Source organism: Chelonoidis abingdonii, chromosome 4 (assembly GCF_003597395.2).
Source record: "Chelonoidis abingdonii isolate Lonesome George chromosome 4, CheloAbing_2.0, whole genome shotgun sequence".
In the NCBI taxonomy this organism is placed as follows: domain Eukaryota; kingdom Metazoa; phylum Chordata; order Testudines; family Testudinidae; genus Chelonoidis; species Chelonoidis abingdonii.
In genome coordinates, this window is record NC_133772.1 from 46,986,003 (window position 1) to 47,053,096 (window position 67,094).

The following is a 67,094-nucleotide window of genomic DNA, read 5'->3' on the forward strand; positions in this document are numbered from 1 at the left end:
AACCACCACGAGGACCTAGAAGTCATCGTCATCTTGGAAGGGGTGGTGGAGACCACTGGCATCACCACCCAAGCCAGGACCTCCTACCTGGCCGATGAAATCCTCTGGGGCCAAAGGTTTGTGCCCATCGTGGCCGAGGAAGATGGCAGGTACTCAGTGGACTACTCTAAGTTTGGCAACACGGTGAAAGTGCCCACCCCTTCTTGCACTGCCAGACAGCTGGAGGAAGACAGGAGCATCATAGACTCCATCCCATTGTCACCTAAAAGCACCAGTAGGAAGAGGTCTTTCAAGTTGAAGCCCAAATTTACCATAACTGATGAGCCTTCCTGACACCCTTTAGAGGAAAGATGCAATAAACAAGAACACTGAGATAGCCTCTTATTTTTCTTAGTGAGGTTGGTAGCACAAGGTGTGTGTAGTATTATTTATTGCAGGATAAATTAAAGTTAATTTTATTTTTTTAAAGGCGTGCAACATTTTTAAGCAACATAGGGTGGGGAAACATTTTATTCTGTTGTTTGTAATTTCTTGTTTATTTGCATGATCATTTTGGATGATTCTTCCTCACTGAATAATTTCTTTTCTTGAAAAGTAAGTTTATCTGTAGCCTAGCAGGTTGCATTATTTATGGTCTTGCAATGCCTCTCAGAAATTTAATGTTTTTCAACTGGTTTTATAAACAATCACAATACAGGAAAAAAGTCTTCAGTGATCATTATTAAAGTTACATAGAGTTTAAATGATAACAGGAAGACCATGCAGTAAGATATGCACCCCAAAAAAGTCCAGATATGAAGGTGTCTGTTTAGGTTATGGTGTTTTATGTCTTAAAGAAATAAACTTACAGATGTATTTAGTCCATATTGTATGTTTGGATCTGTTGATTGCAAAAGCAATATGAAATGCATGCTTTTGTGCATTTTAAAACCCTTTTACAAAATAAACATTTAATATATTTAATACACATTTCTGATAGTGAATGATGCAACTGTGGCTCTAAAAATACTTTGTCTTTACAAAGAACAGCAGACATTAATTGCTATAATGTGACTGAAATGTGTTGTACATGGGAAGAAATTAAATATATTAAGTGGCTTTATTTAAGAAATCAAACAAAAACTCTGCCACAGTGAAGTAGGACACTCATGAAAATTTATCTCCCAGTCATACACATCAGAGTAAATGCCATCAAATAAGAAGGAAATTAAATAAAATCAGAGATTCTATGTAGAAAGTCATCTTAAAAGATGCAGAAGAGCAGACCCAAATTACATTAAACAGTATCTACATGCACTCAGCAACACCTTTTAAATTTTTTTCAGGTTTAAAAATTATGTTAGTGTGATTTGTGGTCATGAAAAGGAGGGACTTATGGGACAATGCAGTCCATTTCTTGGGTGCAGTGTCACCTTTGTTTCCTTTTCACTTAGGGTCTGAGCCTAAAATTCCCCTCATACCTTAAATTCTCACTGCCTAGATTGGTTTTGTGTGTGCTGTTAATACAGGATCAGGCACTTACTGGAAAACTATCCATATTCATACAACGAATTCACTCTGTTTACAAATAGAAGAGAGAAAACTGGATAGCCAGTCTCTATTAGCCTGATCCTGTAAATCCTCTACATGAGGAATCCCCCATTAATAACAATAACTTTTCTCCGTGTGGAAGACTTGGTGTATAGGACCCTGCTAATGCAATTTACAATATATTGTTTACAAATACTGCAAACTGTCAATGAAGTGAAAGGGAATTTGGTCTAAGTCTGAGCAGGGACTGGGCCCACACTAGTGACAGAAGTTGGGTGGTGGTGATATTTCATAAGAAGCTGTGTGAGGTTACATTACTAATGGTCTTTTAGTCAGAGGAGTTTCAGTGTGACAACTCTTTGTCTCTTATGCACTAGATAACTCCGAAAACAAAGTGTTAGCGTTGCTCTGGTCAAATTTTTTTAGACTTGTCAGTGTCATAACACATTCATGCAAGCTAAGGTCAAAAGGGAAAAGGAAAGTTGCATATTCACAAAATAAGAATCTATGGTAAAATGAAATGCAATTCCAGAAATAAAATCTCAATCCATTTTAAAATATTAGAAATACTATTTATTTTAATGTATTTAACTATGTTAATAGTTGCATATTTTAGAAACATTAAGGCTTGCACTGGCACTATCCAGTCTGCCAGCTAAATGAATGCTTAGGAGCATGTAAATATGTGTCTAATTTTCCAAAGGGTTAACAAACTTTTTATTATTTGTACTGTGCTAAGAGTATAGTAGGTGTTTCGCAATGAGAAGACAAGTTCCCTATCTGGAACAGCTTATGATCAAAATAGGACTAATGTGTAGCAGTGTGCAAGGAAAATGTGAACATATACATTTTATATTTTGGTAGAACAAAAACAAATGCAACATTTAAAAAAAATAGGAAAAGCCTAAAAATGTTTCTGGTGGTTGTTCCTTTTTTTAAATTCAATTTAATTGCAATGTTATTTGCCTACCCTTTGTTTTACTGACTCTGTGCCATTCTGCTCCTGAAAGGTAGTTCTGCATGTTTCTCCTAGGTGCAGGTGGAAGGTGTATGCCCCTTTGAAAATACACTCTTCTGTTTGCCACCTGTCACTTCCCTACCATCCTATCATCATAAAATGCATAGATAAATATCACTAGGGGAATTTCAAATGACCTGAAAAATCATTGTCTTTTTTCTATTGTGCCTTATATCAGTGTATAAAATATACGTGTAGATGTTTATTGGAAATTGTTTGGAAGGTGTTATTACACTACGGTGTTTTTTAGGATTTGGCCTACATGAGAAGCAATTTAAGCAACGCTACCATGCAAGTTCCCATGATTCTTCTTCCCTCAAGGGAATCTGTATTATTCAAGCTACACGGAGTCTCTTTGTTTTCTGTGAGATGAGGAGGGAGAAGCTGGGAGGAGGAACTTGCTGTTACTGAACTGTTTTCAGGACCATCTTTTGTGTATCTTTGCAAGAAACCTCCTAGTTTTCTCCAGTGTTGGAGTAACAGATGTCAAAGAAAGGAATCTCAAGGATGAGAATGAAAAAGAAAGGAATCACAAAATAATGGTTTCTGTGGCTTTAACCAAGATTTTCATGAATTTAACCAACTTTCATAAATCTGTTTTCAGTCTTTTATTTTTCTCAGTTTACATTCTCTTGTTCTTTAGAGGTTTTAAACACACAGAAAAGAAATTTCAGAGTCAAAAGTCATGAGGAAAGAGGTTAAATGTTTAAAAGTGCCTCTGGACATTAAAAATTGGTGAATAACATTTTATTTTGTTGCCATCCACTGTTATTTACAAGGGATGTGAGAATGCCCAAAATCTGAAGCTTTCCATGAGCTTGGGTTTACACTGAACAAGCACATTCTCTCTTTTGAGTGGTCCGGTTAAAGCTTTAGTGCTTCATTCTGTATGGAAAAAACTTTATCTTAGCATGAAGCTAAATGACTTCTTCTATAGCTGTAGTCCACGAGTGGGGGTTTTGAACTCTCTGAGAGTCCCCTGGATATCTGATGTGGGTAATCCCTAGCAGGCACCCTGAAGTGGCCATTAACAGTTATGGGAAGCTCACAGTTCATTCTGCTTAGTGCTCTATTTGGCAATATTGAGCAGGGTAAATTAAAATGATGAAAGAAAGGATCCAATTCTGCAAACATACATGAGAAACTTTATTCACAAATACATTTAGTGTCATTTAACTCAGGATCACACCCTGAATAAATATCTGTGTTTGTGAACAGCCAAGTGTCATGACTCAGATATTAATATATTATAGCAATAAGGGAGAAGATTCAATTTAACAGATGGGATTATAAGAAAAAACAGGTGAATCATGTTCATAAAAATCAATTGAAAGCTAGTCATGGTATTTGTCATAGTTTAACATAATTTTTAGTCAGTTAATAAGAATAATTGGCCCTGTTGTGCCATCAATTTTATGCAGAGATCCCCATTGAAATCAATAGGCATTATGGTTTTTAAATGATAGCATTATAGCGCCCAATATTAGTTATAAATGGCCCTGCCACAAAGCACTGATGGACAAGTCATAATAATATAGTATAAAACACAATACAAATGTCAATATTACAACTATCTGCAACAAAAAACATTCAAAACTGGAAGCAAACTCAGGCAAATACATGTGACGGCTGGGGACAAGGGAAGGTCCAATAGCCATCATAGCAAATATATTTTGTAAGTACTTCTTTAAAAGAATATGATAGGGGTGGGCTGGGGAGAGAGGAACTGGGACAGATATCAAGGAGGAGTAAATGCCATGCCTCAGCAGTCACCACAACAAAGACTTGATCAGCTACTGACCTAAACTGAGATGCGGCATACCGAAAAGGTGGATAAGCTAATCAGGAGACAGGAGCAGGTACCAAATAAAGTGAGATCCTACATACTGTAATGGGCTTTGATTTTGAATTGGCCTTGCTGGTTTATAATCTACCCTTTATAGAAGTCATAATAGAGAATGCAGGTCAGACGTAATGTGATCACAGTTGCTCAATCCAGTGAGTAAACACATTGCTGTATTCTGCACAAGCTGCATGCGACAGAGAAGCCCTGCTGGGAATCTTGTTGGATGGGAACCGCAGCAGTTGAGTCCAATGATTAGCTATTTATTCCTAGTTAATAATGCAATATTAATTATTAATCAACAGAATGTGCATTGACATTGTAATTGTTTATTTAAGCCTTTCCCTATCCCCCTCTCTCTCTTTCACACACACAAACATATGCCGGTTAAGTATTGTAGGGCTGCTGGCACAGATTTGATTTTGTGAAAAAAACACTGAAGAATTTGTTTCCAAAAAAACAACCATAAGAATTACATAAGATTTCAGCAACACAGAAAACAATTATGTGAAATATGAAGATTCTCACCTGTCACTGATTCTTATTGATAAAACTTAAAGAATTAGTGGCCTATTAATAGCAATTGGATACTAATAAAGTCTAACAAAAGCATCTTGTTTTGTTCATGTTGCAGTGCATTGTGGGAGGGAGTGTGGTTTAGATACTGGGGAATAGGTCGGGGTGGGGATCAGTAATCCTGCGCTCTAGGTCCATCTCACTTACTCATTCATTTGGTGCCTTTGCTGTAGTCACTGATGCCTTAATCCTGCAAGCTGTTCTGCACAGGTGGATTCTGTGTCCACTAGAGCCCTTTGTCATCTTGCTATACGGGTCTGCCCATGTGTTTTTATGGGAATGCTCCTAACACAGAGATCACCAGTGTGTAGAATTTGCCGCCATTAACATATCTGTAAAATGGTGATAACCATCGTGTGGGTGTTTAAACCCCAGTTATCACCATCCTGTCTGAGCACTTGCACACCTCACACAGGTGTTGTGAGGCTTAGCAGTCTGTGAGCTTTTGATGAAAGACGCCCTGTTAGTTGTATTAATATATATACTGTGTCTCCATGCCCCAGCCAGGAGCAGGACCCTAGGGTGCTAAGTGCTGTACACACACATAATGAAAAAATGACCCTGCTCAAATGGGTTTACAAGCAAAGGCTGAGGCAGGAGACAACAGTTGGATATCACAGACAGACAGGGGAGCACAAGGGAATGTTGAGGCAGTCATGTGATCAGTGACTAAGCATCAGTCATAGCGTATCAGCTGCCTAGCCAGAGTCAGGTAGTTTGTGGGGATCACAGCACAGGTGGGTTTTCAAGAGGATATAGTAGCGGCTTTTTTATGAGTTCCCTCTAGAATGAAAACAATTATTAGTAATGTTGGCTTTAGAGGTGGGACAAATGTGGATGAAGCCTCTGTAGTTGTAGGTCCCAACTCTACTAAGGAGTAAATCTGCTGCTTTTCTGACCCTTGCACTGGTGGGCTATAGGTTGCCAAGACAAGCAGGTTCCATGCCAGTTGGGGGGTGGTTGCAGAGAGAGGCCAGAAATCTGAGGGTGATCAGGGAGGAATGTAAAAAGGCAGTTGGAGACCAAGAGGGACGGGCTGAAGGGAGGTGTTCCTGGGCAGCTGGGCTGTGATGACTAAACTAAAGAAGAGAGGAAAGCCTGTCTAGTGGTTAGGGCAATAGCTTGGGACTACTACCATATTCCCTGCTCCTCCACAGATTTCCTGTGTGACCTTGGACAAGTCACTTAGTCATGCAGTGTCTCAGTTCCTCATCTGTGACACTGGAATTTTAATGCTCTTTAACCACACAGGAGTGTCATAAACATAAATACGTTAAAGAGTGTGAAACTCTCAGATACTATGGTAACGGGGGAGGGCGGGGCATAAGCTTGGGCATTCCCTGCACAGCAGATTGCCTGCTTGCAGCTTGTGACTCCCTCTGCTGAAAAACAGCAACATTTAATGTATATAGTGTGAATGAATAACTCACACTAGAAGATGCCTGACTACATGAACTCCAATTTCACTAGCAATGGAAACCAACCTGCTGCGAGGCCCTGAAATTAAAGGTGAGAGTCAATGATTCCCTCTATAGTGCCCCCTTTGTGTATCATCTTCCCTCAGCAGTTAATCCTATAGGGCTGGGAACAACAGGAAGAAAATATGATTTTATGTTTTTAACGGGGTGGAAGATGGAAGCAGTGAAAGCGAGGGGCTCGAGGCTGGAGTGACAGGACTCATGGGAAGAAGAGATTTTTAAATAACTGGCATTTCTCTTCCTCACCCCCTCCTCCCTTGCAGTGCCACACTTGTGTTTCCTCTAAAATTTGCAAGATCAGCACTGATGAGTGGTACTTTCTGCGTTTTCACTTCACACACTGGCTTCCATTCAGTCAGATATAACTGCCCCAATTTGAAAAGTGTAAAAGGCCATGTGCACAGTATACAGAAGCACAACAGGTCTAATACAAAGCTGATGGAAGTCAATAGAAAACTCTCAGACTTCAATGGGCTTTCGATCAGACCCAAAGGGCCTAACCTAACTTCACGCAAATATATAGTCTCATTAAAGTCTGTGGTGCGAAGGAGTTAACCCAAAGACAGAGAAAACTGAGAGGCCAGTCCTCAGTCATTACTCAAGCAAAGCTCCCACTGAGATCAATGAGAGCTTTGCCTGAAAAAAGACTAGGAAAATATTTCAGGCTTTAGGTCTTACAAGATTATGTGAAGTGTTTTCAAAATGTCTGGTGGATGTTTTGTTCCCTGTGTGTAACAAATGACTGTGTGTACTATTTTTGATGTTAGCAACAGGAGAAAGCTACATGATACAAACCTATACACCCTCGCCCGAGCTGTGCTATTAAAAGAGCAGAAGACATTCTTGAAAGCGTCTAGATATCACCAGCTCTTAGCTGTGCTGGGGGTTTATGAGTTGCTGTATGCAGCTCTGGCTTACTGAGACATTTTCAAACCACTCAGAGGCAGAAACATAATAAAGCTTTAAAGAACTGTCCCACATGTGAGTCTGCAATGATAGACTTGGAGGAATTCCCCAAGGCAGAGCACTTGCAGGCTCTCTTTACTCCGTTTCCTGTTTGTCTTCTGACACACCTATTAATACTGAGTTCAGTCAGCAGATTAAAATATCTGCACTTACCCACAGACGGTAACTCTCTGAGGGTGCCATGTTTCCTACCTGCCTCCTTTTCTGCCAAGCAGAAGGGGTCTAGGTGACCCTGCGCTGTAGCCTGCATCCCATCAAAGCTGACCTCTCCACTCCTGCCTCGTGCTTTTCTGGTGTAGGAGAGGAAGGCTGGGGGACCCCCCAACCAGACTTGGCTCTGAGGAAAACTGCACTCTTCCCACATAGCCAGATAGGCTTCCAATGGGACACTCGATGTAGGAAGCAAGGGACACAGACCATTCCTTTCACCTGTTTTTGTCAGCCTAGCTCTCTTACTGAAGCCTGAAGGGACAGCAACTATTGCAAAAACACCAGAAAAAGGGGAAACAGAGCTGAAGGAGACAGTCTCCCCAGAAATCAAATGCAGTCCTGGGACATGACTGGGAAATACATGGACACATTTTTGAGCTGAAGTGTTAGTCAGAAATTTGAACTAAAGTCTGGAATTTTCCCCAGCAAAGTTCTGCAGCAGGAAGGTCTGGCTTAGCTGCCACCCACTGAGGAGGCAGAAAAAACCTGAAGGGAACTATAGGGGGTGGGATATTCCTCCCTGTGGTGTTCAGGAATCACTCTGGGACCAAGTGGCTTGAAAGAGATCTTCTCCATTCCAACTGCCCCTAACAGAATATGGGATGCTGCAGCAGCCTACCCCAACCTTCCTGTCTGGGGAGCTAATCCACTAGAAGGGACAGCTCCAATGCCTAATAAGGTGGTGGTTCTGCCCTCAAGCAGGCTGAAGTACCCATTGTAATGAATCCATGGACCTGAGCACTCAAAATAAATTTTCTAGTAAACACAGATACATTTTCCTAAAATGGTTTGGCAGGGACAGGGCCTGCTGCAGAGAAACACACATAGACTGAGCATTTGGGAAACCCTTGGCCAAATCCCACAGACTGCACCAGCTGCACAAAATTCTCATCCCTCAGTCTACCAGCCATGGTAACATGGCTGGCCTGGTTTCCATGGTACCATTAACTCCCAGGGCTACAGCAGCAGCGTTCTCTGATCTATGATGTAGTGGAGGACATAGGGGGCTACTTAATGTACTTCTGAGCAGAAATATTTTTTATTTACATGGAAATGGACTTGCCTTGGAGGGGGCAAGGTGCTTAGCCCCTTTCCCCTGGAATCTCCCTGCTTTATGATTGCCTAGTGGGCAATGTGACCCTTCCCTTGTCTTGGAGCCTTTCTGAGCATACTCTCTTGATATCTAGCCTTTTAAATCTGGGGTAGCGAGCCAGCTGTGCCCTTAAAAGAGCAATTTGGTCTTCAGCAACTACAGGCTGAAACTCCTCTCACCTTTCCAGCTAGTGAGTATTTAACTCTTCTTGTATGTTGTTTTTTCCTTTTCAGTTTCTCTTTGCCCTGAGAAGCTGGTAAATAATCTCACAGATATGTAAACAAATTGAACAATGGCTTTTGTTTGAGGTCCTGTTCATTTAAGCTAATTACATTTTTAACCCCAAAAGCTACTGGAATGCACACACAACACTGGGATAGGAAGTGGGTGGCTAGTACTCTCAACACCCCTTTGCTGATTTGGAGAATCAGCCCTGGAAGGTTTATTTTCAGGGGGTGGAGATGTCAGTAGCTCTACTGTTGGGTTGGAAACCAGTAGCTTGGAAGACAGGCTGAGTGGGAAGATAGATCCAAAGGCAAAAGGGTAAAGATTGGCAGTAAAGGGGAGATAGTGGGTGTCTAGTAAAGAAATTGAGAGAATCAGCCTGGGGAGTAGCGGCAAGGTTAGCATATTTCCCAGGTGGATTGTAGATGGATAAGGGAATAGGGAGAGGTCAGTGGATTGTGAATTGTCCAGAAAATTGTTTCTCTGAAGTGATAGTTATTTTGATAGGGAAGGTCTGAGGAGAGGGCTGTGGCAAGGAAGGGAAAGCAGCCTCAGCTGGGGGTCATGCCCCAATCAGGCTGAGGCTGGCTTAATGAGGGTCCAGCTGACTCTTATAAGAGGGCTGGGACAGGGAAACTGAGGCCTTGTCTACATGTGAGCATTCCACTGTTACAATGGTCCTAGTTAGTGCATTGTGCTTATGTCTATAGCGCCTGAAAGATATCTTTGTTTAAATTAATCTCTTTAACTCTTAGAGTGTCTCTTCAACAGCGTATAAAAGGTAAAACTGTTCAATTTCACTTCAAAGTCCTGTAGCCTGGGGCTAGAAATTTTAACCAAAATTTAATATTTTACACTCCAAAATATTCTGAAGACCTCATGAGTATTTGTAAGAATCATAGTTGCCATGGTAAGGGTTTTTTTTCTCCATCTCACGTGGTGGTGGTGTTGTCTTTATTTTGCAGACTGTAGAGTAGATTCGTGCAGGAATCATCACTGTGTTTCAGATTATAATATAGCACCATAAATATTTGTATTTTGAAAGGTGTGGGGGGGGGGTTTGTTGTGTGTTTTTGTTTTTTGCTTGAGGTGGCAAAAAACCTAGAGCTGGCCCTGCTTGCACAAAACCAGTCACCTTTTAAATTGAGGGGACAACCATTTCTTATAGTTCTGTTGCAATGGATGACTTCAGTAGTGAACTTTAATGCATGGTCTTCGTGTTCAACTGTAAATGTCACTTGGCTTTCTCTGTGGTACAGATTTTTTCCTGTATCAAGCTGAGGGTCCTGGGTTTTAATTGCAGCCTCAATGAGTTCTTCAAAGACTCTCATCAAGCACACCTGACACTGTGCTGGGTGGTAATCTGTCACCTGGCAAGATAATGTGACAGCCTCCCCACTCTCAGGGATATTGGGCTCACATACCATTTTTGAGGCTTTTGGAGTAAATACTGCAAATAAAGCAACAAATAGGACAAAAATAAAATGATTAGGAAGTGAAAGAGCACAGAAGTAAAAGTAGAGACTTTCCACTATGTTGCTTGCAGTATTGTTGTAGCCATGTTGGTCCCAAGATATTAGAGAGACAAGATGGGTGAGGTAATATCTTTATTGGACCAACTTCTTTAAGAGAAAGAGACATGCTTTTAAGCTACATAGGGTTCTTCTTCGAGTTTGGCATTTTCCAGACTCAACTAGGGATGACATCATGGAGGAGGTCTATTATAAAGTACCAAATCAGAAAGAGGAAGTGGATGAGGCATTTTTAGAACAAATAACAGAAATATCCAGGACACAAGACCTGGTAGTAATGGGAAAGTCTAACTACCCAGACATCTGTTGAGAAAGGTAATACAGCAAAACATAAAATGTCTAATAAATTATTGGGGACAACATCTTTATTTAGTGAGATTAGTCATGACACAATAGATTTCATGATTCTAAGGAAAAGGAGGAGTGACAGCAGCAAATTAAGGACAATGGACTTTTTAAAAAGCAGATTTTAACAAACTCAGAGAAGTGGTCCTCTGGGAAGAAAATCTGAGCAAAATGGATGTTCAGAAGAGCTGCGGTTTCTCAGAGACAATATTAAAGGCAGAACAGCAAACTATCCCAATGTGAAGGAAAGATAGGAAGAATAGTAAGAGAACAATATGGTTCCATCAGGTCTTTAATGACCTGAAAATCAAAAAGGAATCCTACACAAGAAGAACATGGACAAATTGCAAGAAATAAGTACAAAAGAATAGCACAAGCATGTAAATACAAAATCTGAAAGGCTAAGGCACAAAATGAGTTATGCCTAGCAAAAGACACAAAAGTCAATAAGAAAAAGTTCTATAAATACATTGTCCTCTATGATTTCTATATAAATTAGATTTCCATTGTTCCTGATTCCACTATGCTTAATTTACATAGAAGACAGGTAGATAGCTGTGACCTTCCCTCCTGTCTGGGCAGACTGTATGGCCTAATATCAATGAGTATCCATAACTCATATAATTGTGAAATGTATGTATTATTATATAAGGAATTACCCTGTTTGTCATTAGCTTTCAGAAATGACCTCACTCTATATACATGTATAATAAGGTAATATTGTATACAATCAGTTGATTCAGTTGTTTCCCAGGCCAAGCTTCCCTCTCCTGCATGTTTCTCACTTATATTTGGTTCCAAAGACTTCAACTCTCACCCCTTTGTTGAAGGACCTATCTGCCTCAACTCTTAAGAGTTCTATGCCCCTGTGTCTGGCTAGTGATGGATGCCAAAGATGGCTTCTGTCCTTGTTTATATCTTCCAAAGTTCAATTATTTTGTTTAAGGAGGCAGGATGATCTTATACTGTTCTTCCCTTCCTGTGAGGTAAATATAAGTTACGACAGATTAAGAAGAAGGAGTAACACACATTGGAGGTGGTCACTTGAAATGAAGTGAGCAGTTGGGAGTTAGGAAATTATTATGCATAAAGGGTTTGAGTGGGAACACTTACAAAGTTTTCGTTCTACTAAATGAAAATAAATAGCACTTTGTGATTTTAACACACTCAAATTTTCAGCACCCAAGCAGATTCTCTATACAGTTGTGACCCTTAAATTGAGCTTTGCATATGAATTTATTTCCAAGTTCCTCAACTTTAGGACAAAATGTTAATGTACTGGTGCAAAAGAAAAGCCCCTCTAGTCCCTTAGTTTCATCACTAATGAAGGGTTTCTCTGGCACTCATTCATCTTTATACCAAACCGCATCAGTTGTTTCAGGGAAGAAAGAATGAACGATGCAAGTCAAATTTACATGCTCATCTGGTCTTGGCACATGTGTAGAGCACAGCACTGGATCCAACACTGGCACAGCTAGAAAGGAAAACAATCAGATTTGCGCACTTTTTAAAATTTTATGAACAATATATGTCTCAGTCCTATAAAGTGCTGAGTATCTCCTGCCAGAAACCGCATGCTCTCAGCTCTTATGCTGGGGCATCTCTTAAAATGGCAACTGTTGAGGTTCTATAAGGACTGATGCATTTTCCCAAGTTTCATAATTTCACTAAAAGTAAAACATTTTACATTGTGCCAAATGAAATACTGTCCTCAGGTACATCAAAAAGTGAACTTAAAAAAATCAAAATCACTAAGTAAATGTAACAAAGGTCAAATTCTAGCTTCCCACTGATGTATTCTACATGTAGTTGTAAATGAGATTTTCTGATATCTGTTCTGGAAAAATCAAACCCCTTCCCACCAATAAGAATTCCTTTGGATGTCTATCAATATTATACACTTTAATTTAGAACAAAATACTCCCAAGATTATGCTCTGAATCGCAAATCACAACTTACAGATCTGAAAGCTAGCATGGAAAATAGACCGTGACCATGCACTCTGCAGTATGCATTTGAAACGTCCATATGCAATACTTATAAAGAGATGCAGTTTTTTATACTCTGAGGCTCTACTTCTTTCCTATGGCTCTGAACAGAAAGCAAACATTACATACTGGTACCTCTAACTTTGGGCAGAAGATTGCTTCATTGATACACTGAAGCTGCACCCTTATACATCTGTTCTGCTAAGCAGTCAATCCGTTTAAGAAAACTTGACTATCTTCTCAATTCTAGACCTAACCCCTAAATTTCAGAAACAGATGCAAAAGATCATTTAACTGATTCAGAGCTTAGCATCAAGAATGTCAGTGATTGGAGGACAGGTAATTCTGAATCTACATGTAACTCCTGCTGTGTCAACATTGAAAATGTGATGCCCATGACATCAATATCTACCTTAAGCAACTCAAACTTGTACATGTTGTCTTTGACACAGTTGAAAAGTTCTGTGAAATCTGGGCCCAATATACAGTAGTCTCTGGTTCTGAATGAGAGTCGGTACATGTAGATCTTATTCTAGTTAAAGGGGCCACATTAATCACAGTAGTCAATGTTAAAAATCAATTTAAATGTCAAGTTCTGTATTATTAAATAGAAAAGCAAATCTATGTAGGACTTTGCACCTGAATAGTATCAGGCAGTAAAATACTAGATCTGAATGTTATTGAATACTATTGAAGTGGGTGTTCACCCACGAAAGCTCATGCTCCAAAACGTCTGTTAGTCTATAAGGTGCCACAGGATTCTCTGCTGCTTTTAATGAATACTATGTTATTGACACTGTTCTACCAACTATTGTGTAGTATATTCATCTTTAAATTCTGTTATCCTTATGCTGAACTATATCTGATGCAAAATATATGTGTGTGTGTACATTTACGATGTTCAAATAAAACTTTGTATCTCCCCTCAAGGTAAAACAAGGAGTTGGGTCTGTAGGGATGCTACCAATCAGTAGTGAGGTACACTGGCAAAGCTGGAGTGGGAACCTATCTACACCAGTCTGCTTCAAACCATTGCTGCTAAGTCTTCTTGCTCATAAGCATTAAGTTGTACAAAAATGTATGAAAAAATAGGGTTCACCTGCACACATCTACCAAATTAGAGGCATTGTTACCGTAGAGCAAGTGTGGAATTGTGCCCTAACTTACATAACAAAAGGGAGCTGCCAAGTGTGTGTTCTGACCACCACCTGAACCTGTGCCCACTGAAATCAATAGTCAAGCTTCCACTGACTTCAATTGTGTAAGATCAAAACCCAGATCAGGATAGGGGGATGTGTTGCAAAATTCATATCCCTGCATCTCTGAGAAGTAGCAAAAGGGGTGTCACCAGCCATCATTTGCTAATGACAACATACATGCCAGTGATTTGGGTTTTTTCAGAGGTTAAGCATGCCACCAATTCACAGACTATACCCTCTTTAGGGTGGCAGGCCAGTATACTAGCCAGGCATACTTCCTACCATCTGTAATTCCTTTAGACTCTATGTCCATATCAAGTGTACCCTTTGAGTTCTCCATTGCAAGAAGTATGTGATGCTTATGAATACTTAAAAGGACCTGTCATTCTCAAGCATCTATGTTTCTAGGAATTTCAAATGCAAACTAGGGAAGCACTTTGTGACTTTAACATCTTTATACTGGGGAGGCAGCAAACAAGGAGAATGACTAGATGCCGGGGAATTCAGTACTGATATAACAACATAGCCACATAAGCAGGACCTATTATCTTACCACCAGCAACGCTATGTGTTCAGATAAGGATAACTAAAGCCCAGAGATCATTGAGGAAAGGAAGCCTGAGGCAGAGCAAATGGCTCTTACCCTCAGAAAAAAACACCCAGCCTCAATACCCTGAAGCAAAAAAAATACCAAACAAATTACTGCCTGAATTTCCCATCATGCAGTCTTGCACTGTGGCACTAGACTCAATATTCATTTTGAGAAATGTTTTATTGTAATGCTAGCTATGACCCTGTCAACAGGAAATCTGCTGCACTTGCAGAAGCTAAACCAACCCCGTCACATACTGTAAAGCACTCAGCTTACCTATGACCTTCAGTGTTCTTGACTGAACAGCAGGACATTGCTGAAGGGCCTTGTGTGTCACCTCAAGAGAGCGCTCTGCCTTGTCAAGATCATGCACATCTGGAGATACATAAATAGTGCATGGAACTTCGAAAGTGCCATTACCTAGTGACTTCCAGTGTATTTGAAACTGAAAATTCTTTGGCATAGTCAGGACAGCAGCACTTTCCCCATCTCATTTGAGGGCACCCTTTTCACTGTTCCAAGAGCAAATTTTCTCCTTTTGTTCTTGTTGATACTTTTTTAGAAAAAAGGCTACAGTTAAAGGTTTTAGGCAAAAGCCTGAAATCTGGCAATGCAAAAAAGCATGTCCCAAATGCTTCATTTTCGCATTCCCTATGAATGGTGTTATTGTTGGTGATGTGACAGGTTGGACCCCCCTTTTCCGGGATGCCACTTGATGTGTTGGAGTCCTACTGAGCTTGCCCTTTCCACCAGCCTGGGTTTCCTCACCCTGATCTTGCTGTGTCAGGCTCTCAAGCCTTCTCTGGCACACACACAGGTACGGCCACATCAAGCTGCAGACACAGACGGCAGCCAGCTCTGTGTGGGAAGACTCAGCTCAGGGATTAAACCCAGCACTCACATGCACATCCCTTTTGGAGTGAAAACCCAAAATAATATTGTCTTGTGCTGAATAGAGAAATCTGTACCCATAAGCTCATAAAAATCGCCCTCTCCCTCAATGTGGAGAGAGATATGCACAGCTTCTTCCCTCCCCCAGCACACCCACCTCCCAGATATGAATTGCACAATCTGGGTTATGTTATAAACAAGAAATAAGTTTATTAACAACAAAAGGTAAATTTCAAGTGAGTATAAGGGATAGCAAACAGAACAATGCAGATTACTGAGCAAATAAAACCAAACACGGCAAACTAAGCTTAATACACTCAAGACACAGGTTACAAAATGTAATTTCTCGCCCTAAGTGTTATTTTAGGCAAGTTGCAGAGTTTCTGTAGCTTAGAGGTCCAGTTTTTTCTCTCTAAAGACTGGACCCCCTGTCTCCGCCTGGACTCAGCCCTTGCCTTGCCCTCAGCTCAGTTCCTTTGTCTCTTCAGGTACTTTCAGCAGTTTTTCTTCTTGGGCAGGAAGGCAATGGAGAAAAGTCCTTTTTGTCTTACTCCCCAGCCTTAAATAGAATTTACATAAGGTGGGAAGCCTTTCTCTCCAGTGGAAAAGTACCAGCAGTGTCCAAGGTGGTACTTTGTACCAGGTGACATTGTCCAGTTACCTAGTAGTGTCAAAGCAACTATGAAACCAGGTTTATTTGCAATGTCCACAGGAAGGAACTCCCAGAAGATGGGAGATCCATATCTTTAAAGACTCATTGTCTTTTCCTAATGGTCCATCAAGGCTGATTGGTGGGCATCTCCAAGTATAACCATGGTTGTAATTGTTACATAGTTAATATTCCTAACTCCAGATACAGAAATGATACATGCATACAAATTGGATAATCACATTCAGTAAATCATAACCTTTCGAATTATCTTATATGACCCATCTTGCATAAAATATCTTAGTCATGCCATATTCATATCATAGGCATATTTCTATAACAAATATAGAGTGTCACGTCACAGGTGGAGCTGCAAGGAAAAATATGTAAATTAGTTGCTTGATGCACCACATTATGAAGAAAGACAAGTGAAAAAAATTAACTGCAATTTTTCTATCTCTGCTGCATAACATTACACTGTATTTCAATACACTAAACACCTATCAAAATTAATTATATAAGAATGGCCCTACTGGGTCAGACCAAAGGTCCATCTAGCCCAGTATCCTGTCTTCCGACAGTGGCCAGTGTCAGATGCCCCAGAGGGAATGAACAGAACAGGTAATCATCAAGTGAGCCATCCCCTGTCGTTCATTCCCAGCTTCTGGCAAACAGAAGCTAGGGACAGCATTCCTGCCCATTCTGGCTAATAGCCATTGATGGACCTATCCTCCATGAACTTACCTAGTTCTTTTTTGAACGCTGTTGTAGTCTTGGCCTTCACAACATCCTCTGGCAAGAAGTTCCACAGGTTGACTGTGCGTTGTGTGAAGAAATACTTCCTTTTATTTGTTTTAAACCTGCTGCTTATTTTCATTTGGTGACCCCTAGTTCTTGTGTTATGAGAAGTAGTAAACAAACTTCCTTATCTACATTCTCTATATCAGTCATGATTTTATAGATTTTTTTTTTAGATTTTATGGATTTTTTTACCTCAATCATATCTCCTCTTAGCCCTCTCTTTTCCAAGCTGAAAAGTCCCAGTCTTATTAATCTCTCCTTATACGGAAGCCATTCCATACCCTTAATCATTTTTGTTGCCCTTTTCTGAACCTTTTCCAATTCCAATATATCTTTTTTGAGATGGGGCAGCCATACCTGCACACTGTATTCAAGATGTGGGTGTACCATGGATTTAGAGAGGCAACATGATATTTTCTGTCCTATTATCTATCCTTTTCTTAATTATTCCCACCATTCTGTTCAGTTTTTTGACTGCCGCTGTGCATTGAGTGGATGTTTTCAGAGAACTATCCACAATGACTCCAAGATCTCTTTCTTGAGTGGTATTAGCTAATTTAGACCCCATCATTTTATATGTATAGTTGGGATTATACTTTCCAATGCACATTACTTTGCATTTATCGACATTAAATTTCCTCTGCCATTTTGTTGCCCAGTCACCCAGTTTTGAGAGATCCTTTTGCAGCTCTTCGCAGTCTGCCTGGGTCTTAACTATCTTTAGTAATTTCGTATCATCTGCAAATTTTGCCACCTCACGGTTTACCCCTTTTCCTGGATCATTTATGAATATGTTGAATAGGACTGGACCTAGAACAGACCCCTGGGAGACACTACTATTTACCTCTCTCCATTCTGAAAACCGACCGTCTATACCTACCCTTTGTTCCCTAACTTTTAACCAGTTACCAATCCATGAGAGCACCTTCCCTCTTATCCCACAGCAGCTTACTTTGCGTAAGAGCCTTTGGTGAGGGACCTTGTCAAAGGCTTTTTGAAAATCGAAGTACCCTATATCCACTGGATCCCCTTGGTCCACATGCTTGTTGACGCCCTCAAAGAATTCTAGGAGATTGGTAAGGCATGATTTCCCTTTACTAAAACCATGCTGACTCTTCCTCAAGAAATTATGTTCATCTATATGTCTGACAATATTGTCCTTTATTATAGATTCAATCAGTTTGCTCGGTACTGAAGTCAGGCTTACAGGCCTGTAATTGCTGGGATCACTTCTGAAGCCCTTTTTAAAAATTGGCATCACATTAGCTATCTTCTAGTCATCTGGTACAGAAGCTGGTTTAAATGATAGGTTACAGACTACAGTTAGTAGTTCTGCAATTTCACATTTAAGTTCCTTCAGAACTCTTGGGTGAATACCATCCGGTCCTGGTGACTTATTGCTGTTTAATTTATCAATTTGTTCCAAAACCTCCTCTACTGATACCTCAATCTGGGACAATTCCTCAGATCTATCACCTAAAAAGAATGGCTCAGGTTTGGGAATCTCCATTACATCCTCAGCCATGAAGACCAATGCATAGAATTCATTTAGTTTCTCCACAATAGCCTTATCATCCTTGAGTGCTCCTCTAGCACCTCGGTCGTCCAGTGGCCCCACTGGTTGTTTACCAGACTTCCTGCTTCTGATGTACTCAAATGTTATGTACTTATGTTTGTCAATGCTGTCAGATTTTATATTTTAATTTTTTGTACTGATAAACCATCCAGTTGGGTTTCCTTGATTCAAATGCCCCAATTGTTTTTTTCTTCTCCACAGTTCTTGGCAGATAAGTGACTATATGGTCAGTTACTTACAGCCTCTGACTTTTCAGCCTGTTACATTTCTGAATTTCAGCCTGTTACAAATCTTCATGAATTTCTCTCATGAAGGCAGTGGTTTGGGCAGGAGTTACTTCTCCTTTGTGTGTGTGAGAGTCAGTGTTTTTTTTCTGCACAGTTACACTAACAAAAATGGATCACCATACTGTTAAGAGTTACCACTTAAAGTTAGTTCCAGTTACTACTGATGCTCTGTTTGTGTGGAAGAAATTCCTGCTACTAAACCAATAAAAGGCAACTTTAGGAGCAAATCTTTATATGACAGTATATGAAAGCAGAGCATTTCTTACCAAGCATGTCATTGCTCCTGATTGATAGCTATCATGTTCCAGGTTGTTTAAAATGTTCTAGTCACATACAGTATGACCCCAATTTTTCCCAAAGGGCTTCAGAGGCACCTGACGCATTTAGCAAACGTTGTTTTCTTCATAAGCAAGGGAGCAAAAGTGTGCTGTGCACTGCTCTTGGGACGTGACTAACCTTCACTTAATGGGTAAGTGAGTGGATAATGAACATTCTGAGGTTTTGATAATTATTAGTCTGTCACTGGTATTAAGGCTTAGAATTCAAGCATTCACAAGAGCTACTAGTTGCCATTAAGATAGCCTTAGCACAGTGCACTTTTAAAACTACTTACTTTTCTTCAAACACCTACAGTACACGAAAGTACCCAAACTGAGCACAATAATGCAGGCTATTATTGTTCCAATGACTGCTCCAATTATACTGATCAAAGCTGACTTGGGTGCTGTGAATGAAAAAAAATAAAGAAAATTCTGATTCTACGCTTGTTCATGTTAAAAAAAAATAATACATTTTAGTGGACTGCACCTACACTTTCACAGTAAGTGATTAACTGGTTATTTTTCTGGCTGAGTACTGAAAATTGATGTAATAAGAAAGTCAAAGTAGGAGCAAAAACTTCTACTAGCCACTACACTATTAAAGAAATCACAGAATAACTGCCAGGCACATTGTGTTGTATCAAATCACAGCTTCAAAATGCCTTCCCCATAAGTAGACAGCATTAAAGGTATCAAAACGCCCACTTAAAAACTTAAATATTAACAACATTCTATAGAATGAGGATAATAAAATGTAGGGTCAAAACAGCCTTTTGTAAAACACACCTGTGGATCAACTCAATTAGCTCAGAGAGGCCCTAAAATGTGGCATGTCACTCAATCTTGCCAACACAAATATATGGCACTAAAGTGGTGCATCCAGAAAAGCCCTGATATCAAAATGTCAAACGTTTTGAAAAGTTGCCACCAGATTTCAACCCCTTCTTTTCACTGAATTGGCTCTCCTTGGCTCCTCTGCCACTTCTCCCACTCCCTTTCTGGCTGGCATGTCAACAAGCCGACTGTTTTGAATGTCGCTGCATGTCCAGCTCTCCTGCCCTGCTGTCTATCTCAGATGACACCTGGTATCACTGCACTGCTGGGACAGCATAAGGCTGACAAGGTTCAAATTCCTTCAAAAAAGATCTAGCCACATCATTCCGTAACACATGATATATCAAAAGAAAAGAGATAAGACCCTAAGGGAATGGATACCTGTGACAGTTAAGGTGCTATTGAGAAGTAACTCGGCAGGAAATGTTTTGTGACTCACAATACATCTATAGACATTTCCATTATCTTGCAAAGACGGTTGCAGCCTTAGTATGCTAGTGACATTAAATGTGCCATCTTCATTTTCTACAGAGGCTCCTGTGTGGATATTCTCTGCTGCTACACTACTGTCCTGGTTATTCTTTGATATCTCCGTCCACTTAATGTCAACCAAATTTGGATAGAACTTATTGACATCACACGACAGGGTCTTCTCTTTGTTGCTTTCTATTGTAACTTCCTTTGGAGACAGGCTGACTTCTGGTTGAGCTGTATGGAGATAAAGGTTATATTGCTGTCATCATCATCAGGGATATTCTGGCTTTTTAACAGTGTTAATGTACACTGAATACACAGATTACCTAAATATCTGATATGTGCAGTGTTTGATGTTCATTGCAGGAGTGGAGGTTTTTTCTTTGTTTTTGGGTTTGTTTCTTTTTTGCTAATCTAGTCATTTTTTCCCAGAAACAAGATCACAGGAGTGAATATTTGTTAGAAGATAAATAGCATTTATGCTCATTAGAACTTTAGTAGTTTTGTTATTTTCTGCTCTTTGTAAATAAGTATCTACAAAATTAATAGAGTTTTTCAGATTTACAGCATGTTTGGATATTGAAAATGACACTGCAAGCCTGAGGATTAGATAATGAAAACCTTACCTGGCCAAAACCTTAGAAATTATGACAAACAGGCTATTTAGGTCCATATTTTCCCCTGACCTGCAAAAAATTATGGAAGGGGAATATTTAGACTGATACAACTATGGAGAGGTTGCAGGGGGAAATGAACTGCAGTCTCCTCTGTTTGTGGCAAGGAATGTGACAGTGAATAAGGAATAGGGACTGTGCCCTTTTAAAGGCAACTATGATGGAGAGAGAGAAAAAATACCAGGATAAACCCCAAACACATTAGCCTGATGAAAATTGCTAATCCCCATATAAAATCTCCTGCAGAAGGCTGGGCTTACCACACCACCACCATAACTGTTAGCACAGCTTACCCAGGTGCTGTGGCTATTCCACTGATATAATGCAATTCCCACCCCCACCGCCACCCCATCCCCACAAAGGCTCAGGGGGTGAGGAAACTGATACCACTAAGATGGACTCTAATCATCTGCCTTTGGGTCTCCAGGTGATGCAGTATAAAATAAATGGTACAATAAAGTCACTTACCAACTACCTCTAAAATAGCTGTTCCATGAGCATCAGAAGGGGCGACAATAACATAGCACCTATATATTCCTGCTTCCTTAAACTGTATCTGTGGTAGTGAGAGTGCAGCATTTCCTCTTTTCAGGTCACTGTCAGACATACTGGCCCCATTTCTATGGGAAATATGTGCTCCAGCATGAAATGTGAATACTTTTTCTTCTTGGTCTGCCTTTGGAGTCTTAAGATACCAGGTAACTCCCACATTCTTGATATCCAGTTCTGCTGTATTGAACCCAGAAATCTTGCATGGTATGGAGATGTTATCATTCAGTGACACAATCAGGGGGGTGCTTCCCATCAACACTTGAAGAGTTTCTTCAAAAATAGAAAATGTATATTTGGAGCAATATATCCTAAAGGCAATGTTCCTTTGAAAGAGTTATTATTGGCTAAATGATCATGCAGTTTTGTAGTAGCCTGTTTCCGCACCCATAACCCTTTATAACCTCTCTCTATGGTAGTCGAATGAAAGCTTTCTTTCCTAAATTGATGATGGGTTTATGAATAACAATCTTTGCTTTTATTTGAATGAAATAATAGAGATAACACAGGCTAGTTGGGTGGCCCTGGCTCTTGGGAACAACAATGCAGGAGGAACTTTAGCAGTGCATACACTGCATATTATATGTAATACACTGGAGCTTTGTGGTAGAACTACAGCAGCATGTGATGAGGGAAAAAAATATCTATTCTATCTATCTGGCCATCCCATGTATATATATGCACCCCATTGCCATAATAGCTGAGCACCTCAGACTCCTTTATGCATTTTATCCTCACAGCATCCTTGTGAGGTAGGGAAGTGCTATTATCCCCATTTCACACATGGGGATATGATGCACAGAGAGACTGAATGAGACAAGCAGGAAGGGAGCAGAGAGAATTTAACACAGGTGAGTTCCAGACTAGTGCCCTAAGTCCAGAGTCACTTGTCCATCTCCTTTGAAGGAAAAACTGCCCTGCTGGCTCCCCATCACTGCAAGGGAGAGGGGCACAACATCACCAATTTCTTTTGCCTTCCCTTTGAGGGGAAAGACAAATGAATAATTAATACCAATAGATTATTACAAGAAGTCTATATTTGGAAATGACTCAGAATTTCACTGGGTGTTTCAAAATATCCAGGAAACAACTCCAGGATCCCCATAATGATCTAAATCTTTGGCAAATCTAAATGATAACAGTAATAGAAATGGCACTGTATGCATGTTTTTTCGCTTAGCTGCCTATGTGTCTGCTTGGGGACACTGTCTCCATTCAGGTACATTTCTGCTCTTGTCTCTATTTTCCATTTGCTGTGTTCCATACACACAGGATGGGGTAATCATGCATCTTAACCCAATAATGATGAGAACTGTGACCTCAGCCTCTCAAATTTGTGGGCTCCCTCTAAGTCTTGTGCATTCACGCATGAATTAAAGTTATTGATTTTTCAACTTTCTAAACTCAGACTCATACTGCTCACATACCAGGAGCTTCAGGAATCCTTGTATAACACTCCATCAGGTGGAGAGATGACATGAGATGGCATGTGCTGAGGCTGAGGAAGATTACCAGGGGATAGAGTGGAGGTTGTATCACTTCCTTACTGTACTCATTGCATTGACAAGACCTGTATGGACCATAGGAGGTCTGATGGTGGTCTCAAGAATTTAATTGTTACTGCAGAGTCCTGAAGCAGTGGGAAACCTACCCACCATATCTATGCAGCCAAATTGGGCTCTACAGTTATGGAGGCAACTTCAGCAGATATGGAAGGGGAAACTCCGCCCTAATTGGTCACCAAATAATTCATCCTCACCCACCCCCAGGGACAGAATTCATGATTCCTGAAGTGGTGGGGAGGCACTGCATACTCATAGTGACATGATGTGTGTGGTGGTGGTGGGTTGGTTTCTTCTCTCTTCCCACTGCCGCCAGAGGAACTTTAGAAGGGCTGTGCTCCCCTTATGTAGCACTTTCAGCTGATAGCACTGAAATTGGCAACCAGGGAAGGTAATAAGGTCAGATGGACAATTAAAAGGGCATTGAAAAACAAAAGAAAAAGAAAAATCTTTCAGAACACAGGAATCCTCCATCCACCTTTCCATAGCAGTGGCTATGGGATCCTGCTGGCCAAGTCAGGGAGAGGCACTGGGTTATTGTGAGTTGATCTGAGAAGTAAGGATTTAGGTGACCTCCTTTTCGTCTCTCAAACAATTCTCCAACTTGCTTCTGTGAAGACGAGGTGAGGCGCTTCCACACTGAACCAACTGTTCTGAGGATCAATCTGCCCAATTCATGGCCAGTTTATGTGGCAGTGAGGAGGGATTACCCCTATCCACTGTTACTGAATAACCAGCCCTGAGGGTTTGGTCCACCAGGAATACCTGGCATAGTACTTCCCTTTTACATCTCTATATTTAGTGGCTGTCTAGCCTGAGAGACTACAACCCATCTGTGGCTTAAAAATAGTTCAGCTGAGAGTTTCTCAGCTCTAACTCTTAAGGTTTTGCACAATAGGACGTCTCTTAGATATGAAATCATTCCCTGGGGTAGAATATTTATGCCATGCTATTGGCACTATGTTTAGGTTTGCTCGCATATTACAGTTTGGAGTGAAGCTTTATACAGAAAATGTGTCAAATTAGCCCTTCTGCTGTCAAAGGCCGTGTGCACTTTTTGCTGCCAATGAGAGGAGACTGTGAAACTGTTCTGAAGGAGCGGGTATGTGCCATTTTCTGACCCCAGGTGATATTTCTGGGCTAAAGGCAGCCACCCCATAGCCCCACCCTCTTGCAGTTTGCTAATGCTCCTTGAATAAGAAAGGAAGGAAGGGGTCCAGAAATAAAGCTGTGTCAGGGAATGGCATGTGCCAGCTACTTCGGAACAGCCCAATAGTAATAAGGATGAGTACCTTGGCGTGCCAAAGATTTTCTCACAGCTACTCAAAGCTGATTCCTTATTCCAGGAGCATTTGCAAAATGGAAAATTGGGTGGGGGTGATATATCACAGCATGTTGCACAGAGGTAAAGCTTCAGGTCAGGGAGTGGCATGTGCCATCTACCTCAGAACAGATTAATAGTTGCAGGCATGTGTCAAATTATTTGGCAGTTATACACCCTCATTAATTATTGCAAGTGAGAGACCATTACTCCATGTAGGATTGGGGGTCTTGCTGGAATATCTATTGTTACAACATACAAGAACATTTAGTCGAGTGAAATTTCTAAAACTATAAGCCGGCAGCAATGACTTTTGATGGCCTTTGGAATAAAGGCCTGGGACTAAGGAACCAGCTTCAGCCTTGGGACGCCAGAAGTGTCACCCCTGCCCCCCAGACACATCCCCATCCACTCCATCTCCGGACGAGTATTCGGGGGTGGGGGAGGACCAGGACCCTGGGCTGGGAGAATCCGCAGGCTCAGGAGGACCCCAGTGACCCTGCCCCTATATCCCCTTTGCCAAGGGGCAGCCGAAGTTGGACCCGATCCTCCCCAGCCTTATGGGACCCGCGATCCCTCCTTTACCTGCAGGCTGGAGCGCGCCGCTGAGACACAGGAGCAGCCGGAGCAGCCGGCAGGCCCGCCCGGCAGAGCCCGCTCCCCACTCCATTCTCTGAGGTAGGGCTGGGGGCTTCGCTGGCCCGGGTCGTGGCAGTGACGGGGCTGAGCGGTTCCCCTTCATTTTCATCCCTCGGACACGTGCCCCAATAAGGCAGCGCCCCGGGCGGGGCTCGGAGCCATCAGGTGGCTGCTGTGACTATCTAGGGCAGTGATCGAGCTGCAGGCACTGTGCAGCCACCCACAGGTCAGTGCCCCTCGGGCAGCGCCTGGGAAATGTACCTAACTGGTCCAGGCTCTCCGGACTATCGGGGGGCTAATCCCCACTCCGCAGATCGGGAACTGACCCACAAAGACTGGCACCCTCGTCTCTGTGTTTAGGGACTGTGGCTCAGCGCCTGGGCTGACATAGCAGGTATGTGCTGGACTATTACTTGCAGCAGGGGGCGTTACGAATAGATTTGCAGCCTTAATTCTGGATTTCTAGCTGTTGGGAGTTTACATCACAGACTCTCACCGCCTCATCTGAACGTCCTTTTTTTTTTTTTTTTTAATTTTGTTTGATTAACTGGCCTCCTTCATCAGAGAGCAATATGCAAGTTATTTCACTTAAGTGATCCCCACGTTCTCACACTCCACATTCACAGGCAGAATTTGGTAAAAACAAAACAAACAAATAACACCAGCCATCTGGTTCTGAGTTCCAATTTTACCCTCTTACAAATGAATCTGTACAAAGTATGACTGAGGCAACATTGTCCCACAAACACTGCACTGGACATTCGTAATTTTTATAAGTGACCAACTCTCTTCCCCACTCCATTCCATCAAAAATCCCTGCCTTAAAAGATTGTAAAATCAATGTTTACATCTGTTGGAAATCTCAGAACTCTTACCCAAGCCAAGGTGCATTCAGTTATTACCATGCCAGGCAGTTGGAGGAAGACAGGAGCATCAAGGATTCCATTTCATTCTCCCCAAAAAGCACCATGTTTATTACTCATGTTGGTAGCAAAAAGTATGTGCAGTGTTATTTGTTGCCAGACAAATGAAAGTCAATTGCATTTTTTTAAAAGGCATGTGTAACATTTTAAGCAACATTGGGCATGCTAAATTTATGTTCTGTCACTTAAATTTGAAATCAGATTGTTGTGTTGATTTGCATGATCATTTGGTATTGATTTATCCTGATTGAATGATGCTTTTTCTTAGAAAACAAGTCTAGCATATAGCAGGCTGTTTTAATTTAGGGGGTTGCAAAGAATACAATAATTTTCTGATATGTTAACATTTTTAAAACACAAATGCTATCATCATTTAAAGAAAGGCTCTAACAATGATTATTAATATTAAGTGGAATTGAATAATGCAAGACCAGGCAGCAATATTTGTGACAAAAAACAAAAGTTCCATGAAGATGTCTATTTAGGTTATAGTGCTTAATGTCTTAATGAACTACATTTAGGAATTCATTTAATCTACATGTTGTATTGTGTGGATCCAACCATTTCAAGTGCAATATGCAATGTATGCTTTTCAATACATTAAAACTCCTCTACAGATAAGATCTGAAAACTTTCAGACATTAGTCTGAGTTACTGACAAATCATCTGCTGAGCCAGTATGTTTTAAAAATTAAAGTTAGCAAAGACATGGTCACAGGCAAAGCAAACTGCCATTGACTGTTGCCCTGATGGCAGGAGTCCTAGCGGGCTGCACAAGTCAAGGGTGAGTGGCCAACTTACAAAACTGAACTGCCACCACTAACTGTGTGTCTGAACTGTGGAAGATGGAACTGCAGAATACATGAGGTGTACAAAATACAATATACAAAATCTTTAAAAAGACTGATTTCCAATCTTGCTCACCCGTTAAATTCAGGACAGAAATCAATGAAAGTAGTGTGTGCTCGGCACCATTAAAAATCAAGTCACAAACACATTACCAGAGTTCCTTAACTTCTTCAAATATAGTATCAACACCTTCTCTATTTTAAGACAATATAAAGGAATATTTTCAAGAATTTGTGGAAGTTTACACCTCTCTTTCTGGGTAATTTACATCATACATTGAAAGTATCTTTATGCTGGAATGAACATAGAAGTAGTTGCCCTTCAGTTATAGCCAAGAGATTTCCTTCAAATTCACTCCCACACTATGTTTCCCTATTGCTACAATAAAAACCTTCCAAGATATTAATAAAGTTTAAAAAATATTTCATAATTTTTCCAAGTCTTGGTGAATATGCATTTTAATTAAAGATTCATTCTGCTGGTGTTAAAACCATTTTCCTTTGTTCTTTTATCATAGGATAATTACAGTCTCTGACCAAGAAATCAAAGTTAAAAATACTTGAGATGGGGAAAAAGGGGTCTAGACAACTTCAGTCCTGCAGAAGAACTTGGGTCCCAAAACAGTCCATATTTTCTCAAACCCTGGTTCTCCTGAGTAGCGTATTTGTATATGTTGATAAAGTTTTAATTCCTGAAAGATGCTTTTTTTTAAAATGAGGTAACTGTTCACGGAACCCTTGAAGCACTGAAATGGAGTTGCTGTTTGATGGCTATATTCTTCATTGAAGGGAAATTATGCAAGTTTTAAAATATATGAATTCTCAAAGGAGTCCTCTTCGGTAGAAACCTCACATCTGATCTTGCATTCTTTGTCCTGTTCTTCAGGTTTAAAAGTTACAGAAGTAATAAAACCAAACTCATCTTCACAGTCTGTGTTCTCTATTCCATCTTCAATGGGGTATTTTCCCTTAAACCAAGAAACATAGGTACTCTCTGTAGTCCATCCACGTACAAAACAGCAAAGTGTCACAGCCTCACGAGCCTTTGGGTTGCTAGTAATACACTCTATCTTCAGGGTGTTAATCTCTTGATTGATGGGTCTAGGGCCTAAAGAGAGAGACAATTGTCAGAAAAAGAGGATCACAAATAACAGCCTCAGCATCAGGGCCATTTCATTAATCAGCTGCATTCTGCTGTTAGTTATATATTTTCTATTTACATGTCACTGATATCTTTTATGATTATATTGATGTGATAGAGTGTGGACCCCATCACCTTTAAAATGTCAAAAAAGCCTAATGTAATATGGGTGCAAGAAACATGGCTAATAAGTAAACTTGTGTTCAATCTACCAGCTAGTAGAGCAGCTGGAAAATTCATAAAGATGGAATGGGACAAGCTTACTTCCCTACACTTACTGAGTACCAAGGCTGAGAAAATGTCAAAAACACAAGAGGAGTTCCTAACTGGAATTTTCCAAAAGCTGAGTAGGGCTTTTTCAAGAATAAATATGATGCGAATTTATGCATAAATGGTACATGTGATAACCTAGAAGAATTCAATAACTTAATAAAAGGAATTACAGCAGCAGCTGATCTGGCCATCTATAAAACATCAAATTGCCCCAGACTTAGAAATCTGGATCCCTGGTGGAACAAGGATTGCAAATTAGAATGAACAATAACAACCTTATGAATTGTAAATGATGTAAGGTGGTGGCACAAAGAATTATCAAAAACACAAAAAAAGAAAGCTGGAGAAAATTCTGTGAGGAAACTGAACAAAGAGTCAAAGCCTTCAAAAATATATAAGCAAATTCAAAGAACCAATGGACTTAAAAATAAAAGTACACGTATACCTGGTCTTACTGAAAACAGTGAAAGTGAGGTTTCCAACGTTGGAAAAGCAGGCATTTTAGCAAAAACATTCTAAAAGAACAGTAGTGATATGAATTAAAACAACAAGTTTCCTGAAAAAGGAGGTTTATTGAGCATACCTGTGAACTATTAAATGGCTAGAGAGAATATACTGGTGATGTGTTAAACAAAAATTTAAGTGCACAGGAGCTTATTGCAATCATTAGAAAAAGGAAAAACACAACTACAGGTAAAGATAATATACGTAAATGCTTCAATCCTTGCCAGAAGGGAGATGAAAGAGTCTATTGTGGTTATATAGTGATGTCTGAGGAAAAAGGACTGCTGCCAATAGAGCGATTGGTGATATCAGTTAGAAAATCAGGTAAGGTACATACCAGATCTGATGCCTATTGTTGGCCTATTGCCTTCACGCCATGTGTGAGGAGAATCATGGACAAAATGAAACGTGTAAGACTAGTGGGATACTAGAAGAAAAATGATGTAACTGAGGTACAAAGTGGTTTCAAAAAAGGAAGATGGACAGTAGAACATATAGTGAGACAAGAAACAGAGGCACCAAAAAAGCATAAGGGCTAAGACCTTTACGATAACTGTCTTCCTGGACACTGAACAAGCATATGACATGCTAGAGAGGGAAGACCTCCTATATAAACTAGTCAAAACTAGAATAAAAGGGAGAATGTTTTGGAGATAAGAGACCTCTTAAGTGACAGAACTAGACAAGTGTCAGAGGGGTAGCCGTGTTAGTCTGGAATTGTAGGCTGGATCACACATGAGCTTTCGTGGGTGAATACCCACTTCGTCAGAAAGCTCATGCTCCAATACGTCTGTTAGTCTATAAGGTGCCACAGGACTCTTTGCTGTTTTTACAGAACTATACAAGTCAAACTGGGAAGAGCGTTATCAAAAACCTACAAGCTTACAAATGGAACTCCATGAGGGTGTATTATCAGCCCTGCCTTGTTTTCCATTATAATAAATGACCTTCCAGAAATTGTGCAGACAGGAATAGGTATTTTCCTTTTCACAGATGACTGTGCTATATGGACTAACCAAAAATACTTTAAGTAGCATGGAAAAGACAAATGTAGCACTCCAGAGAATTTCCAAGTGGGGAAATGATTGAGGAGTTAAATGCTCACTTGCACAAACAAAAGGAATGCTTTTAACCAGGGAGAAAATCTAGGAAAATTGGACTTATTTCTTTATCATGAAAAAATTCAGACAGTTCACAAGTTTATGTGCGTAGGAGAAGTGTTTTGATATATATTAACTTGGACAGGTCACATAGATAATAAAAAGCAAGATGAACTTACTTAAAAGTGTAGCTGAAAACAAATGAGGTGCAAATAAGACGATACTGATGATGGTCTATAAAGCATCGATAAGACTAGTTTAGACTATGGAGCCCAAGCTTTTGGTTCAGTCACAAAAACAACGCTTGGGCCTGGAGCAATTCCAGGTTTCTAGGTTCTGAGACTGGCATGTGGGACAACGATAACACCAGTGTGTGTGCTGCAAATAGCCACTGGAGAAGTACTTATAAATCTAATGATGAAACTATTAGATCAAACCTTTTGGGCAAAAGGGAATAATGAAAAGAGAGGTAAACAACAGATTTATGAGGATTGCTGAGAGTTCAGTAGACAAAATGATATAGATTACCAGAGACTTCCTCATACTATCAGGGTCAAGAATGGGTAAAGAAGATATGTAAAAAAGAAAAATTGAGAGAACTAAAAAATGTTAGCCATGGGAAATCAAATTACAGTTGAACAGTTATTCCACCATTTGTAGATTTGGAGCTATATGAAAAAAAACAAGGGAAGGGGAAAAAAAATTATGATCAATGAAATTTCTGAATTTATTTATGAAAAATGGGGCCAGCTTTGCCAAGTCTATACAGATGGATCAAAAGATGACAGCACTGGTAGAGTGGGAACAGGCTTGTCTGTTCCTAGTCTTTGAATCCAGCAATCAAAAAGGCTATCAAATTAGGTGACCATTCTGATGGCTGAAGAAATGGGGATAAGGTTGGTACTAACCTGGATAAAAGATGTGCAATAAGCTATAGCTGTAATTTTATCTGATTCCTTGTCAGGCACAATGACAATCAGAACAGGGACTTTGGAAAGCAGAAATGACATAATCCATGAAATAATGTTCCTAACTACGGAAATAATGCAAGCAAGTAACAACAGCATGGAACCCGGTGCATATCAGAAGGCCTGGAAATGAGATGGCTGACAAAACAGCAAAACATGCTCTAAAAAATTAGGAGATATTGAGATACCCTTAAGTAGACAAGAATTTAAAAGTGTGGCCGGAGAGGAGCTTGCAAAGGAATGGCAAGAACTATGGACCAAGAAAACAGAAAGACAAAGGTTCTATGATATATGCTCAAAAATCAAAGATAATACTATACTCCACAGTCACGACAGAAAAAGTGAAGTACAGATGCTCCCCAGGTTACGCAAATCCAATTCACGCAAATCTTCACTTACGGAAAGAGTTCTGTAAGCTAGAAATAGAAGGGTTTTGGTTTTTGTTTGGGTTTTTTTTTTTTTGCGTAATTGTCGAGTATATGTTTCTGACTTATGCAAAATTTGAGTTATGCAAGGCGTTCCGTAACGGAACGCTTGCATAAGTCAGGGAGCATCTGTAGTCATTTTTAGAATGTTAGCAGGTCATTGTGCCTTAAATGATAAGTTAAACTTATTAACAAGACATAGACAGGCTGTGTAATCTGTACAAAACCACAGAAACTGTTGATCATGTTCTACGGAAAAAAAGTTTCTTTTTGAAACATTGAGTCTGCTTAGAATTAAAGATTTTTCTAAAGGGACTAGTGAGAATGTTAGGGAAATGGAATAGTACAAAAGAAAACCCAAAACACCCTGGCTATGTTTCCTTAAAGAAACTAAACTGAGTGACTGGATGGTGGGGGAGGAGGAGGGAACTTGACTAAAAACAAATGAAGAAAGAGGCGGTCATAGTCTTGTACGATGAGGTTGCTGCACCAAAAAACAAGGAAGAAGGGGGACTGCCAGGTCAGAGGGCCTGCAGCCACCCTATGGGAACAGAGTGATGGTAAGGAGGAAGCTGAGGGAGGAAGCAGCAGCCCTGAGATCCTAGTTATTGAGGAACAGAAAAGACTGGCAAGCAGCTGGGGAGATAGTAGCTAGTGGGTTGGAGCAGGCTCTTGTGGTGTACAAGAGAGCAGGGTCAACTTACAGAGGTTGTGGGGGAGATGGCCTGGGAAAGGCTGGATAGAAAGAAGCCCAAGGAAACAGCAGCAAGGAGTGGGACTGAACATAGGTGCTGACTTCAGGGCTGGAGCACCCATGGGGAAAAATTAGTGGATGCTCTGCAGCCACTGGCAGCCAAGCACCCCCACGCCACGCCGCACCACCTCCTCCCCAGAGCATGCCGCGTCCCCGCTCCTCTGCCTACCTATCAGCACTTCCTGCCTTGCCAGGAGGAGGAGGAGCGGGAATGTGGCATACTCAGGGGAGGAGGTGGGGAAGAGGTGGGGCTGGGGCAGGGATTTGGGGAAGGAGTTGGAATAGGGGTGGGGCAGGAGTGGGAGGGGGCAGGGCAGGGATGGAGTAGGGGCAGGGCTGGAGACAGAGGTGGTCAAGCACCCACCAGCAGGAAAAGAAGTCAGCGCCTGTGGAACTGAGCAGACTTTACTGCTGGTTATAGTGTTCCTGGGCTGGAACCCAGTGTAGTGGGAGGGCCTAGGTTCCCCTGTCAGCCATTGGTAAGGTGACTTGAACCAGGAGCTGGGCAAAAGGACATTGGAAAGCCTTAAGGAAAGGGTGTGAGGACCCAGGGCTGGGAGTTGGGGTCAAAGATCCTCTTGTGAGGAAACTGAACTGTTCTATGTTGAGCTTTGTATTACTCTGGAAGTAATCATGATGTGGCCAGAGGGCCAAGTTACAGAAATAGAGACCAGACTGAGAGTGACCATTGGCTGGGGGTACCATATGGGGAGAGAGCCGTTACGCCATGCCTGGACATAAGGAGGTGCTCCTGCAGTGACAGAACCCCTTCCCAACTAATTAACTGAAGACAAAGTGCCATAGGTTCAAATCATCCCTAAGCAGGTTCCACTTGTGGAGTTTCCAACAGGTTATTCCTTCAGTTGGGGGTAGGGAGGGGTGGGTTTGCTACCTGTCTATGTGGGACAAAAAGGGGTTTCAATCCCCTAATCCCAGGGTTCTTGTGAATATGCTGGAGACCAGGACCATCTGTGTGGAAACCCTGTGTGTTCACGTTCCTTCTCTGGTCTTCTCCAACTACTCTACCTGCCATGAACCCCAGAATCCCCTCGGACATCCACAAGGGGGTTCCACAGCTGAAAGGGCTCTGTGAAAAAGTTAGGGAGTTTTTTGAGTTGATTCTTTCTATGAAGGGTTGAACTGCCACCATCCTGCCCCAACACACACATCCCTGATCCCACACCTATATGCAAAATGGGAGGAGGATGCCATACAGACAGTATTGCGGCCTTCTCACATCTCCCACTAGGCTTTCCATCCCCTGTGCCTGAGGGGGACAAGGTGATGAGTTGGACCATTGCTATTGGGAGGATTTGCAATTTTTCTCAGTTTGATATAAAACTCACTCAATGTGTGGTCCTGATATCCAGTCAGAGTGGATATATCTCCAGTGCTGGTAGAAAAATCTGTAAAGTAGGAAGAAATACCATATTATCTGTAATAAACATACATTTATCATCGGGTTAGTTAACATATGAGTAGGAAAACACACAATTATATACATTACAAAACTCTGTACAGTTCCATGGCATCCTTATAAATATGTTCTCATCCCCTGTTATTTAGTACATCTGTTTTCACATTCACTGTCGGAGGACCTGATCCAAACTCCTCTGAACTCAACAGAAGCCTTTAAACTTACTTCACTTACTCATTTCACTTATTTTCTCTGATCATGAAAACAAGCCAAGTTTTGAGCATGAGTATCCTGAGAGGTTCTATCTCCATTTTAATGATAATATAACAGGCCATTTTCTCTATAAAGCTATGGAAGTGGATATAGTTAGTTCAGTGGATGACGCTGGGAGGGAAAGCTAAGGTTCAGAATCGAGTATCCTATGGCAGTGAATTCTACATTGATACTTATATAGAGACTCAAGCTTATTTAGGGTCAGATCCTGACTTTACTCATGCTGAGTGGTATCTTGGCGGCAGATTTTCAAGATATTTAGGTGCTTAAAGATGGATAGGCAACTTTACCTGCCTAAATATTTTTAAAATCTGGCCCTTCCTTCATTAGCCAGTTCCACTTAAATCAATGTGAGTATCTGTGGAGTAAGGTACCAGCAAACCTAAAACTGGCCCTGTAATAGGGTGCACCTGGCCTTTGTCACTCCCACAGGAGGCCATGCTGCTCTGCTATACCCCACAGGAAAGTGAAACAGAAAGGAGCAGCAAAGGTGGGTCCTCCTAGTCTGCCTAGAGAGGCTTCACGGAAGCAGCAAATGAGAGCCTAGCAGACTCAGATAAAAGGACCTGCAGATCCTTAAAAGGTTAGTTCCTAGCTGGGATCAGAGGATAAGAGTGCTGTGCTCTTGAGGGAGAACCAGAGTTTATTTCTTCCTAAATTTGTTTAAACTGGGTTTGCAGGGAGAAAACCTAAAATCCTTAGCCCTGAAGGCTAAAAGGGGCCAAGTAGGAAGAGGTCCCAGGAAGAAACAGCAACAAACTAAAATCAAGCAACGTGTAGCTGCTGTTTATAATGTCCAGGCCTGGGTTTTCCCTACTGCCACAGTGGCTTAAACCCCAAGAAGGGGACAGAACTTATGTGAGAGCAAAAACAAAGGGCTCAGAGCTAGGGCTGAACATCCTAGTAGGGGCAACAGGACCGTTCATTTATTGAACTCCTTACTACCCTGGAAGTGATTCATTTGGACTCAGTGACTCAGTCAGAGGATCAAGTCATGAAAAACCCACCAAGGTCAGCCAACAGCTTGTAGGAGGCACAAGGTGAGAAAAGGACTACAGTACCACACTCAGCTGCTAACAGGCATTCAGGAGATGAGTGCCTCCCATCACAGGCCCTTAATTAAAAAATCCAACTTACCATCAAGTTTCAATATAAACCTTTTTTCTGTGCAGGAGTTTGTTTCTGGATGAATAACCTCACATCTGAACATTTTTCCATTATCAGATGCATTAGTAGTAAATTGTGTTTTCAATGTAGAGAAACATAAACCATTTTTTCCAATTTGAGTATCTATGTTATGGTTGTCCTTAGGTAACTCTAACCAGTCTTTATACCATGCAACTTTTATATTTTTCGGCACAAAATCTGATATGGAAACTTCAAGACAGACAGTCTCGTTGACCTTGGGTGATGCAGGTGTTGCTCTAATCTCAGAAACAGCAGGAGACTTTGCTAAAAAGGAGGGATAGTTTTCCATTAGAAACACAGTGCAGTAAAACGCTCCTGGACACTATCAATGGAATTAGCAAGAAAAGAAAATTAACCAGCAAAAGAGAAAATATTCACTTTTTTTTTTTTTATGGGACAGAGCACCTGGGCTTGATCCTGCACAAGGCCACGTGCACAGTACTCTGCCGTATAAGCACAGATTAAAAGTGCTAAGCAGAAGAGAGAGAGCCAGGGAATCTGATCCTGCATCAATGAGTTCTGCCACCAAATCACTTCTCTCCAGTAGCAGGAGTAAGACCAAAGAGTGGCATGTGCTGCTAAGCACTTCGTTAGAATGATGAGGATTGTGATTGAATAAATGCGTCAGGACCACCCATCTGTAGGGCCCTACCAAATTCACGGCCATGAAAAACACGTCACGGACTGTGAAATCTGGTCTCCCCCAGTGAAATCTGGTCTTTTGTGTGCTTTTATCCTATACTATACAGATTTCATGGGGGAGACCAGTGTTCCTCAACTTGGGGGTACTTAGGGGGGGTCATAGTATTCCCACCCTTACTTCTGTGCTGCCTTCAGAGCTGGGTGGCTGGAGAGTGGCGGCTGTTGGCCAGATGCCCAGATCTGAAGGCAGCGCCCTGCCAGCAGCAGCAAAGAAGTAAGGGTGCCAATACCATCGCATGCCACCCTTACCTCTGCCCTGCTGCTGCCTTCAGAGCTGGGTGGCTGGAGAGCGGTGCCTGCTGACTGAGGGCCCTGCTCTGCAGGCTGCAGCACAGAAATAAGGGTGGCAAAACCATACACTGCCATCCTTACTTCTGTGCTGCCACTGGCACCGGCTCTGCCTTCAGAGCTGGGATCTCAGCCAGTAATCACTACTCTTCAGCTGCCCAGCTCTGAAGGCAGCGCCGCCATCACCAGCAGACAGAAGTAAGAGTAGCAGTGCTGCAACCCCCCCTACAATAAGCTTGGAAACCCCCCTCCCCACCACACACACACTCTCTCTCTCTCTCTCTCTCCCTTTTTGGGTCAGGATCCCTACAATTGAAACACCATGAAATTTCAGATTTAAATAGCTGAAATCATGAAATTTACTATTTTTTAAATCCTATGACCGCGAAATTGACCAAAACGGAGCGTGAATTTGGTAGGGCCCTACCCATCCGCAATCCATGTCCCATTCCCCTCAGAAAGGGGAGGTAAAGACTCTCTAAGCATACGTCTACCTTACAGTTAGAAACACGCAGCTGACCCATGTCAGCTGACTCGGGCTCATGGGGCTCAGGCTGTGGGACTGTAAAAGTGCAGTGTAGATCTTCAGACTTGGGCGGGATCCCGGACTCTGGGACCCTCCTTTCTCACAGGGTCCCAGAGTCCAGGCTTCAGCCCAAGTCCAAACATCTACATCACAACTTTATAGCCCAAGTCCCAAGAGCCTGAGTTAGCTGACACAGACCAGCTGCAGGTGTCTAACTGCAAAGTGACTAGGCCCATTTACAGACAAGATACATGTTAGACTTGAAAGAAAGGGGTGTCTCTTTATTTGTAACACATTTTCTAGGGGAAGGAAACCCAGATCTTTCTGAAACTTGGCGTTTTAAATGGCTAGCAAAAGACAGACAAACCTTGGGTTCAGCTTCAGCCTGGGTTAATCCTAATTTCTGCCAACGTGAAGCAATGCACAAGGTCCCAGAGGCAAAAAGTCCCTCAGGGTGTGGTGGTCTGGAGGGGGAGTTCTATAGACTGCTCCTACACCAAGTATGGGGTATGGTCAAGGGGGCACACTAACAAAGGTCTTCAGGTGCTCAAAGATGTAGATAAATGCTTAGCTGGATTTATGAATGGGTCCGGCAGGTTAAGTGCCCCAACTCCCACTGAAAAGTCATTGGAATTAGGCACTGATATCATATAGGTTCTTTTTGTCAATCTTACTAGGTTCCTATCTGCACCTTTAGGCACATATCTACCTTTGAAACTCTGGCCCTAGATCTTTTCAGCAGATTCCATCTATGGGACTTCTGTGCAGTCCTGACTGGAGCCTAAACTGCCCCTGGCAAAACACAAATAGGGAGAGCAATAGCCAGGTGAATCTCATTGTTGCTAGAGGGTATAATTTACACCCTCCTGCACCATGGTTGGTGGATCTGGCCCTCTATCGGTAAAACAAAAATACATTTTTCCTCATGCTCTAGAAAACTCATTGCTCTATCATAGACCCACAGACTTATTAAACATACCTGGGAGTTTTAGATACACATTTTTTGTAATGGGCTTTGTCAGAGTCTTGTGCATCACCATTACACCAATCTTTCTGCCATAATCTTGAGCAGAAGGTATTAGCTGAAGAGCAGAAGATGTGCAGAAAAGGCCCCTTGTATCCTGCTTTGGCTCTTGTACTGATGAACCCTTCTTGATTTCATCGTTCTCCTGGAACCACCGGACTTGAATAGCATTGGGATAGAAATCCATAATTTTGCAGGTCAGAGAAAGGGGTTTTCCATACTCTGCATTATTTGGACTAAGAACAATACTTGTAATTCTTGGGAAACCTGCAAAAAGTGTTGAAATATATTTTATCTGCATAAACAAAATTAATATTCCAGAAGGTACTACTATTGTTTGTGTTAATGTTAAATATAGACAGAGTAGAATGTGAAGCCAGTAGCTCCTGGGTCTGATACACAGGAAGTACCCAAAGGCTCAAGGTTAAGGAAGTGACTGTGCTTTTGGTAGTTTAAACATATAACAAGAATAACTTTGCACCTCCCATAAATACAGTGTATAATTGGCCAAGGGAGGGGAAGTCCTACACTCAATTTGATGACATTTCTCTGTTTTTATCTGGATGTAACGCAAGAACTCTTAAATGATGCATCTGCTTAATTCCAAAATTTCAGGAAATGTTATAGACATCAGTGGGCAGAATGCTATAGATTTTGGTGAAAAATGGACAATTGAAAAGTGGGATGCATGAAGATGGGCGCTAGCATCTGGTTAGCATAGACTACAGCTTCAACCACTTATCTAATTGTCTATAGATCCTACAACCAGTTGATGGCACTCATTAACATATTCCAGCCTAACTCCCTACCGCCATCTAAGTTCTGCCCATCTTCCCAATAAAGTTTAATATGGTGACACCTTGAATGACTTATCTCCTAGAGAGAAGGGGAGAACCAAAAACAAACAAAAATAGTGAGGGGGGAATAGAGTGGTACCCAGAGCCCTGGCATGGGCTGGAAGAGGGGAGTAGAGAGCATGGAGAATGAGAGTGCACCCAAAGCCTCTAGAATGAGGAAATAGGGGACCTTGGCAAAGGGCAAAGGGAAAAATGGGGAACACAGATCTTACCATGGGGGAGGGCTAATGGAGGGAGAAAACAGAAACCCTGGCATGGAGGAAGTACGGAGACAATGATATGAGCCTGGGGGGGCGAGGAGGGGACACTTACCCCTGTCATAAGAGAGCGTGTGAGGGTGCAGGGAGGGAAGGGAGGGGTGGCATACAGGAAGCTTGTGGTGGAGAATGGAGGGATGCAGGGGGGGCCTGGTGTGTGCAATGAGCTTGGCCTACAAAAGCTATAAAGTTTGACCCCCTAATTCAGTATTTCCCAAACTTGGGACACCGCCTATGCAGGGAAAGCCCCTGGCGGGCTGGGCAGGTTTGTTTACCTGCCACGTCCACAGGTTTGGCCGATTGCAGCTCCCAGTGGCCGCGGTTCGCTGCTCCAGGCCAATGGGAGCTGCAGGAAGTGGCGACCAGTATGTCCCTCGGCCTACGCCACTTCCAGCAGCTCCCATTGGCCTAGAGCAGTGAACCGCAGCCAGTGGGAGCCGCGATTGGCCAAACATGCAGATGCAGTAGGTAAACAAACCGCTCTGGCCCACCAGGGACTTTCCCTGCACAAGCGGCATCCCAAGTTTGGGAAACACAGCACTAGTTTATATACCTGTCAGTAACTGTTCAGCTACAGAGCTTTTCTAAAAAAATAGTTCTTTCTTTGCTTTTTTGTAGAGCTCCCACGAAGTTACTTCATACTTCTAGTCTTCAAAAAGACACGAAGAGGGAAATGTTCCATAACACCTAAGAGTGCTTGTTTTCTCGTTGTTGCTCATAAATTTTTCAAGCTTCCAAGAGTCCCTTAAGCTTGAGATTGTTAAATTTACCTAAGGGATTTGGACACCTAGTTTCCATTAAAGTTAATGGCAATAAGGTATCCAAATCCTCTCAGTGGTTTTGAAATTCTCAACCTAAATCTTTCTTTACTGAGTAATTTTCCCTACCTTGCACACATTGGCTTGTTGTTGTAGGGTTGCTTGTCAGAAATCTGTTGGCTATTGACACTGGGACAAGTAAGTGTTTTATTTGATTAAAATACTCTATGTTCTCTCCTCTACGTACAAGAGGAAGGGAGCAGAATCTTGCGGAGCCAGACTGGGTGGTGAAGAGGGCAGGAGCAGCATTTTCACTGCATACTCCCTTTCCACACACCACATCTCAACTCCGTGGGGGCAGGGTCTGTGCTCAGGGGAGAGCTGTGCTATGGCTGGAATAGCCAGGGGAGAAGATGCACCACACAGTACTCCCCTTGAGTCACTAATCAGATATCTCCAGGGGAGTTAATGCTGGTCCAGCATCAACATCTGCTCTAGGCCTGTGCCCTTCCCATATAATGTAAAGAAGACTAAAGGAGAAAGCAGGAGTACCTTGCACAAAAAAAATAGTCACCTTTTAACATGAGGGGATAGGACTTCTTTGTAGTTCTGTTGCAATGGATGACTTCAATAGTGAACTCTACTGCATGGTCCTCAGGTTCAGGTGTAAATGTCACTTGGCTTTCTCTGTGGTACAGATTTGTTGCATTATCAAGCTGAGGGTCCTGGGTTTTAATTGCAGCCTTGGTGAGCTCTTCAAAGCCTCTCAGCCAGCGCACCTGACACTGTGCTGGGTGGTAATCTGTCACCTGGCAAGATAATGTGACGCCCTCCCCACTCTCAGGGGTACTGGGCTCACATACAATATTTGAGACTTTTGGAGTAAATACTGCAAATAAAACAACAAATAAGGCAAAGGTAGAATGATTAGGCAGTTGAGAGAAAACAGAAACAAAAGTACAGACCTTCTGCCGTGTTTCTGTTAATTAGAAATTCACAGTGGTGCTCCCAATGACAGCAAAGATCTTAACGGCTGTATGTGAGCAACAGGAGAAGAAGGAGAAAAATAATGGAGGAAAATAGGAATGAAAATGGAAATAAAGCTATGGGGAAGAGGTAGAAACTCTAAATGATACAATTCTGTAAAAAATAGCACATCCTGTCTGTCAGAAAGAGAAGTGTTACATCTATGAATGTCTGTTTCATTATTTTATGTCATATATATATTAAGGCTGTAGATAAATTGCAGTTAACTCACACAACTAACCCAAAAAAATTAATCATGATTAAAAAAATTAATTGTGGTTAATCACATTTTTAATCATACTACTAAACAATAGAATACCAATTTAAATTGATTAAATATTTTGGATGTTTTTCTACATTTTCATATTGTATTCTGTGTTATAATTGAAACCAAAGAGTATATTATTTATTATAAATATTTGCACTGTCAAAGTGATAAACAAAAGAAATAGTATTTTTCAATTCACTTCATACAAGTACTATAGTGCAATCTCTTTGTCAAGAAAGTGCAACTTACAAATATAGATTTTTTTTTATATAACTGCACTCAAAAACAAAACACTGTAAAACTTCAGAGCCTACAAGTCCGCTCAGTCCGCTAAGACAAACAAGTTTGTTTACATTTACAGGAGATAATGCTGCCCTCATCTTATTTACAATGTCACCAGAAAATGAGAACAAGGCATTTGCACGGCACTTTTGTAGCCAGCATTACAAAGTATTTACATGCCAGATATGCCAAACATTTGTATGCTCCTTCATGGTTTGGCCACCATTTCAGAGGACATGTTTCCATGACAAGGACGCTTGTTAATAAAAAATGCATTTATTACATTTTGTGACTGAACTCCTTGGGGGAGAATTGTATATCCCCTGCTCTGTTTTACCTGCATTCTGCCATATATTTCATGTTATAGCAGTCTCGGATGATGACCCAGCACGTGTTGTTTATTTTAAGAACACTTTCACTGCAGATATGACAAAATGCAAAGAAGGTACCAATCTGAGATTTCTAAAGATATCTACAGCACTCAAACCAAAGTTTAAGAATCTGAAGTGCCTTCCAAAATCTGAGAGGAACAAGGTGTGGATCATGCCTTCAGAAGTCTTAAAAGAGCAACACACCGATGTGGAAACTACAGAACCCAAACCACCAAAAAAGAAAATCAACCTTCTGCTAGTGGCATCTGACTCAGATAATGAAAATGAACATGCTTTGGTCTGCACTGCTTTGGATTGTTATTGAGCAGAACCCGTCATAAGCATGGACACGACTCCTGGAATGGTGGTTGAAACATAAAGGGACATATGAATCTTTAGCACATCTTGCACATAAATATCTTGCAATGCCAGCTACAACAGTGCCATGAGAATGCCTGTTCTCACTTTCACGTGACACTGAAAACAAGATGCAGGCAGTACTATCTCCTGCAAATGTAAACAAACTTGTTTGTCTGAGCCATTGGCTGAACAAGAAGTAGGACTGAATGGACTTGCAGGCTCTAAAGTTTTACAATATTTTATTTTTGAATGCAGTTTTTTTACATAATTCTACATTTGTAAGTTCAACTTTCATGATAAAGAGACTGCACTACAGTACTTGTATTCGGTGAACTGAAAAATACTATTTTTTGTTACAGTGCAAATACTTGTAATCAAAAATAAATATAAAATGAGCACTGTACACTTTGTATTCTGTGTTGTAATTGAAATCAATATATTGGAAAATGTAGAAAACATGCAAAATAGTTAAATTAATGGTATTCTATTATAATTTAACAGCACGATTAGTTTTTTAACCACTTGAAAGCCCTAATAGAGAGAGAGATTTCCTGAGGAATGCTTCAGAAAGTAAAACATGCCACATATCTGTACAGTAGTTTACAAATGTCCCCAACCTCCTTGAGAACTGAAACTTTGCATGTGCAGGCATCAGTCTGGGATCAGAAAAGAAACATTGGTAACTTGAACCAAGCACAGGATTTTTAAAGAAAACTCTAAGGGAAGAATTTGTTCTTGGTTTTCTTTTATAGATAGTAAAAGTATAAAACATGATCCTGTACTTACCCATTCATTTTCTAGTCAGGCAAAACCTGGAGTGATTTCAAAGGGTATTTTGCCTGCATAAGGAGTGTAAGATCTGGCCTAGAGATAGAACAAGGAGGCCTTGTCTTCACTAAGAAAAAATGTGGTTTGTTTGGGTTTTTACATGTTTAAAAATCCATATTTCAATATGTGTTAGCTCACTGAGGTGACACTGAAGCTCCTACTTATTACAATTGCAATGGTCTTTCCTACCATAGGATTTTAACGTGTCTGTTAATGTGTTAAAATACACCCCTTTTCCTATTGGGGATGTTGCCTTTTGATAAAATTCACCCCATGCAAAGATCTAGCAGCTCTAGACCTATGTAGCAGTTAAATCCACAAAATGTGGCTTTGATGGTGCCTAAGCCTTCTGCTGGCCCTCTGTGGAGGGCTGTATTTCACCTTTTAAAAGGGATCACCTGAGTACTGCAGAAAGTGACCCAGAGATCAATAATTTTTCCTTTAAAAGCAATGTGTGTGTTATGGTGATGGTCGTTACAGCTTTCGTTCTACTAATAAAATAGTATTTTGAGAATTAACTTACTCAAATTTTCCAGCTTCCAAAAAGATTTTTTATATTGGTGTGAGCCTTTAAGTTTAGCTTTGCATATGAATCTCCTTCCAATGTCCTCAACTCCAAGATGCAATATTAAGCTACTGGTGCAGAAGAAAAGTCCATCTGGTCCACTTGTCACATCACTAATAAAGGGTTTGTCTGGCACTTGAACATCATCTTTATACCAAGCCAATTCAATTGTTTCAGGGAAAAATGAATGAATTCTGCAAGTCAAAGTTATAGGCTCATCTGGTCTCGGCACATCTGTAGAACACAGAATTGGATCCAACACTGGCACAGCTAGAAAGGAAAACAATCAGATTTGTGAATTTAACAAGAATCAGTTTTTTAAAATGTGATAATCAGCACATGACCAGTTCTGTAAGGTATTGAGCGCCATCTGCTCCCATAGAAATCAATGGGATTTGGGGGTGCTGAGCATCTTGCAGGTGACCTTATGTCTAGATTCTTCTACCACATCCATCTTATTTGCAATCTTAAGACTTAGTACTCAACATACATGAGTGTCATAGTTCACGCAAATAAAATATTACACAGTAGGCCAAATAAAATACTGAGCTCAGGTACACCTAAAGGTGAACTTAAAAGACTAAAGTCACAAAATAAAAGGTTAAATTCAAGCTTCTCTGTGTGAAGACATCTACATGTGTTTGCAAGTGAGATTTTCTGATATTTATTCAGAAGAAATCTACCCCATTGCCCACAAGAAGAATCCCTTTGGACATCTATCAATATTATATACTGAACAGAAAGCAGACATACATACTACTACCTCTAACTTTAGGCAGAAAGTTGCTTCACTAATGCATTGTATGTAGAGCTAGACACTAATATAGCTGTTCTACTAAGCAGTCAGTCAGTTTGAGAAAGCAAAACTAGCTGTCATCTCAGTTCTAGACCCAAAATATAAATTTCAGGAGCAGACACAAAAGATCGATTAACCTATAAAGAGCTTGAAATCAAGAACACACTTTCAATGTCCAGGGGAAGAAATAATTCTCAATCTACATGTAACAGTTGCCGTTCCAACACTGAGAATGTGATGCCAAGACAACAAATCTATCTTAAGCAGCTAAACTCACTCATGTTGTCAATGACACAGTAGAAAAGTTCTGTGCTTTGGGGTCAAGTTCAATATACAGTTAGTCCCTGGTTTTAAATGAGAGTTGGTAGATCTGGATCCTATTCCAATTAAGGAAGCCTCTTTAATTTTAACATGCCACAGACCATGCTTTCTTTGGGCCATGATGCAGAGGCCAACGTGCTAGCAAGGCATCTGTAATTGCTTCTTGACTCTATGTATATCTCAAGTGTAACCTTTAATTTCTCCAATGCAAAATCTACATGATACTTTCTGAACACTTAAAAGGGTCTGTTATTCATAAGAATCCATGTTTCCAAGCATTCTGAATGAAAACTAGAGAAACACCCTAGTTTTTTTTTGTGACTTTACTAGTTCCTGGAAAAATATGAGAAGACACCTAAGAATTCAGTACTGAGATACTAACATTACCACACAGACAGGACATAATGTGTTACCAACAGCAATGCCAAGTAAGGGTAAGTATTGCCAAAGATCTTGGAGCAAAGGGAATCTGGGGCAAAATTATTCAAGATAGCTAAGTCCAAAGCTGATTGCGAAGAATTATAGGGGGATCTCAAAAAACTAGGTCACTGGATGAAAAAACGGCAGATGAATTCAACATTGAAAAGTACAAAGTAATGCATGTTCTAAAACATGACAGGGTCTAAACTAACTCTTACCACTGAATAAAGAGATCTTGGAGTTATCATGGATAGCTTTCTGAAAACTTCCGCTCAATACACAGCAGTGAGCAAAAAAGCTAACAGAATGTTAGGAACTACCAGGAAAGGGCTAGAAAATATCATAATGCCACTATATTGATCCATATTGTGCCTGCACCTTGAATACTGTGTCCAGTTCTGGTTGCCCCATCTCAAAAAGGATACAGTGGAATTGGAAAAAGTACAGAGAATGGCAACAAAGATTATCAGAGGGATGGAATAGCTTCCACACAAGGAGAGACTAAAAAGATTAGGGCTGTTCAGCTTCAAAAAAAGACAGTTAAGGGGGAATCTGATAGAGGTCTATACAATTTTGAAGGGTGTGGAAAAAAATGAACAGGAAAGTGTTATTTACCCTTTCCCACAATACAAAAACCAGGGGTCACCCGATGAAATTAACAGTCAGCAAGTTTAATACATGCAAGAGGAAGTACTGTTTCAGTCAACACATGGTTTACCTGTGGATCTCACTGGTATGGGATGCTGTGATGGCCAAAAAGTATAACTGTGTTCAAAAAAGAACTAGTTAAGTTCACGGAGAGTAGGTCCATTAATGACTACTAGCCAAGATGGTCAGGGACATAACCCCATGTCTTGGGTGTCCCTAAACATCTGACTGCATGGGAGGGGAAGACAAGTGGATCACTCCAGTATTGCCCTGTTCTGTATGCTCCCCCTGAAGCTCTGGTACTGGCCATTGTTGGAGACAGGATACTGAGCTGGATTAATCATTGGTCTGACTCAGTATGGTGCAGTTCTTATGTTCTTAATTCAGACAGTGACCGAACTTGAAGAAACTAAACTTTGCATACTGCAAAGCACTTTGCTTACCTATGACCTTCAATTCTGTTATTGCCATAGCAGGACGTTGCTGAAGGGCCTTGTGCATAATTTCAAGAGAAAGTTCTGCCTTGTTTAGCTCATGAACATTTGGAGATACACGAATGATGCATGGAACTTCAAAAGTGCCATTATCTAGTGACTTCAAATATATCTGAAACTGAAAATTCTTTGATGTAGACAGGAGAGCAGCACTTTCCTCATCTCGTTGGATAACATCCTTTTCACTGTTCCAATAGTAAATTCTCTCCTTTTGTTCTTGTTGATACTTTTTCAGAAAAAAATCTACAGTTATAGGTTTTGGACGAAAGCCAGAAAATTGACAATACAATGAAGTGTCTTCTAAATGCTTCATTTCCACATTCCCTATGAATGCAATTATTGTTGGTGGAACTGCAATAAAATAGATGTTAGTTGCACAATGCACCATGTTGTGAAGAATGACAAACTAAAAAGTGAAGTGCAATTTTTCTACCTCTGTTGCATAAAAGTTACACTGTATTCCTATATGCTAAAGCATTGTGCTTATCAACATGAACCATCTTTGCCAATGCTGTTTTTTTTTAATATACCATATGGTTGAATTCTCTTGATTCAAATGCCCCAATTGTTGTTTCTTCTCCACAGTCCTTGGCAGATAAGTGACTATATGGTCAGATACATACAGTCCTCAAATTTTCAGTCTTTCACATGAATCTTTCTCAATAAAGGGGTGATCTGAGCAAGGGTTTCATCTCCTTTTTTATGTATCTGTATTTTTTCTGTATAGTTAGTACTAAAAAAATACATCATTTTATTAAAAGTTATCATGTTAAATTAGTTCCAGTTACTACTGAAGCTGTGTTCATATGGAAGAATTCAGAATGACACTCTCACCTACTAAACCAATAAAAGGCAACTTTAAGAGCAAATCCTTTTATAACAGTATATGAAAGCACAGCATTTCTTACCAAGCCTGTCACTTCTCCTATTTAATACCTATCATGTTCCAATTTGTTTAAAATGTTCTAGTAAAAGATAAAATGATCCCTAATTTTTTCCCAAAGGGCTTCAGAGGCATCTGAAGGATTCAGTGAAAACGGGGGTCTGGATAAGCAGGGGAACAAAAGCAATGGTGTGTACTGCTTTTGGGACATTTCACCAACCTTCACTTAAGTGCTGGGCAGCTACTGATCATGGTGATGACTGATTCTTGTTAGTTTGTCCACTAGCGTTAGCTCTTGTCAATATTTGAATTCTAAGTCTATTAGTTGCCATTAATATATCATTAGCACAGTGCACTTTTAAAACTACTTACTTTTCTTAAAACACTTATCGTACACGAAAACTCCCAAACCAAGCACAATAATACAGGGTATTATTGTTCCAGCGACCACTCCAATTAAAATGCTTGAATCGGATCTGGGGGCTGTGAATGGAAAAAAAAATCTGATAATCCTAAACTTGCTCAAATCAAAGAATTTAGTGAAACAATCTAGTCCTTCATTTCCTTGCTGAATATTTGAAATGTCACAGAACAGTTAATGTAGGCCTAAAATTATTACCCACTGAACTACTAAAGAGACCAGAGAATGACTGCCAGGTATGTTTTGTTGTATCAGATCAGAGCTTCCGAAGGCCATAATAAGAGACCACTAAGACTACTGAAACGCCCACTTAAAACATTACATATTTGCAAACCTTCAAGGATGAAGACCACAAAAATGTGTTTCAATGTATTGTAGAGTCAAAACCAGCCTTTAGTTAAAGACAAGTCTTGATCAACTCAGTGAGCTCAGAGAGGCAACAAAATGTTGTTAGCCCGACCTACCACCAAAAATACATGCCACTAAGATGGTGCACCTGGAACAGTTCTGATATCCAAAGGTGTCAGTGGCACGAACATATTTCAACCTCTTCTTTTTGTAGGCTGGCTCTCCTTGGCTGCTCTGCTCCCACTCCCATAGTTGTTTCTTTGAGTGTCATTGCATGGCTAGTTCTCCTGCACTGCTGTCTCTCCTAAGTGACACCTGATATCACTGCACCCCAGGGATAGCAAAAGGTTGACATGGTTTAAATTCCTTCAAAGGAGGTCTAGACACAGCAATCTGGAACACATGACATATCAAAAGAAAAGAGATAAGATCCTAAAGGGGATGGATACCTGTGACAGTCAAGGTGCTATTGAGAAGTAACTCGGCAGGAAATGTTTTGTGACTCACAATACATCTATAGACATTTCCATTATCCTGCAAAGACGGTTGCAGCCTTAATTTACTAGTGACATTAAATGTGCCATCTTCATTTTCTACAGAGGCTCCTGTGCAAATATCCTCTGCTGCTACGCTACTGTCCTGATTATTCTTTGAAATCATCATCCACTTAATGTCAACCAAATTTGGATAGAACTTATTGACTTCACATGACAGAGTCTTCTCCTTGTCACTTTCTATTGTAACTTCTTTTGGAGACAGGCTGACAGTTGGTTGAGCTGTATGGAGAAAAAGTTAGATTATGTTAGATTATAATCATAGCTATGGTGTTAGTTTTGTTGTGACACACACATTATCTAAATGTCTTATGTGTAATATTAAATCTTTTTTTCCCTAATTGTGTCATCTTTCCCCAGAAATATGACTGCAGTAGGGAATATTACTTGGATGATAAACAGCACTAATGTTCATTAGGACCTTGGCGGTTTTGTTATTCTCTGCTCTGTCTAAAAAATATAGAAAGAGAATAATAGTGTCTCAGATTTAGAGCATTTCAGACTAGTGAAAATGCCACTGCAAGTCTAAGGTTTGGATAATGAAAACCTTATCTGGCTAGAACCTTAACGATTATGACAAACAGGCTTACTTAGATCCATATTTTCCCTCATCTGCAAAAACAATCATGGAAGGGGAATATTTTGACTGATACTACTGTGGAGATGTTGCAGGGAAAAATGAGCTGCAGTCTTCTCTGCTTGTAGCAAGAAAAGTGACAGTGAATAGAGAACAGGGATTGTGCCCTCTCCAAGGCAACTAAGATGGAGATGTACAGAAAATATCATGACAAACCCCAAAGATGAAGACTGCCAATCCACATATACATTCCCAGGGCAGGTGTGCTCGCCAAACTCCTGCCATCGTTACTGGCAGCACAACTTACCCAATTTCTTGGGCTAGTCCCACTCCTCCACAGAAGATCTGTGGGGTGAGCAAACTAGCACCACTAAGATGGACTCCCATATTCAAATCATCTGCCTTCAAGTCCCCATGATACAATATGAAAGAAACGGTGCAATAAAATCACTTACCAACTACCTCTAAAACAGCTGTTCCCTGAGCACCAAAAGGGGTGACAGTAACTTGGCAGGTATATGTTCCTGCTTCCTTAAACTGTATCTGTGGTAGAGAGAGTGCAGCATTTCCTCTTCTCAGGTCACTGTCAGACATACTGGCTCCATTTCTATGGGGAATATGGTCTCCTGTGAGAAATGTGAATACTTCCTCTTTTTGGTCTGCTCTCGGAGTCTTAAGATACCAAGTAACTCCCACATCCTTGATATCCAGTTCTTCTGTACTGTACCCAGAGATCATGCATGGTATGGAGATGTTATCATTCAGTAACACTATTTGTGGCGTGCTTCCCATCAGCACTTGAAGAGTTTCTTCAAAAACAGAAAGTATATACTTTGAGCAATACATCCTAAAGGCAAGGTTCCTTTTAAAGCAGTTATTTGGCTGAAGGATCATTCAATATTTTAGTAGCCTGTTTCCGCACCCATAACCCTTTATAACTTCTCTCTATGGTAATCGAATAAAAGCTTTCTTTCCTAAATTGATAATTGCTTTTATTTGAATGAAATAATAGAGATAACACAGGCTAGTTGGGCGGCCCAGGTCCTTAAGAACTAAAGTGCAGGGGGAACTTTAGAAGTGAATACACTACATATTACATTTAATACACTGGAGCTTAATGGTAGAACCTAATGGAAGAGAAATGTGCATTCTATCCACCCATCCATCCATCCCAGGTATTTATATGGACCCTATTACCATAACAGCTGAGCACCTCAGACTTTTTTATGTACTGTATCCTCACAATACCCCTGTGAGGTAGGGAAGTGCTATTATCCCCTTTTTACCCATGGCAATATGACGCATAGAGAGACTGAATGACTTGCCAGTCAGTTGTGGAGCAGAGAACTTAACCTAGTTGAGTCCCAAGCTAGTGCCCTCAGCACTAGTCTCAGTGTTGCAGTCAGAAGTCATTTGTCAATCTCCTCTAAAGGAAAAACTGTGCTGCTTGGTCCCCATCACCACTGGGGTGAGGGGAAGAGGGACACAATACCACCAATTCCTTGTCATAGAATTATAGAGGTGTAAGACTAGGAAGGGACCACAGTAGTTCAGTCCCCTGCACTTAAGGAAGGAATAAGTAATAACTAAATTTGTCTAATCCAGTAGTTCTGAACCCGCAGCCTGCAAGCCACTTGCGTCCCAATTAGCACACAGCTGTGGCCCATGTGACATCCTCAGAGTCATACAGGTAGTTTATATATTGTGTGGATGCGGCCCACATAACACATAGAGAGCTGCATATGTGGCCCACAATGGTAAATAGGTTGAGAACCACTGGTCTGATCTGTTCTTGACCTCCAAAGATGGACATTCCTCAATGTCCTTCAGCAATTTGTTCCTGTGCTTAACTACCATGACAGGAAGCTTTCCATAATGTCCAACCTAAACTTCCCTTACCTCAATTTAAGCCCATTGCTTCTTATCCTATCCTTGACGTTAAGGAGAACAATTTTTCACCCTCATCCTTGTAACCACCTTTTATATACTTGAAAACTTATCATGCCCCCCTCAGTCTTGTCTTCTCCAGACTACAAAAACTCAAATTTTTTAAAAAGCAAAGAGTTCTGTGGCACCTTATAGACTAACGTACGTATTGGAGCATGAGCTTTCGTGGGTGAATACCCACTTCGTCGGATGCAAGTGGTGCATCCAACGAAGTGGGTATTCACCCACGAAAGCTCATGCTCCAATACATATGTTAGTCTATAAGGTGCCACAGAATTCTTTGCTGCGTTTATAGATCCAGACTAACACGGCTACCCCTCTGATACTCAAGTTTTTCAATCTTTCTTCATAGGTCATGTTTTTTAGGCCTTTAATCATTTTTGTTGCTCTCCTCTGGACTTTGTCCAATATGTCCACATTTTTCCTGAAATGTGGCACCCAGAACTGGACACAATACTCCAGTTGAGGCCTCAGCACAAAGTAGAGCAGAAGAATTACTTCTTTTGTCTTGCTTACAACTCTCCTGCTAACACATCCCAGAATGATGTCTGCTTTTCTTTTTTGCAACAGTGTTACACTGTTGACTCATATTTAACTTGTGATCTATTATGACCCCCAGATCCCTTTGGCAGTACTCCTTCCTAGGCAGACATTTCCCATTTTGTATGTGTGCAACTGATAGTTCCTTCCTAAATGGAGTACTTAGGGTGACCAGATGGCAAATGTGAAAAATCAGGATGGGGGTGGGGAGTAACAGGAGCCTATATAAGACAAAGACTCAAAAATCGGGACTGTCCCTATAAAATTGGGACATCTGGTCACCCTAGGAGTACTTTGCATTTGTCCTTATTGAATTTCATCCTATTTACTTCAGACCATTTTTCAACTTTGTCCAGATCATTTTGAATTTTAATCCTACCCTCCAAAGGACTTGCAAGCCCTCCGAGCTTGATATTGTCCACAAACTTTATAAGTGTACTCTTTATGCCATTATCCAAATCATTGATGAAGATATTGAACAGAGCTGGACCAAGAACCGATCCCTTCAGGACCCCACTCAATATGCCCTTCCAGCATGATGGAGAACCTTGATAACTATTCTCCAGGAATGGTTTTCCTGCCAGTTATGCACCCACCTTATAATAGATCCATCTAGGCTATATTTCCCTAGTTTGTTTATCAGAAGGTCTTGTGAGACAGTATCAAAAGCCTTACTGAAGTCAAGATATATCACATTTACCACTTTCCACCATCTGCAAGGCTTGTTACCCTGTCAAAAAAAACTATTAGATTGGTTTGATGTGATTTGTTCTTGCCAAATCCATATTGACTGTTATTTAGTTATCTTCTAGGTATTTCCAAATTCATTGCTTGATTATTTGTTCCATTAACTTGCTGCGTACTGAAGTTAAGATGACTGATCTGTAATTCCCCAGGTTGTCCTTATTCCTATTTTTACAGATTGTCACTATATTTGCCCTCTTTTAGCTCTCTGGAATTTCTCCCATCTTCCATAAGTATTCAAAGATAATCACTAATGTCTCTGATATCTCCTCAGGCAGCTCCTTGAGTATTCTAGGATGTATTTCATCAGGCCTTGCTGACTTGAAAACATGTAACTTGTCTAAGTATTTTTTAACTTGTTCTTTCCCTATTTTAGCCTCAGATCAAACCTCACTTTCACTGGTATTCACCATGTTAGATGACCAATTGCTACTAACCTTTCTGGTGAAAACTGAAACAAAAAAAGCATTCCTCTTGCTTCTAATGTATTTGTAATGTTTTCTTGTTACCCTTTATGTCTCCACCTAATTTAATCTAATTTGGTGTCATGGTCTTTCTAATTTTATCCCTACATGCTTGTGTTGTGTGTTTTGCTTTGTTTTTTATTCATCCTATGTAATTTGACCTAGTTTCCACTTTTTTTAGGAATCCCTTTTTATTTTTCTGAGGCTAATGAAGTTGTCCTGGTTAAGCCAGGGTGGTCTCTTGCCATACTTCCGATCTTTCCTATGCAGTGGGATAGTTTACTTATGCGCCCTAAATAATGTCTATTTGAGAGAGATGGCAATTTTTCAAACTGTTTTTCCCTTAGACTTGTTTCCCATGGGATCCTACCTACCAACTCCCAGAGTTTGCCAAAGTCTGTCTTCTGGAAATCCATTATCTTTTTTCTGCTGTTTTCCCTCCTACCATTCCTTAGAATCATGAACTCTATCATTTCATGACCACTTTCACCCAAGCTGCCTTCCAGTTTCAAATTCTCAACCAGTTCCTCCCTATTTGTCAAAATCAAATCTAGAACAGCCTCTCCCTGGGAGCTTTCTCCACCTTCTGAAATAAAAAATTCTCCCTTCCCTTTGAGGAGACAGATGAATAATAAATACAGATATATTTCATGCAAGAATCTATCTTTGGAAACATCTCAGAATTCCATAGCCTGTTTCAAAATAGCCAGGGAAGAACTCCAGGATCCCCATAATGATCTCAATCTTGGGCAAGTCTAAATGACAACAGTAATAGAAAGGATGTCTCCATATACACATTTTTTGCTTGGCTGCCTATGGGCCTGCTTGGGGACCCTGTTTCCATGCAGGTACATTTCTGTTCTTGTCTCTATTTGCTGCATTCTGTATTTGCTGCATTCTTTACACACAGGATGATGTAATGCAGCATCACCAAATAATACAGAGAACTGCGACATCAGTCTCTCAAATTGGTAACCTCCACTTAAGTCTTGTGCATTCACATTTGGTTCACTGTTGTTGATTTTCAACTTCTTGAGCTCAGGCAGTTTGACTGCTCACATACCAGGACCTTCAGGAATCCTTGTATAACACTACATAGAGTGAAGAGATGACAAGAAATGGCATGTGCTGAGCCTGAGGAAGGTTACCAGAGAACAGAGTGGAGGTTGTGTCACTTTCTCACACCCCAGAGCAACATATGTTATACTGAAGTAAGCTCTAGCATAGACCAAGCCTCCCTAATGATTCTTTCTATAGTGATGTGAGCCAATATGGTGCTATGCGCTGGCATGGAGGGTAAGTCATAGTCAGAAAACCTGACTCTACTAGAAGGGAAGTAGACAGATTCTTTCTTTGTTTATTTTTTGTTTGTTTGTTTGTTTATCTGAATTGAGTGTTTCCATCTTGAACAGTCAACCTGGCAACAGACCAGCACAAGTGTGTTGATATTGCAATCCTTGATCTGCTCTTGCCTATTTAAAAAGAGTACCACCCTAGACGTATACAGCTTAAGTGGCAATAGCTTGTCCCAGACTCCAGTCCAACCAACTTATTTTTTATTTGTACAATTTTTTTTATTTATATATAATGAGCTGTGCTAAAATTTGTTAAAGAACCCTGGGACTCATTTATATGAGCTGCACTCTTCGAATAAGGTCAATTTTGCATTTAAAGACTGATCTTGCATTTACATAGTGCCGTTCATATAAATAAGTCCCCATGTGTTTTTAACTAATTTAAGAACAGCTGATTGTACAAATTACTGATAGAGGCAAATAGGGCGACCAGACAGCAATTGTGAAAAATCGGCACGGGAGGTAATAGGAGTCTATATAAGAAAAAGACCCAAAAATCAGGACTGTCCCTATGAAACTGGACATTTGGTCACTCTAGAGGGAAATCACTTTGCTCACCGTGTAGCCAACTGTGTGGTTAACCACAACTGACTAATAGCACACAGCCATAGGCGGCAGGTTATATGGGCTCCAGGTGCCCCAGCACCAGGAATATTCAGGGCTGGGGGTGTGCTCCACCAATATCTGGAGCTGGATTTCTCTTCTGGCCCTGCCTGGAGCGGGCACCGGCCCCTGCCACCACCACTACTCCCTGCCCCGGAGCCTCCCTCCTCCCACCCAGTAGCGTGGTGGGGGGGGAAGAGGGAGAAGCAGCTGCTCCCCTCTGAGCACATTTCCAAAATCGATGTCTTTCCAGGCAGCCAGCACTGGGCTCCGGACTCGGAATCCGGAACTGGCTCTCTGCTGAGCACCGCCCTCCTGCATCCCCAGCCTTGTTCGCTGGTTCCGGGGCTGCAGGCAGCGTCGGCTGGTTGCCGCGCTCCCCGAGATGAGGAGGAGGCGCCTGCCCGCTCGCAGCTGCCCAGCTCCCTGAGCCAGGTGGGCTCTGCCGGGAGGGGAAGGGGCAGCAGTGCAGCCCCCCCAGTGCAGCAGGAGACTGAGGAGCAGCAGCCCCTTTGGTCCCAGGCAGCCCCGTGCAGAGCAAGGTGGCCGTGCAGCAGGGAAGGGGGCTCTGAAGTCCAGCTGGTGCCAGTGGAGAAGGAAGGAAAAGGGGAGGGGGGATTTTTTTTTCTCGTGGTCTCTCTTCAGTGGAGGGGGCTGAGGGAGCAGCAGGACCAGGAGGCAAAGGAGTGACTTTGGGTTATTGCCCCCCCCCACTGTACTTCCCCCCCACACACACAGTATTGCGCCTGGGGCTGTGAAACTGTGCTTAGTGCAGCTTGTGAAGGAAGGAGGGGTAAAGGTGCTTTAAGGTGCCAGTTATGTCTCCTCAGTCTCACTGCTGAATAGCTGCAGACCCAGTGCTCAGAATTCAGCAGTGTTCTCAGGGACTGTACAGTGCTCTATAGGAGTTTTCCATTGCCTGCTAAATGCTTCAGCAATGCCACCTTTTCACTTAGCTATTTCCTGAATAGTGGTGACTGGGGGCAGGGGGGTGCGGGGAGCAGATGCCAATTTGAGGTGAATAGTCTCTTGGCCAGATTCTGCTGGGTTTATGGTCTTTTGTGCTGTGGACTGGAGCACAGTGTCTGATGGATAACCAGGAATCTGGTTAATAATTGTTCTCTAAATTCAGCTTTTTTCTTTCTCTCTGTGAATTATCACTAATTCAAAATAGTAGTGTGCAAGCTGACTGGATAATGGTAATAGCATAATCTCTTGTTATAGCATTGTAAACCCTACTACCTCATTAGTAATTGGATATGTCGGGTGGCACCTTTTTTTATGTGTTCGCTCCCCCTGATGTTAGAACCTGGCTACACTACTGGGAGGGGAGCTTCCTAGACCTGAGCAGCTGAGGCTTGGGTGAATTTTGTGACACCCTGCCCCCCTCAGCCACCACCCTGCAGTCCCCACTCCTGCACCACGCTGGACAAGGGGCAGCTCCATCCCCAGTGAGGCTATGGTGAGGGGCAGCAGCAGGGGAGGCCACACATGATGGCAACCCCCTCCCCGGTACCCACCATAGGGGAGACGAGTGGGCTTTCTGGACCTGAGAGGGGCCCTAGGAGCATGTGCAGTGACCAGGGGGTGGGGGGAGGAGGGGTCCCTCCCCTGGAGCTTGCTGTTGCCAGTGGAGAGTGGTGAGGGGGAGTCCTCTCTTCCCCTAGCCCTGGGGCAGCCTGTCTGCACCCCAAGTTTCCCCAGCCCTGTCCCACCCCAGAGCCTGTGCCTCCAGCACCCCAACCCTGAGCACCGTGCTGCACTGTGAACCCCTCATCCCCAGCCCCACCCCAGAGTCCTCACCTGAGGGGAAAAACACGCAACTTAAATTTGGTGGTCAGTTTAGAGTATCATAGAAATCAGGGTTGGAAGGGGCCCAGGAGGTCATCTCGTCCAACGCCCCTGCTCAAAGCAGGACCAATTTCCCAACTAAATACCCAGCCCAAGGGCTTTGTCAAGCTGGGGCCTTAAAAACCTCTTAAGGAAGGAGATTCCACCTCCCTCCTAGGTAACGCCATTCCCAGTGCTTCACAACTATCTAGTGAAAAAGTTTTTCCTAATATCACCTAAACCTCCCACTGCAACTTGAGACCATTAACTATTTGTTCTGTCCTCTGCTACTCACTGAGAACAGTCTAGATTCCATCCCTCTTTGGAACCCCTTTCAGGTAGTTGAAGGCTGCTTTAAAATCCCCCTCATGTCTTCTCGTCTCAGACTAAACCAATCCCAGTTCCCTCAGCCTCTCCTCATAAATCATGTGCCCAGCCCCCTAATCATTTTTGTTGCCCTCCACTGGACTCTTTCCAATTTCCAACATCCTTCTTGTAATGTGAGGCCCAAACTGGAACAGTACTTCTAGATGAGGCCTCAGCAATGTCGAATAGAGGGCGAAATGATCTGCGGGCAATGCCTACTTATATAACCAAAATGCTGTTAGTCCTTGCTTGGCAGCAAGGGCACACTGGTTGACTCATATCCAGCTTCTCAACCACTGTAACCCCTAGGTCTTTTCTGCAGAACTGCTCCTAGCCATAAGTCGGCTCCTAGTCGTAACAGTGATGGGATTTTTTGTCCTAAGTGCAGGACTCTGCACTTGTCCTTGTTGAACCTCATCAGGTTTCTTTGGCCCAATCCCTCTATTTGTCTAGGTCCCTCTGTATCCTATCCCCACCCTCCAGTGTATCTACCACTCCTGCCCAGTTTATCTGTTCATCTGCAAACTTGATAGCGAGTGCAGTCCAGAGCGACATCCGTCCAGATCATTAATGAAGATATTCAACAAACAACCGCCCGCTGGACCGACCCTTGGGGCAACTCGGCTTGAAACCAGCTGCCAAACTAGACATGGAGTCGTTGATCACTGTCCATTGATCCCAAAGGATCTAGCCAGTTTCTATCCACCTTACAGTCCATTCATACCAGCTCATACTTCTTTAACTTGCATCAAGTTAAATACTGTGGGAGACCCGTATCAAAGCTTATGCTACAAGTCAAGGAATGAACACATCCACTGCTTTCCCCTCATCCACAAGAGCAAGTTTTCCCTCATACGAAAGGCAAGTAGGTTAGTCGGCATGGACTTGCCCTTAGTGAATCCATGGTGACGGTTCCTGAATCACTTCCTCTCCTCTAAGTGCTTCAAAAAATTGATTCCTTGAGGAACCGCTTCATGATTTATCCAGGGACTGAGGTGAGGTGACTGGCCTGTAGTTCCCTGGATCCTGTCCTCTTCTTCGCCTTTTTAAAGATGGGCACTACATTAGTCTTTTCCAGTGCATCTGAGACCTCCCCCATTCCATGAGTTTTTCAAAGATAATAGCCAATGGCTCTGCATCACAAACCGCCAACATATCCTTTAGCACCCTCGGATGCAAGCGCATCCGGCCCAATAGACTTCGCTCGTCATTTTTTAAATAGTCCTGACCCACTTCTTTCTCCACAGAGGGCTGGTCACCTTCTCCATGACTGTCTGCCAGTGCAATACAATCTGGGGAGGCTGATCTTGTTTGTGAAGACAGAGGCAAAAAAATCATTATGATACATTAGCTTTTTTCCACATCCTCTGTCACTGTTGCCTCCTCATATCAGTAAGGGGCCCCACACTTTCCATTGACTTTCTTTCTTGTTGCAACTACCTGAAGAACCCCTTCTGTACTCTTAACATCTCTTGCTAGCTGCAACTTCCAATGTGACTTTGGCCTTCCTGATTTCACTCCTGCTGCCTGAGCAATATTTTTATATTCCTCCCTGGTCATTTGGTCCACTCTTCCACTTCTTGTAAGCTCTTTTTTGCATTTAAAATCAGCAAGATTTCCTGTTAGCACAGCTGGTAGCCGACCATAATTTTACTATTTTTACACATCAGGATGTTTTCCGCAACCTCAATAAGCGATCTTTAAAATACCAGCCAGCTCTCCTGGCACTCCTTTCCCCCTCATGTATTCTCCAGGGATCCTGCCATCAGTTCCTAGGGAGTCAAAGTCTGCTTTGCTGAAGTCCAGGGTCGTTATTCTGCCTGTTCTCTTTTCTTCCTTGTGTCAGGATCCATAACTCGACCATCTCATGGTCACTGCTCCCAGGTTTCCATCCACTTTTGCTTCCCCTACTAACTTGTATCATTGTGGTTTAGACAGAATACTTGATTACTTTACAACCCTTTAAAGTATATAACAGTTGATATACAGTGCTTACGAAATGGAATGTTCTTAATGTTTCTCTGAAATACTGTGTGGTGCCTCAGTTTCCTCTATGCATTTTCTTAACATCTAGATGGTGGGATAAGGGATGTGATTGTTGAGATCCCTAGAGGGCCACGTGTGATGCTGTCTGCACAGAGAATGGCTGAAATCCTGTCCTAGGCACTGTTGGCCTGGGCCGCTCTCCTGCAAGGTGCCAACTGAAGGTGTTGGAGAACAAAGAGTTCATGTGGCCTCCTAATGCCTGGAAAAGAGACAAAGGCCAGAGAAGGGAGTGTTAGTGCCTGTGCAGACTTCCGGGAAGTGCATGGTGTGGAAGAGGATGCTGGGATGCTCTGGAACCACTCCTTCAAAGCCAGTCAGGACTCTGGGGAGCCTCCTGTCTCTGAGCATACTGTCTCCAGGGCAAGAAGCTTACATCTTCCTGAGTCTGACTTCAGAGCATTCAGCATGCCCTTCCACACCATGCGCTTTCTGCAGTGAGTCCGCCCAGGCAGGGTCCTGGGGCAGCCAGAGGTCCCTGCACCCCAACTCTGCAGTCAGACGTGACTCTCAGCCAGCCGGTAAAACAGAAGGCTTATTAGACGACAGGATCACAGTCTAGAACAGAGCTTGTAGGTACAGAAAACAGGACCCCTCAGTCAGGTTCATCTTGGGGGGTGGGGAGCCCAGACCCAAGTTCTGGGCCTCTCCTCATTCCTGACACTCCCTCCTCTGGCCTTTGTGTCTCTTCTGGACAAGGAGGCCACCTGATCTCTTTGTCCTCAACACCTTCAGTTGGCACCTTGCAGAGAAAGCTGAGGCACCCACACAGTATTCAGAGAAAACATTAAGAACATTCCCACAAAATATAATACTGTATATCAAAGCAGGCAAGTGGTGCTTCTGACTTTCCACTTTTAATTGACACTTATAATCTTGTGGCGCCGACGCACTGTAGATTCATTTTATTCCAGCAACAAATTCTTGATTTGTAGGGCCACTAATAATCAACAATGGATTTTTCTGATAGTGATATTGTGCAATAAAGAGAAACTTAAATGCTTTCGGCTTCCAGTCCATGTTTACACTATTTCGAAGCAGACAAGTGGTGCAGGCGTGGGGGGGAGGCATCACCATTTTGGGCACCACCAAAAATTATCCAAACCTGCCGCCTATGCACACAGCAACCTATACAACTCTCGGGTACAGAACAGGAAGCACAGCAGCGGCTACCTCCTTGAAAATACAGGGGGATTATAGGCTAGTAGTGGCTTGAGATCTAATTAGGTTACACCTACCACTCAAACTCTTGTCATGAGAGCATAACAATAATTAATAAACAGTGAAAAGAAGTACCCTGGTATCAGTCAGAGTGGGGATTGTCACTGACTCACTAGCGCCACCTCCCCACCGGGCTCAGCCTCCAGTTGTGACATTTTAAAGGAATGGCCCTTTGTGAGTTAAATATTAAACGTCCGGTTTAAACAAACAGCCAAGGCAGGGTAACCCTTGAGCCCCGGGGAGAGGGTAGCTCGGACTGGCAAACAGAGCCGAGGGAGCTTTGGGGAGGCCGAGCCCAGCCAGGGAATCGGACCACGGAGCAGGCACAGAATTAAACCAGACACCAGCTGTGCCAGGCAAACTGCTCCCTGCAACGAGAGTGCGGAGCCCCTCAAACCCTCCCCATCCCACCCCGCTCCAGGGTGTGCGCGGGTGGGACCAGCGCCCCGCACAGTCCCGCGGCTCCTGGTGCCTCTGCAGCCTCAGGACACCAGTGACCAGAGCCGGTGTAACGACAGACACAGCACGTGCGCCCGATTCCCTACTTTGGCTACACTGAGCATGCGCACACGAACTGAGCATGCCCAGTAACCTTTGCTGTCGCCGCTGCCCTCTCTCTGCCCTCACTTCTACTTACGATTTGCTGCCTCCTCTTTGCGGGGGTTTAAAAGGATCAAGGGGCGGCAAATCGCAGCGGGGAAACCCCTTTGCCCAGGGGCACCTGCACCTTGGCCCCGGGGCCGCGAGCAACTCTTATCGCGTGGCCCGCGGATCTCCCTCCCGGCCGCCCCCCGCTGAGCCTTGTTCACCTGCCAGCTGGAGCAGGCCGCCGAGCGCCAGGAGCGGCAGGCACCGCTGCCCAGCGAAGCCCCCTGCTCCCGTCATGGCCCGCGGCCGATCCAGCCAGGGGGCGGTGATCGCTCTGCTCGGTCTGCCCCGGATCTGAGCTCTGTCAGTCTGGCTGGCAAAGGGACGTTGTTTCGCTTTTACTTTCTCTTCCTGGTATCCTTAGCCCCAAGAAGGCGCGGTGCCTGTAGCCTGGGGACGGGTAGGAGCTGACAGGCAGCATGGCTTGTACTTTGTACAAGGAAACACCAGGCATCGTCTGACTTTGCGTTTGTGTGTCCCTCACCCAAACACTAAAGGCTGGGAAATGTTTGTTTTTAAAAGCCGTGACCAACCAGCTTCCACCTCCCCACCCCATCCCCCAAATCCCTACCCCTAGAAAAGTGTAAAACCTGACAGAAAGGGTCAACCAAAGAGAAATGAAGGAATCTTGTAGCTGCTAGGCTACTGATAGCCTCTCTCTGGGAGACGAAAAATAGTCCAAAACTAGAGAAATGGCTTAAAAAATGTGGGAGTTTGTTATGGAAAAATAATGCACCAATTACATACCCAGCAAATTAGACATATGACAAATAATTATTTAGTTACCATTTATTCAATACTCTAAATATGCTCACCTGCAAAAAAAACCCCAGCACATCTGTCCATTATTCTTCAATATTAACATTCGGTAGACTCACTGGTTTGAGAAACACCTGTAAATCAGAAATTTCAACTCCATTTGATGAGATTACCAGAACAACATGTCCTAGGTAGTGTGAGGAGAACAGTGGTTCCACCCAGTTGGGGGAGAAATCTGAATATTATATTCCTGTATAAGGTTTCTCTAAACAAAGCTCACTGTTGTGGTGATTATCATTTGTTCCTGATATTTACATGGCAATGGTTTGTAAATAGATTATTGTGTGAAACCAATGTTTACTACTGTTAGTCTTAGAATTTTTACCAAAGTCAGGATGCATTGCAATTATTTTAAAATGTCTTGTATATAATACTTGTCTCTTAGTGCACCCCTACACTGCTGGAGGAAGACAGAAGCAGCAGCCCTGTAGCTAAGAGGAGGCATGAGAGGCCAGTGCCCCCCTGGAAATCTCTTTCCCCACCTCTCCTGTAGAAATAAGATGTGTTCCAGTTTTTTCCCCTCAGTTTCTGTCTGTTTCCTCAGATGAATGATGATAGTCCTAAAGCCCAGAGTTGTAGTTACAATTCCAGTAGCCCATGAAGGATGTGTTATTGACTGTGTTTCAGCTAAGTGAGTGTGATGACTGCATTATGTTGCTGCTATAATAAAAGACAACGGTAAGAAAGTGTGTACAGAAACTGCATCTGCAGGGAGGCATCCAAGGTACATGAAGCGGCAGAGTGGGGACATAGGGCTCTGTGCTGGAGTTTCTACAACCAGACCCTGCCTACCTGTTTGAAGGGGGGAGAAGAGAGGAGAGAGTTCCTTTTGAACTGAGAGAGAGGAAAAAGCTCCTTTTGGAGTGTGTAAGAAAGCATCGATGGGCTGACTAGAACTGGAATGCTCCTGTAGCATCCAGAAGAAACCTTAGATGAGCTGTACACTGTGACTGTGACATAACTGCAGAGCCAAGGAGAATCCCTAGATTGGCTGGCAACAGTATTGTGAGTACCATTTCTATTAAAGCTGAAAAGGCCTTTTGTTTTCTTATAGGATGTATGCACACCCTGGCAATGCTGGTGGAATGGGAGCTGCTATGGACTTTATAGCAAACCTGGATTTTGCAATTGGAAAAATCCATTTTCTCAAGGCAGAGGTTTAATCAAACAGGAAAGCTGCTTAGTCCATTTGACTGTAGTGGCTGACTGAAGAAATGCTACAGGGTTGAGGGGGAGGGGGTTGTTTTGTTTTGATATTTCTTCATTTGTGACACTTAGGATCTAGACACTCCAAAGGGAGATCTGAGGGTCTGAATCCCAAAGAATGCACAATTGAATCAACTGGTTGTATACAATATTACTGTGTTAAAATATGTCAAGCATGATCTCTTATGAAAATTTGTAACATGCTGAACCTATTGGTTATTATGAGATACGTATGCAAACTTTGGTTATGAGTTTATATATTTGTGTATATAAACCTGTGCTCATAATTTGTGCTGCAAAATTCAGCTATACTTCACTGCAGGGAGGTGAAACAATCAGACAAACAGGGGCCACCTCCCCAACCAGACAAGACTAGCTACAAGTACTTAGCATTGTGCAATCCAGAAAAGAGAAGGGTGGACCATTAACATTAATGGGGAAAGCATTGAAGCAACTAGAAACTGAAAAGAAAACTTTAGTCAAGGAAAACTAAAAAAGAAGGGAATTCCCCTCCTTTCCTATCCCTCCCCACCCCCCCACAAATAACCATGAGCCACCATGCCAAGAGAGAAAAACTTTTTAAAAACAGGCTCCTCTGCACCTATAAAAAATCCCGTATCATGAGGAAAGCTCCAAAACTTGATGTGGTAGATCCAACATGCAAAAAATTTACTGAATTTATGATTTCAGTGTATTCATTTGCTCAATAACTGAATTATTAATTTGATTACGATATTTATTTTACCATAACTTCATTTTAGAGGTGCCACAATTGCTGCTTTGATCTCACCCTCACAAATTGAAAGAAAGAGGTACTATTTAAAAACCTTTACAAAATACTGATAGTCCACTCAGCCACAAAAAACCCATCCCATTTGAATTTTGTTTCTTTTTCACTGTTAATAAGTCTGATAGACATGGCTGGGTTTGTAAACACAAGTAAAGATAGAATTTTCTTTCATCTTAAGAAAATCCTCAGAAACAACATGTCTTGGGTGGTGTAGTGAGGCTCATAGCCACCCCACTGCACTCCTTTTTGGTCAAATATGGCACTCCATATGCTCCTTACCTCAGTTTCCTCCAAAGGTGGGACCCCTCTGCCTTCACCTAATGGGTTGGCATAGACAAACTGGCTTAGCCTTTTGGACAAGAAACTTAAATCTAACCTCTTCTGGGGTAACAAGTCAACTAAATGTCCAAACAAACAAAAGGTTCTTCCACCACCACCCACCCTCCCAGGGATGTCCTCAGCCCAATTTCTCAGCTTCTTCTGGGCTATCTTTAAGTTTTTCTCTGCTTTGTTAGAGCACTGATTTCCAGGCTGTCTTCCTTGGAGTCCCTCTGACAGTGTAACAGTCACTAGAGTTCCCTACTTTGTGCAGATCCTACTTCAGGACTTTCCATAGGCGCCTCACTGCTTCTTGTAGTTCCTCTCTGAGGGTACATCTATCTACACTGCAAAACAAACAAACAAACAAACAAAAAAAACCTACAGCAGTGAATCTCACTCACATCCTGAGTCTACAGACTCAGGCTCGTGCTATGGCACTAAAAATAGCCATGTAGATATTCCCGCGCAGGCTCTGAAACTCAGGAAGAGAGGGGTGAGTTTCAGAGTCTGAGCGGGAATGTCTACATAGCTATTTTTAGCACTGTGGCACAAGCTTGAGTCTGTAGACTTAGGCTCTCAGACTCACTGCCCCAGGGTGCAGCATAGCAGGGGTGGCTCCAGGCACCAGTGTGCCAAGAGCGTGCCTGGGGCAACAAGCTGCAGGGGGCAGCCTGCCAGTTGCTATGAGGGCAGCAGTCAGGCTGCCTTTGGCAGCATGCCTGCGGGAGGTCCGCCGGTCCCGCGGCTTCAGTGGCAATTCTGCAGCAGGGACGCCAAAGGCGTGGGACTGGCGGACCTCCTGCAGGCATGCAGCCGAATCTGCGATACCAGCGGACCTCCCACAGGCATCCTGCCAAAAGCCACCTGCCTGCGGTGCTTGGGGAAGCAAAATACATAGCGCTGCCCCTGAGCATAGACATACATTTAGTTCTCTCAGCCCTTATAGACTATGTCTACACTACATTGTAAATCTGTGTCAATGGGATCCAGGCTTGTGGCCCTGGTGTTTTGAAGCCCAAACTTGAGGATTCACACTGCATTGTAAACCTGGATTTACAATTTCTGGACTCAGGTCTCATTGCCACGCTAATGTGTCCATACTGCACTATGCAGACTGGTTTGGTTCTGTAGCTTGAACTGTGTCCATATTGCAAAATGACAGGGCTTAGACCCAAGTCACAATGGGACTCGGCCTCTGACCTACCCCTTAGCAGGACTTGGATTCAGAGTGCTTGCTGACCCAAACCAGACCGATTTGTGTGTGGACGGAAAGGGGGTCTTGGGCTCAAACCTGAGTCAGAGCCCAGGCTTAGGATATGTTTACATTGTAAAAATAAACCCTCAGCAGCGAGTCTCTGAGCCCAGGTCAGCTGACAAGCTCTGGGGCTTGTACTACAGGGCTAAAATTAGCCATATAGATTGTCAGACTCAGGCTGCAATTGGGCTCTAAGACCCTCTCCAGTGACTGTATTAGACACCTGCATCCCATGTAACTTCAGGGGACTGCCTGACATGGTGATTCAGTTACTTGTCCATGGTGACAAATACAGCTATAATGGAGCCCAAACCTGTCCTACCTGTGCAGAGGATGCCATTTTGTTAAGCAAAATGGTGTCCTCCATGCAGTGTGACCTCACACATACAATGCATGGGAGATCACACTGTGCAGAGCTGTGCTCAACAAAATGGCATCCTCCACAGAGGTAGGGGCCCTGGAATTGAACTTTGCACGGAGCCTCCATGGAACAAATGCTGCCCCCTCTGCCAGAGCCCAGTCTCCAGCTAGAGCCCAAACATCTGCACTGCTATTTTTAGCCCCATAGCACAAGCCCTGTGAGCCCAGGTCAGTTGGCCCTGGCTCTCAGACTTGCTGTCATGAGTCTTTTTTTCACAGCATCCAGGTACCTATAAAGTGCAGGGTAAACATACCATTTGACATCCTGGTGTTCATCAAGCTCTCACCTGGCCTCATTAGTCCCCACCCCACCTTCTCAGGTTGGGAGGCAACTGATTATGGCACAGGCAGGGCTGGCCCCAATGCCCTTTACAGAGGCAATCACCCACATGGTACTATCCCATCACATACAAAAATGTGATTAATATATCCTTAAATAAAAAGCCTATGACAGTGATTTGTACACTTGTTAAAATGTCCGAAATAACCCATAATAAACATAAGAAATGCTATTTATGCTTATAACATTGTTTGCTCCAGGCCCAGCGGAGTGCTAGTCCCAGATCAGCCCAAAACTAAGGCTTTCTAGAGAGGGCCATGGGAATTGTCGGCTGTAGCAAGGCATTCTGGGAAGAAATGCCTGGAGTTCCAAGAAAGGAGCCTTCCCTCCGAGTAGTAAAAGACTTAGAAACAGCAGGCTCATCTCGTGGGTTTCTCTAGAAGGAGCTTGGGCAGCGACTAAAGGTGTGTTAGAGAAGGTGTGTGCCAAAAGAGAGGAGAATAGGGCTGGTGGGTTTTATTTTTGTTTGAGGACTGGAGGGACTTTGTTTAGCAAGTGCCTTTGAGATGAAGAAGGTGACTTGTGCACTGAAGCAGGGCTTGTGGAAAGCCTAGGGTTAGCATTTGCTTCCTATCAGGGGTCAGGGTTCCAGTACAGGGAGGTGACTTGTTTTGCTGGATTTTTGTGACCAGGTTGGCTGTTTGTTATTGGAACTTTGCTACCTCAGAAGGGTGAAGCTCAGTTTTGGTCTGAGGGCTAAACCACTGCTACAGAAAATGGAAACTGATGCAAGAGCTGCATCACCAGAGGAGGAGGTAAGAGCTCTGTAACAATACTGTTATGTATTTACATATTTTAGACATATAAAGACCCTCACTGTTATTATCCAGACTGCAATCTAAGTGAATGCTGAAGAGAAAGTAAATGTATTTCCAAGTTTCCAAAGCATTAACACATTGACTTCAATATTTGTCTTCTCACTGTAAAACATTTAGTGGTGCACAAAGTCCTTGCTCAGAAACACTTCCAGTAAAAATAACAAATATGCAGCATGAGGAAAAATTGAACCTAGAAATATTATAGTGTGGTAACAAAAGAAAATGCTCTTTTTAAAAAATACAAACTGCTTTAAAAATTGCTAATTAAATTCCTTTTGTGACATTCAGCTTATTTGCAATGTTATTTTCCAACCCTCTGTTTTATTGCAGCTGGGCTATTTCTTGGTCTATGAATGACATTTGTATATGTTTTTTAGTGAGAATGTTGGATGATGTGTTGTATGGATAAGAAAGGTGTTTTGGGCCAAGGAGAGACAGCGTTGTTTCAAAACCCTTCTTCACTTATTCAGCATTAAACAATTAATTGTGGTTCTGTGTTTGCATCTGCCACTGCAGACAAACTCCCATTGCAACATCCAGCTAATAAATACATTTTAATAGCTTATTAATTGCACATGTTAAAGCATTTGAAACTTAAAAAGTAACACTTCGATTTTAACAACCTCCCTTATTTCTTTTAGGTTTGCTGTACGGTATCTTTTATATTATTTGTGTTGCTAGGACCCTCAGACGTGGACCAGGACCCCATTGTGGTAGGGACTGTACAAACACAACAACAACAAAAAAGAAATCTCTTGCTAATTTATTTAGTTTATATTAAATTTCTAAAAAAAAAAAAAAAAA

The 67,094-nt window shown here is 42.1% G+C and overlaps 3 protein-coding genes across 3 annotated transcripts in view; 1 reads left to right on the forward strand and 2 right to left on the reverse strand.

Annotated features, from left to right (window-relative positions):
• KCNJ11 (potassium inwardly rectifying channel subfamily J member 11) overlaps positions 1-525 on the forward strand; it is a 1,799-nt gene extending 1,274 nt beyond the window's left edge. Inside the window, exon 1 of the mRNA XM_032799214.2 lies at positions 1-525. This exon is cut by the window's left edge and continues 1,274 nt beyond it. Within this exon, the coding sequence (XP_032655105.1) occupies positions 1-333 (333 nt within the window). The 3' untranslated portion in view covers positions 334-525.
• Positions 526-15,671: 15,146 nt separating this feature from the next.
• Positions 15,672-25,550, reverse strand: NCR3LG1 (natural killer cell cytotoxicity receptor 3 ligand 1). Its single transcript, XM_032799241.2, has 5 exons — positions 25,119-25,550; positions 21,570-21,923; positions 20,335-20,661; positions 19,413-19,523; positions 15,672-16,505 (listed from the first exon to the last, which is right to left on the reverse strand). The coding sequence occupies exons 1-5, from the start codon at positions 25,279-25,281 to the stop codon at positions 16,489-16,491; spliced, it is 972 nt and encodes a 323-aa protein (XP_032655132.1). The 5' UTR covers positions 25,282-25,550; the 3' UTR covers positions 15,672-16,488.
• Positions 25,551-26,373: 823 nt separating this feature from the next.
• LOC116835941 (uncharacterized) lies at positions 26,374-60,649 on the reverse strand. Its single transcript, XM_032799237.2, has 11 exons — positions 60,483-60,649; positions 49,016-49,369; positions 47,879-48,205; positions 47,033-47,143; positions 45,727-46,128; positions 43,057-43,368; positions 39,973-40,287; positions 37,482-37,793; positions 34,936-35,250; positions 33,455-33,514; positions 26,374-28,051 (listed from the first exon to the last, which is right to left on the reverse strand). Exons 1-11 carry the CDS (start codon positions 60,556-60,558, stop codon positions 27,738-27,740), a joined length of 2,898 nt encoding a protein of 965 aa, XP_032655128.1. The 5' UTR covers positions 60,559-60,649; the 3' UTR covers positions 26,374-27,737.
• Positions 60,650-67,094: the final 6,445 nt, after the last annotated feature.

Excerpts from the sequence above, each read along its gene's own strand:
- LOC116835941 (XM_032799237.2), bottom strand. The coding sequence starts at position 60,558 with ATGACGGGAGCAGGGGGCTTCGCTGGGCAGCGGTGCCTGCCGCTCCTG. Across the intron at positions 43,369-45,726 it reads AACAGAATTGAAGGTCATAG|CTGTGCCAGTGTTGGATCCA; the intron begins GTAAGCAAAGTG and ends TTTCCTTTCTAG. Across the intron at positions 37,794-39,972 it reads CTATCCCCTCATGTTAAAAG|GTTTCCCAAGAATTACAAGT; the intron begins GTGACTATTTTT and ends CACTTTTTGCAG.
- NCR3LG1 (XM_032799241.2), bottom strand. The coding sequence starts at position 25,281 with ATGAAAATGAAGGGGAACCGCTCAGCCCCGTCACTGCCACGACCCGGG. Across the intron at positions 20,662-21,569 it reads AGCTATTTTAGAGGTAGTTG|CTCAACCAGAAGTCAGCCTG; the intron begins GTAAGTGACTTT and ends ATCTCCATACAG. Across the intron at positions 19,524-20,334 it reads TAGCACCTTAACTGTCACAG|CACCCAAGTCAGCTTTGATC; the intron begins GTATCCATTCCC and ends TTTCATTCACAG.